The sequence below is a fragment of the Pinus tabuliformis genome, chromosome J (assembly GCF_031772625.1).
Source record: "Pinus tabuliformis cultivar Carrire ecotype Pingquan chromosome J, CPIR1, whole genome shotgun sequence".
In the NCBI taxonomy this organism is placed as follows: domain Eukaryota; kingdom Viridiplantae; phylum Streptophyta; class Pinopsida; order Pinales; family Pinaceae; genus Pinus; species Pinus tabuliformis.
In genome coordinates this window covers 1,477,266,799-1,477,338,887 of record NC_142295.1, presented here as the reverse complement: position 1 = coordinate 1,477,338,887, position 72,089 = coordinate 1,477,266,799, and positions in this window count along the sequence as shown.

The window sequence follows — 72,089 nt, the reverse complement described above, 5'->3', positions numbered from 1 at the left end:
TTCAAAGTAACAAATAAGTTCTCTAAAGGCTTAATAGTTTGGAAAGCAATGGTAAGAGCATTTCCCTTAGTTGGAAAATGGGTTGCATGGCGTGTAGGGGATGGCCATCATATAAAAATAGGATGTAACCCCTAGTATGGTGTAGGTAATGATTACAACTTCTTTGCTCCTATATTATCCTCTTTTGATCATTTGAATATTACTACTCTAGTAGATGTTAGTGCCTAGCCCCTGGCCATAAAGGTTGGAGTGGATTGAAGTCAGTGATGAACCTGGGTCTAGCAGGCGAAATAGTAGTAGAATGAGATCGATACATCAACTTGTTGGTGGAGAATCATGTGTAGTTTGGTCAAAAAATCCCCACATAGGAGCTTTCACTACCAAGTTGGGTTATAAGGTGTGGTTTGAAGAATATTTCACTAAGGAAATAATTTGGTTGTGGACATATATATGGGGATCCAATGACCCTCTAAAGGCCAAATTCTCTGCATGGCTAACTCTCCCAAGACAAGCTTATAAGGTACCATTGGTTTGGTCTCAATCTATGTCCCCTATGCAAAACACAGAAGTCCCACTCTCACCTTTTTATGAGATGCAGTTATATATCTCATGTTTGTGAGTTTTTGTGGAGTGCTTTAGATTCAAATTTGTTGGGTGTGTGTTATATTCTTTCCATGACTAGTGACACATGTTGTATATTGCGGCAAGCGTGGCAGGGGGGTCACAGGGGGGTTGTCACCCCCTTGTTGGGGAGTTTGCCCTTGCACGGGGTCCAGGGCAACGCCTGAAAATATTTTCATTTTATGCAAACCTAAGGATCAAGGTGGACCCACAGATGGTAGGCAAACCTCATGGTTTTGTGCAATAGTTTTGCACATGGTTTTGGGCATGATGGTTTTTAGCCCATGGTATTTTGTAGAACCGATCAAGGGAACTATGGCTATGTTCTAATCCAAGGTTAAGGGTTGGGGTTTATGAATGCTTCAACATGTATATATATATGTATTGTAACTTAAATTTATAGTTAATTTAAGTACAGGGTTAAAACCTACATTTGGTATCATAGCAGTTTTGGCTTCAAGGGGGCGCCTTTGTTGAGGGGTTTTGCTCGGGCCTGCGGTGGACCCTAGACAGTGGGAGATATGTGAGATGGATTCTTGTGGTAATAGAAGATGGTGAACAATGGAAAGATAGAGATCGATAAATTTAATGGTCATATTTTTAAGTCGTGGAAGCACAAGATGGAGGATTTGTCGGTGGATCAAGATCAATGGATTGTTGTAGATCCTGGTACTGGGTGCAACTAGATCGAAAGGCCAAGAGGACAATACGATTGTGTCTCTTAGATTTAGTATTTTTTAATGTATCAAGGGAAGCTACGACAAAGGCTTTGTGGGACAAGTTAGGGACTTTGTACCATTCTAAGTCTCTAGTAAAAAAACTATTATTGTGGGAAAAGTTGTATAACCGAACGATGAAGGATGGAGACTCAGTGATAGAGAATATGAACGGATTTAATATTGTGGTAAGTCAATTGTTATATGTTGATATTAAAATTTTATACAAAGGTAAGTGCATCAGTTTGCTATGTTCTCTACCAGATTCATGGGATAGTCTCATTTTTGCAATAGGTAGCAATAAAACTACCTTGAATTTTGATGAAATAGTCTCATCCTTGTTGTCAGAGGAGATGAGACAGAAAAATATGGAGAGGTAGAATGGGGATGCCTTGTCTATAAGAGGACGGTCCTAAAACAGAAATAGAAATAATTCGTGAAGTGGGAGATCTGAGTCTCCAGGAAAACCTATAAAGGTATGCCAGAAATGTGGAAAAGAAGGGCACTACAAAAAAATTTGTAAATTTAAAGCTCCTGAGAAAGGAAAGGGATCAAATGATTCTCCTTCTACATAGAATAAAACCATGTCAAATGAAGGTGGGGATGTGTACTTTCTTTATTCATCAAATACATATGTAGATCATGAGGCATGGTTGATTGACTCAGGTGTATCCTTCCACTTTATTCCCCATAGGGAGTGGTTCCATGAGTACGATAAATACGATGGTGGTGATGTATTCCTACGGCATGGCAGGACTGCAAGAATCACCAAACATGGAAAAGTCAAGTTGAATTTTCAAGGTGGAAGGATTAGAACACTTCCTAGTGTTCTGCATATATCTGCATTGGCCAAAAATTTGATTTTTGTAAGTAAGATGGATGATACAGGAGTAAAAATAGTGTTTGAGAAGATACATGTAAGATGGTTCAGAGAGCACTGGTATTGATGCAGGGAGTTTGGATTGGAATTCTGTACAAGATTATGGATAGCACTATTATTGATAGGTGCAACAATTTTGTGGTTCCTGAAAGTGGAGTAGAAAATCTAGTGGTCTCCGGAGAAAAGACCATGTTATGACATCAAAGGCTTGGACATACTGGAGAGAAAGGCCTTTGAATACTGCATGCTAATGGTGTGGTAGAAGGTATGTCTAATTGCTCTCTGGATTTTGATTTTTGTGAACATTGTGTATATGGGAAGAAGAATTGGGTGAGTTTCCCCTTAGGTGCTAAGATGGTGAAAGGGATATTAGAGCTTGTGCAGAATGATGTGTTTGGACCTTTGTCGGTTCCATCACTGCGTAAGTTAGTGTACTATGTCTCATTTATAAATGAGATATTGAGGATTTCATGGATATATTTTCTTAGGAAGAAATATGAAGTCTTTGAGAGGTTTAAAGAATTTAAGGCTCTGGTGGAAAATCAGACAAAGAAGAATATTAAGGTTTTGAGGACAGATAATGGTGGAGACTTTTTGTTAATTTGAGATAACAATGGTATGATCTATGCTTTAACACAATGTGCTTCAATATTTCTTATCAGCCTAATGGCAATTTCCAATTATATCAGTAGAATCACATTAACTTCAACACGTTAATAGTAAATGCAGATAGAACATAAAAACATGTGCAGAAGACAAGCCAAGACAAGAGGATGCCAAGGAAAAATCCCAATATGGGGAAACCATTTGATCAAATATCCTTATTATTCTTCAATAGTTCAACAAAGAGAGAGAGTATAAATGTCAAATTAACTTGTCCAAAACAATCCTATCAAATAAAAAGTCAACTACAGCCCAAACCAGAAAGCCAACGATGGTAAAAAAAAACTTGAAAATGTCCTCCAAGAAGCTTGGTGAATAGTAGATAAATTCGTTCTTCTAAGAGGGTCAAATTCAACCCAAAATAGATTGGTCAAACCAGTCAAAGCAATGAGAAAACCCTGTTGTAAATTATGTAGTCAAATTTGAAGTCAACTTAGTCAACCTATCCCAATCACCTCGAAAATTGTGCCAATCAATGCGGCCTCTAAAAATCAAATTTTTCCCATTAGAACGAAGTCAACGCTAATAAAAAGCACCCAAGTCAACGTTGTCCTATTTCCTAAAATTTTCGGCCAACAAACTAACCTAGACTCATTCGTCCTCCTTTCACACATTCGGAGTAGAGAAGGCTTCCTCCAAGATGTATGAACCAATCAAGAGAGGAGAGATAGATATGTGATGAGATGAGTGATGTCCAAATTAGGAGAGAGGTCACTCCTATTTATACACTTCGTTGAGGGTGAGGAGACACACCTATTGGGATTTTGAGCCTACATTTGACTAAGGCCGACCTTGACAATTTGTGCATGAGAGAGAATAAATTCAAAATTTCATTTCTTCTTGTCAGGATGGGATGATCTTTATATCAAAAATGGACCTCTCAAAAAGAGGAATCCAATGCAATAATCATCTCCATCATTTGGGTTGTCCTAAGGTGGAATTTGGCCCTGGTTACCGATTTTAACACCCCCCTCAACTAGGGAGAATTCCATATTCTAATCCATCTATCATCATCATGGCATCATGTCATCCCTATACCATCCTTGTCATCACTTCCCTACTTTGTTGTGCAATTCTTTACTCTACTCTGCTGAACCATGAAGTAATAATGAAGGAGAATTAATCGAGAGTGAGTCATAAGATCATACCACTCTCCATTGCCAAAAGTTGGTCCTTAATCTCAGATCAAGTTTTTGAACACCATGCATCCTAGTCATGGCAAGTACAACAGTACACAATGCGTCCATCGGTAGTGTTATGGTCCCTAACCATATTTTCTCAACTCATTGGCCATATGAGAGGTACTTCCCATGAGTCCTAGACTCTATGGGTAGGATGTGTGGTGGGGAATTGATAGGAGAAGGTGAACCACTCATCCTAAGCATATGTCAATCATAGGGGAAGGTGAACCACTCACCCCACATACATGTTTCCAAGTAGGGGAAGGTGAACCACTCATCCTATACACATGTCAACCATAATGGGGTATCATAGGGGAAGGTGAGCCACTCACCTTGTATCTAGTGCACCATTAGGGGAAGGTGAACAACTCACCCTATGGTTACTCATAGCTCCAAGAAGTACCCCAAACCCCCAGAGCTCTATGTCCAAATTATATGGGACCCTCATAAGAGGGTCATTCCACGACTCCAAGTATCTCTCGGAAGGTTAATAATTTGACCTTTCTCAAAGGCATTGTGAGAATGTTTTTGACCTGCTCATTCATCCTGATTTGTTGGAGCCTTATTGCTCCCTGTTGTACCACATCCCAGATAAAGTGGTACCTGATATAAATGTGCTTGGAGCAGTCGTTGGAACACAAGATTATCTAATAGGTGAATCCACTATTTTTGTTGTAGTATATCATGGTGGTATCCAACACATGCTCAAATAGCTCATTGAATAGCTTCCTCAAACAAACAACCTCATAACAGGCCATAATCGCATCAACGTATTCGTCCTCAATGGTTCTTGGTGCAATCAATTTATGCTTCATGCTCATCCAATATATAAAAGAAGACCCTAAAGAGAATAAACACCTAGATGTGCTCTTACGATCCACCACACTGGAAACCTAGTCATCATCTGAATATCCATGTAGCCTCAAGTTTCTGGCAGTGTATCTCAATCCATAATGGATTGTGCCCTGGAGATATCTCAAGAGACTCTTAGTAGAAATCCAATGAATGTGATGAGGCTCAACCATAAATTGACTCAACGTGTTCATAGTGAAGCATATGTCAGGATGGGAGTTCACCAAGAACATCAAGGCCCCCACAAGTTGATGATACTCAGAAGAGTTCGCTAATCTGGGCCCAACAACACTTCAACATAGCTTCTTAAAGTTGAGTTCCATCGGAGTAGTCAAGGACTTTCAATCCACCATTCCACATCTCGCAAGTAGATTCACAATGTATTTTCCTCGAGAAACAAAAATCTCACCTGGTTTTTTCCAAACCTCTAGCCCTAAGATGTAATGCATCAATCCTAGTTCCTTCATCTCGAATTAGGAAACCAACTCCCTCTTGCATTGATGAATGAGAGGGTCAACATCTCTCATAAAGAGATCATCCACATAAAAGGACCATAATGAAATGCTTTTCCTTTTCAACCTTGAAGTATAGGCTCAGGTCAACATCGCTCCTTGTAAATCCCAGCTTCATAAGATATCTATAAATCCTCTCATACCAAGCCCTAGGGCCTTGCTTCAACCCATAGAGGGATTTCTTCAACCTACATATATGTGTCTCTTGATTTTGAACTTTTAACCCCTCTGGTTGTTCAACATAGACTTCCTCTTTAAGCGAACCATGTAAGAATGCAGTTTTGACATCCATCTGGTGTAGGCTCCATCCTTGGGAAGTGGAAAGGGCTATGATAGAACTGATGGTGGTATATCGGAACACTGGTGCAAATATCTCATCATATTCTACTACTTCTTTTTGAGAGAATCCTCGAGCAAAAAATCTAGCCTTGAACTTCTCAACACTCCCATCAGCTAAATGTTTGATCTTGTAGAGCCATTTTGAAGTGACCACTAACTTATCCTTTGATCAAGGAACCACATCCCAAACATCATTCTTCATGATTGACTCACACTCCTCATTCATCACATCCTTCCAAACTAGGTGTTTCATGCTTCTTCGAATATGCAAGGCTCAAATTGTACGAATGGTACTCATGGCAGCTAGGTACCCTTGGTACCTATTCGACTTCTTGCTTTCACTAAATGTCCCCCTCGATGCAATATGTTTCTCAGCATCTTCAAGAGTATCTTTGAGCCACAAAGGTATTTTTCTTGAAGTAGTGGACTCACTAGGAGGTGGATCAATGGGATCCATCGAACCTTCAACATCAGGCAGCGGTTCATCAGACAGAGGTTCATCCTACTTTTCTACATCAACATCATCATTGTCCTTCCTAGGGATAGGAAGATCTCAAATATTTCTAAGAGTGAAATCTTCATCGAAAGTGACAACATGACTTAATTCCACTTCCCTTTGACCAGACACATAGGTTTTATATGCCTTTGAAGTTTCACTGTAGCCCACTTCCCTTTGACCAAGCACATAGATGTTCCTTTCTTCGCAGATGCATCTAGTCTGTTTCTTTTCTCTTCTATAACATGAAAATATACAGGACAATCAAAAATTCTAAAATGATAAAAATTAGGTTTCTTACCATTGAAAACTTCCTTGGGTGTCTTGAAGTCCAAAGCTTGATGTGGGAATCTATTTTGGACATAAAAAATGATGTTGGTAACTTCTCCCCATAAGAACTTTGAAATACCTTGATCATGAAGCATAGCGTAGGTGGCTTTTATGATAGTATGATTCTTCCTTTTGGAAACACCATTTTTTTCAGGAGTATATTCAGTAGTGGTATTCCTCTATTTCCATCTTCTCTACAATAGTCTTTGAATTCATTTGACTCATATTCGGTCCCATTATCGGTCCTCAATATTTTGATCTTCTTCCCTATTTGATTCTCGACCAGGGATTTGAGAGAGCATAACCATTTGAATACTTCATCCTTATTCAATAAGAAATAGATCCACGATTTTCAAGAGAAGTCATCCACAAAAATAACATAGTACAAATATCTACTCAAAGATGTCACAGACAACATACCTGATAGATCATAATGGACTAATTGAATAATATCGGTGGTTTGAGTTTCACTTGAGGGGAATAGTCCCATTGTATGTTTTCCATCTTCATATCCCTGACAAATACCTTCATGACTTAAGTTGAATTCAGGCATACCTGTGACCATCTTCCTTACATTAGGTAAGGCTTTGAAATGAAGGTGAGAAAATTTCTAGTGCCATAATTCGGATTGAAGAGAAGTATCACAAGTTATTTCTCCCAACGTACTTCCTCCAACCTGGTAAATACCTTCAACCCTGATCCAAGAGTGAATGCATCTCTTGGGTTCCTTTTTCAAACACAATTTCATATCAATGAATGTGACCTTGAAACCTTTGTCTTCCATCATAGAGATAGAGACCATGTTCTTTTTTAGATCAAGTACATATAGTACTTCTTGTAAATGAAGAGTTTGACATTGATTTAAGTGGAGAGTAACAGTCCCAATTCCTTTTACAAGATCAGTGGCATTATCCTTAATTATAATCTCTGTATTCATCTTCTTTTCAATTAAGTTAAAGAGAGATTATTTGTACCCAGTGAAGTTCCTTGAGGCACCACTATTAATAATCCAATGATCCAATGTATCCAGAGAGGCATTAATGAGGGAAGAAATAAGATAAAATTATTTGTGCTTTACAACATTAAATTCTTCATACCTGGAGTTTCTCGACTTCTTGGGAGGACGACCATTTCCATTTCGAGCAGTGGGAGCAATTCTGTTTCCTTTGTTATTGAACCTGTTGTTCCTTTAATTGCCATTTCCCTTGACGTTGTTGTTATGATTGTCATCATATCTTGGAGTATCCTTCTTGTGAGGACACTCTCTAGTGAAGTGTCCAAACCTGTTGCAATTGAAGCATATTCCTTTTCTTCCTTCTTTGAAGCCCAACTTGAACCCTTGTCCTCGATTCCTTGGACCATCATTGTTCCTCTTTTTAGAATGAGAGAAGAAGGCAGTAGGATTGTTTCCATTTGAGGGCATGTCTCTTTCCATCATCCTTATTTCTTCTTGAGTGCATCTAGCCAATAATTCATCAAATCATGGAATTTTATCATTGTTGAGGATGGTAGTGTTGAAAAAATCCCATTCTCTTGTAAGACTTGTAAGTGCGATAAGAGTAAGATCCTTGTCACCAATGACTTCTCCAATAGATAGGAGATCATTGATCTCAGTAATCCTCATGAAGTAGGATTGGATGGATTCTCCTCTATCCATCTTGATGTCTTTTAACTTGTATTTGAGAAATAGAACTAGATTCACATTATTTACTTTGAACATCACAACTATCTTGTCATACATCTCCTTAGATGTTTCCAAATTAGAAATATAGGCAACCAAATTTTTGTGAATAGAATCAGCAGTCAACTGTAACCCTAACTAGAAGATCAAAAAAACTCCAAAATGTCCTCTGAGCAGCTCGGTCAACAACAGATAAATTTAGCCTTTAAAGAGGTTCAAAGTCAACCTAAAATAGATCGGTGAAACCAGTCAAAGGAGAGAGAAAACCCTATTGTAAATTATATATATAAATATGAAGTCAACGTTGAAGTGAACTAGGTCAATCTGTCCCAATCACCTCGAAAACTATGAGAATCAATGTGGCCTCCAAAAATCAAAATTTTTCCCACTAGAACAAGGTCAACGCTAGTCAAAATCACCCAAGTCAATGGTGGTCAATGCTTTCCTATTTGTTGAATTTTTCGGCCAACAAACTAACCCAAAAATTCGTCCTCCTTTCACATGTGTGAAGTAGAGAAGGTTGCCTCCAAGTTGTATGAACCAATCATGAGAGGAGATAGAGATACATGTGATGAGATGAGTGATGTCCAAATAAGGAGAGAGGTCACTCCTATTTATACACTTCGTTGAGGGTAAGGAGACACATCTATTGGGCTTATGAGCCTACATTTGACTGAGGTAGACCTTGAAAATTTGTGCATGAGATAGAATAAATTCAAAATTCCATGTTTGCTTGTCAGAATAAGAGATGATCTTTATATCAAAGTTGGACCTCTCGAAAAGAGTGTTGGTACCATTCCATTACCATCTTTTTCTTCTAGAAACACCATCATTTGTCTACCTTTTTCCTCCATAGACCCCTTATATCCCTCGAAATTGATTAATTAATAGCATTGTAGTTGTTGGTTTGCATTAAAGTTAATTTATGAATTTTTATGTTAGAAATTAGGAATTTTCAGTAAAAAGATTACAGAAAGTCATAACATCCTGTAAATGGTTTATCATCTGACACGTGGCATGACAGGCAAGCCAAAGCAATGGATAGGAACGAGACCTAGAATGTACATGCATGGTGAAAAATCGATTCTACAGCAAATCAAAAGCTCCTGGTTATGCGGTTAACGCTGGTCAAACCCTAGCCTTTTGATTACAAAGGCAGTAAAAGCCATGGTTTCCCAAACCGGTTTCGTTTTGTTTTTTTGGAAATCGGTTTAGATTAGAAATGACCAAAAATCATTCCATTGTAAAAGCAGAAACATCTGCTTAATGAATGTACATTCGATTCAGATAGGGACAGGCAGAAAGAGACTACGTATTATTTTGTTTTCAAGAACAGTTACGATTATTATCTGTGTGCATCATTTGAGAATAGAACTCTTGTATGTGATTGCAATCTTCAGCACTTAAATATAGTCACAGTTTTACTCCAGCAGTGTTTATGCGTTAATAGTCTCGTTGCTTGAGTTTACTTCAGTGTACCATTGAAATGTGGACGGGCCCTACGTGGATTGGTATACTGTTAATTTCATTTCCTTAGCAGTTTTTGAATTTGAATAGAACGCATAGTGTTTAGAGTTATTTCCATGTTTATGGCTTTGTCGATTTGATTGGAAATTCTCACAAATGGTATTTATGGTGATAGCTTGAAGATTTTATCGTTAGATCATTGAACCATATCTTGTAAGAGATTTGATCCATTGTTATATTTTGAAGCATCTTCATAGACTCCGTTTTCATGCATTTAAACTTTAGTGTGCTTTTGATTTTTCATGAATGCTTAAGTGTTAACTAGACAGGGCTTTTGTGCATAGCATCCTTGTAAGAGGATTAAAATCTCAGTCTAGTAATACGTTGTATCCTTAGGACAGTTAGATAAGTTAGGTGATCTGAGTGTTAAGGTGAGAGGAAGCATATCTTAACCTTCTGTAAAGGAGTTGTTGGGTCCCTATAATACTAGTGATTACCCCAATACTATTGTAGTTATACCCCTTATTAACATTGTTGTGCCCCTATTGCCCCCATATTGTTACTACTGTGCCCCATAGAATCCCTCTATTATTATTTTTGTGGCTTTATATTATTATTGTTAGGTCGGCTAGATTATATTGTGACTCCTTAGACTCCTATATATAGAAAGGAGGTTTTGTCATTTGAATCATCCAAGAATTGTTCATTTATGTAATGTAAAGGAGGTTTCCCCCTTGAAGAGGCTGAATTCTAAGGCGTTGATCTATCTTTTCTTGAGCTGGTTTCATAACATTTGGTATCAGAGCTTTGGATTCTAGGGTTTCGCTACTCCAAACAGGTCATCGTGGCATTTTCGCTATAACTTTTTTTTTGTGACGTTTCAGAAGTCTCAAAAAAAACCCATTTGAGAAGAAATCGCGCTGAATCTTGGGTCCGAATTTCAGAGCTTGTCGCGCGATATTTGCGGAGATATGATCTGAGGAAGTTGGTTTTTTTTCAGACTCCTGAATTACATTCAAAACAGGTGACCTGGGGAAAATCACCATAACTTTCTCTCTGGGGATTGGATTGAAATTTCGTAAGAAGGTACAGAAAGAGGACGGACTGTAGTTTCTTGTATGCATGGTTCAGATCCAAAGGTCGAAACAGTGACACGTGGCATGTCGTACAAGTTCGCTCTACTGAACTTGTCTATAAGCAAGTCACTGTGGGAGATTTCACATAACTCTTCCTTGGAGAATCCAATTTGGCTCAGACTTGTGGCATTGGAAAGAGGACACAGAGGGCTACTACAGATCACAAATTCAGAACTAGATGATTGGAAAGTATAGAGATACATCAGAGGCAATATCGAGCTCCTACAAAGTGAAAAAAGGTGTGTAGATTTTCTTAAATTTTTGCTTAAGCTTGGTTTGAAAATTTATTTTGAAGGAATTAAAAGGGCATAGTAGAGCATTATTATCGGTAACTGATGCCTCGAGGAAAGAAAATCCAAACACCTAGTAAGGAACCTGAAAGCTCTAGCATGACTCATGAAGAAGAGGAAGAAATGCAACATGATATATCAAAATTACAAGACCAAGTGCAACAATTGTCCCTTGCACAAAAAGGAACAGAATCTAAGATGGATGGTTTAAAGAAAGATGTAGAAGCTAAGATGGATGGTTTAAAGAAAGGTGTAGAAGCTAAGATGGATTGTTTAAAGAAAGGCGTAGAAGCTAAGATGGATGATTTGAAGATAGATTTGAAGACAGACATGGACGAATTGAAGATAAATATGAATAAGTTGCTACAAGAAATGGTCCCTAAGGGTGAAAGGGTACTAAAGGAAACTCATGATGAGAACAAAAGAAATGTTAATCATGATTCCATAGATGCTAATGTTGGACCGAAGACTCACCATATTCCAAAAATCGATATGAGGAAGTTTGATGGCAAGGATCCTGCCACATGGATATTACAGATGGAGCAATTCTTCGATCTCAATAATGTGCAAAACACACAAAAGGTACGTATGGCAACTTTATATTTGGAACCAAATCAGTTTGTATGGTATCAATGGCTTTTCTCTCGTAAACCATTTATCACTTGGGCAATTTTTACGGAAGAATTGGTAGCACATTATGAGGATACAAAAAGCAACACTTTTTTTAGCCAATTGATAAGTCTCAAACAAAAGGGTTCAATAATGGAGCACATTGAGGAGTTCCAAAAATTGAAAATAAGGGTAAAAGATATTCCAGAAGAGCATAGGATTAATGTGTTCATAGGGTCTTTAAAGGATAATATCCAACATGATGTTCGCCTTTGGGAACCTGATTCATTAGAGAAGGCATTCAGGTTGGCAAGAAAAATGGAAAGCAAAATTATGGCAACTAGGAAGCATACCACTCACAACTATAAAGACGGAAGTGTTGTTGCCCCTAGTCTTCCACAACCTATATGGTTGACACCACAACAATTGGAAGAAAAAAGAGCAAAAGGGCTTTGTTACAGTTGTGATAGCAAATACACTAAAGGTCATAAGTGTGCTGAGAAGAAATTATTCTACATAGATTGTGAAGAGGAAGAAGAAAAGGAGCAAGAAAGGTCAAAGGAAGAGGATATACTCCAAGAACAAAGCCTAGATGAAGAACAAATAAATCTGACCATATCTTGTAATGCATTGGCGGGAATTACCACTCCTCAAACCATCAAGATAGAAGGACAAATCAAGAAGAAAAAAGTAATAGTGTTGATTGATTCAGGAAGCACCCACAATTTTATTCATTGTAGGGTAGCAAAAGAATTGAATTGCTTCCTATATCCAGCACCAGAGTGTCAAGTGATGATTGCAAATGGAGGAACAATAAATTGCTCTGGAAAGTGCCATAATATCAAGCTATCCATGGGAGAATATGTATTGACTAGCCCAATGCTTTCCATTCCAATGGGAGGTGTTGATGTTGTACTAGGAGTCCAATGGCTACAATCCTTGGGTACAATAGCTTTTAATTTTCAAGAACTTTTCATCAAATTTTCCACGGAAGGAAAGGAAGTTGAATTGAGGGGTATTGCAGGGAAACCAGGAAAGATAATCAGCTCTAGTGGTATGACAAAGCTTCTAAAAAAGGAGCAAAGAGGTGTAATTGCACAATTATGTTCGCTAGATGTTTCTACATTGGAATCATATATTTCTCCAGATCTCCAAAAAGTCCTGGACAATCATTCCAAGGTATTTGAGACCCCCAAAGGTCTCCCACCTATGCGTGATCATGATCATGCTATTCATCTGATTCCAGGAAGTGTTCCTCCAAACATCAGGCCGTACAGATATCCCTATGTCCAAAAGAGTGAAATTGAACGTATGGTTATAGAAATGCTAGAGGCTGGTATAATTCAACCGAGTCAAAGTTCTTTCTCTGCTCCAGTAGTATTGGTGCACAAGAAGGATGGATCATGGCGCATGTGTCCGGATTATAGGGAGCTCAACAAGATCACTATTAAAGACAAGTTCCCCATTCCTGTCATTGATGAATTACTGGATGAATTGCATGGATCAATTTACTTCACCAAGTTGGATCTTCGTTCAGGATATCATCAAATCAGAATGAAGATTGAAGACGTTCCGAAAACAGCATTTAGAACTCATGAGGGTCATTATGAATTTTTGGTCATGCCTTTTGGCCTTACCAATGCACCTTCAACATTTCAAGGTTTGATGAATTCAATTTTCAAACCATTCCTTAGAAAATTTGTGTTAGTATTTTTTGATGATATACTAATCTACAGCAAGTCTTGGAAGGATCATGTTGAACATGTTGACAGGGTGCTACAACTATTGGAGGAGAAACAATTATATGCAAAAAGATCCAAATGTTTCTTTGGAGTCCAGGAGGTGGAATATTTGGGTCATATTGTATCTCATGAAGGAGTTAAGGTAGACCCTAGCAAAATTAAAGCCATTAAGGAATGGAAGATCCCCACGTCCATAAAGCATCTGCGAGGATTTCTTGGGTTGATTGGGTATTATCGCAAGTTTGTTAAGAATTATGGGAGAATAGCAGCACCTCTAACAACAATATTGAAGAAAGATGCATTTTCATGGACTCCGGAAGCAACAAAGGCCTTTGAACATCTTAAAGAGGCAATGTGCCAAGCACTGGTCTTAGCTACACCAGACTTCACAAAGACCTTTATTGTCGAATGTGATGCTTCAGGAAATGGAATTGGTGTTGTTTTAATGCAAGATGAAAGACCCATTGCCTTTGAAAGTCATCCAATCAAGGGAAAGTTTTTAAGCAAAGCTATTTATGAGAAGGAAATGTTGGCAATACTCCATGCACTTAAGAAATGGCGACCCTACCTAATGGGAAGACACTTCAAGGTAAAAACGGATCATGATAGCCTTAAATACTTTTTAGAACAAAGATTATCCTCTGAAGAGCAACAAAAGTGGGTCACAAAGATGTTGGGTTATGACTTTGAAATCATCTACAAAAAAGGAAAGCAAAATGTGGTGGCAGATGCACTCTCAAGAAAGGATGAGGATGTGGAAGCATTGTTGTGTTCCATTTCTATTATCCAACCAGATTGGATAAACAAAGCAAGGGAGGAATGGAAGAATGACGAAGAAGTGGGGGCACTTATTTGAAAGCTACAACAAGATTCCAGTACGTCTGATACATTTAGCTGGCAAAATGATTCGTTATGGTACAAAGATCGCTTATACCTCTGTAAGAATTCCCAGCTAAAACAAAAGATTCTTATGGAATTGCACACTTCTCCCTTAGGAGGGCACTCAGGATTTCTAAAAACTTACCACAGGGTTAAGAAGGAATTTTTTTGGGATGGCCTTAAATCAGATATTCAAAAGTTTGTGGCGGAATGTTTGGTTTGCCAACAAAATAAAGTGGAAACAATTAAGACACCGGGTCTATTACAACCTTTACCCATTCCAAGCCAACGTTGGGAGGAGGTTTCAATGGATTTTATCACAGGTTTACCCAAGTCTGAGGGAAAAAGTGTCATCATGGTGGTAGTTGACAGACTTACCAAGTATGCACACTTTTGTGCATTATCACATCCATTTAAAGCCAGTACAGTTTCTACTGCATTTATGGAAACAATTCAAAAGCTGCATGGAAACCCAAAGATTATTGTAAGTGACAGAGATCCCATTTTCACTGGAAATTTTTGGACAGAATTATTTTCCTGTCTTGGTACTCAGTTAGCTCATAGCTCATCTTATCATCCTCAATCTGATGGGCAAACTGAGATAGTAAACAAATGTTTGGAAGGATATCTTCGTTGCTTTGTATCTGATAAACAGACACAATGGATCAAATGCTTGCCTCTAGCTAAGTGGTGGTATAACACTTCCTTCCATACAGCAACAAAAATGACCCCATTTATGGCACTTTATGGGTATCAACCACCATCCATCACATCATATTTAAGAGAAAATTCTAAGGTTTAGGCAGTGGAACATCACATCGAACATCAACAACAAGTCCTCCAACTCTTAAAGGATAACCTCGTGTTGGCCCAGAATAGAATGAAACAACAGGCAGATCAACATCGCAGTGAAAGAAGTTTTGATGTAGGTGATTGGGTATTCCTATGGCTACAACCATATAAGAAAATGTCCCTCAAGCAAGCTAAGAAGGATAATAAATTATCACCAAAGTATTATGGTCCGTACGAGGTGTTGCAAAAGATTGGTACTATGGCATACAAATTGGAGCTTCCTGCAGCTTCTCGATTGCACCCAGTTTTCCATGTTTCATGTTTAAAGAAGGTTATAGGCGACAAGCTCCCAGTTCAAACAATATTGCCAGAACTTGATGAGGAAGGAAAGATTATATTGGAACCGGAAGCAGTCACAGAAACAAGAACTCGACAGCTACGGAATCGTTCAATTTCAGAGTATCTTATCAAGTGGAAGAACTTATCCGCTGAAGATTCCACATGGGAGGATGAGAATTTTATGCAGAAGTATCCAGAACTACTCAAGCGTTGAGGACAACACTTTTTTGAAGGAGAGGGGCATGTTGGGTCCCTATAATACTAGTGATTACCCCAATACTATTGTAGTTATACCCCTTATTAACATTGTTGTGCCCCTATTGCCCCCATATTGTTACTACTGTGCCCCATAGAATCCCTCTATTATTATTTTTGTGGCTTTATATTATTATTGTTAGGTCGGCTGGATTATATTGTGACTCCTTAGACTCCTATATATAGAAAGGAGGTTTTGTCATTTGAATCATCCAAGAATTGTTCATTTATGTAATGTAAAGGAGGTTGCCCCCTCGAAGAGGCTGAATTCTAAGGCGTTGATCTATCTTTTCTATCTTTTCTTGAGCCGGTTTCATAACAGGAGTACCATGGCCTATCACAATAAACACTTAGTTATGAATCCTTTATGTCTATAGACTTTAGACACATTCCTCGAAGTTTACTTACCCTGGTTGATAATAAATCTAGTCTAATCTAGCACCCTAGATTGGCCACTACATTTTGGCGCCGTTGTCGGGGAGGCGTAGTTAGAGGATTTAAAAAAAATAATAATAATAATAATAATTAAATAAACAAAAACAAGAAAAAACATAGATTTAATTTTAATTCATCATTTTAGAAGTCATGTTTACTTATGCCTAAATCTAGAGATAATAAAGGTAGATTCATAAAAACCCCCCATCCAAAAACTAATCTACCATCAGGAGCAAACCCTTTAGGAAAAGTTTAACACACAACATCAGCTGAGGAAGTCACCATACAAAAATTAGAGGATAAACATAAATCAGGTAAAAGACTCACACTTATCGAGAGGCAAATTATATTAGCACACAAATCACATAATAAAAATTTCCCTGAATCCTCTATAAAAGGAGAAAGTAGCAGAGTAACTCAGAAATCTTTCCTTAAACTTCTCTTCGAAACAAGTGACACTGAACAAGAAATTAAATCAACAGAGGAACCTATCAAAATGGTTGAAGAAGGACATGGATCAGAAAGAGGACCACCAAATCAAGGTCAAGAGGAAGAGTCAACCTTTAAATTTCCTATTCAAGAACCAGAAGAGGATGACGAAATAAAAATGAAAAACATACCTCCATCTGTGCTACCAAACTTTTATGGCATGGCTTCAGAAGACCCGAATTCATTCTTGTTTGAGTTTGACATTGTATGTCGAACATATGGTTACAGAGATGATGCCCATAGGCTTAGACTCTTCCCAGCAACATTAAAAGCATCAGCATTAAGATGGTTCATGGGGCTTGGTGAACATACGATAACTGATTGGGATGGCATGAGAAGAATATTCTTAAAGAAATACCAACCTTATTGTAGATCGAAATATTCCAAAGATGATATCTTTAGGATGAACCAACAAGAGGATGAAAACTTAGAGGAGTACTTAGAGCAGTTTGTTTACAATTTACAAAAATCAAAACAAAGAACCATGCCTCTTGATCTGATTTGAACAATATTTTTGAAGGGCATTCGAGAGTAATAGTTAGATGATCTTAGTTTGATGGGCAAAGGTGAGATTTCCACTTTACCTTTTGAAGGAATTGCTGAGTTATGTGAAAATTATTCTAGGAGCAAAGCCAAAATTGGAAAGAGAACCATATCATCCAAAGCCACAAAATCTGCTTCAGCAAGTGTCACCAAAGCTGAAATAGGAAACCTGTTAGAGGAATTCAAAACAGATCTATTGAGTACCTTGGGAACTCAAATTGACACTCTCAAAGCTAAGAAAAGACAAGAAGAGGAAGATCAAATGATGGCTATCTTTTTTCCAAAATGCCGGAAGAAACATGCCTTAAAAGACTGCCCATTAGAAAACATTCAAGTTTGTGCCTTTTGTATTGAAAATCATGATATATTTCATTGCTCTAAAGTCAAGGTTTTGCAGAATTGTAATGTGGCAGCAAACACAGATATGGAAAATGTGTATTTTATGGGCGCAAAGAGACCATGGCAGCCAAAACCAGCACCTCAAGGTATGTTCCCAAACCAGAATTTGCAATTTCCTGCACATGATCAGATGTATGCTAAGAATTCGTGGAATTTACCCATGCCATGGCACCACCAAAATTACCCACAACAACAATGGAGACCATCTCAGCAATACTCTCAACAATATCACTCATATCCTCAACCATACCAACCATATTCGCCGCCATATCAACAATATCATCAGCCATATTCGCCATATCCTGTTATGAAACCAGCTCAAGAAAAGATAGAGAATATAGATCAACGCCTTAGAATTCAGCCTCTTCGAGGGGGCAACCTCCTTTACATTACATAAATGAACAATTCTTGGATGATTCAAATGACAAAACCTCCTTTCTATATATAGGAGTCTAAGGAGTCACAATATAATCGAGCCGACCTAACAATAATAATATAAAGCCATAAAAATAACAATAGATGGATTCTTTGGGGCACAGTAATAACAATATGGGGGCAATAGGGGCACAACAATATTAATAAGGGGTATAACTACAATAGTAATGGGGTAATCACTAGTATCATAGGGACCCAACATGCCCCTCTCCTTCAAAAAAGTGTTGTCCTCAACGCTTGAGTAGTTCTGGATACTTCTGCTTAAAATTATCATCCTCCCATGTGGAATCTTCAGCGGATAAGTTCTTCCACTTGATAAGATACTCTGAAATTGATCGATTTCGTAGCTGTCGAGTTCTTGTTTATGTGACTACTTCCAATTCCAATATAATTTTTCCTTCCTCGTCAAGTTCTGGCAATATTGTTTGAACTGGGAGCTTGTCACCTATAACCTTCTTTAAACATGAAACATGGAAAACTGGGTGCAATCGAGAAGTTGCATGAAGCTCCAATTTGTATGCCATAGTACCAATCTTTTGCAACACCTTGTATGGACCATAATACTTTGGTGATAATTTATTATCCTTCTTAGCTTGCTTGAGGGACATTTGCTTATATGGTTGTAGCCGTAGGAATACCCAATCACCTACATCAAAACTTCTTTCACTGCGATGTTGATCTGCCTATTGTTTCATTCTATTTTGTGCCAACATGAGGTTATCCTTTAAGAGTTGGAGGACTTGTTGTTGATGTTTGATGTGATGTTCCACTTCCTGAACCTTAGAATTTTCTCTTAAATATGATGTGATGGATGGTGGTTGATACCCATAAAGTGCCATAAATGGGTTCATTTTTGTTGATGTATGGAAGGAAGTGTTATACCACCATTCAGCCAGAGGCAACCATTTGACCCATTGTATCTGTTTATCAGATACAAAGCAACGAAGATATCCTTCCAAAAATTTGTTTACTATCTCAGTTTTCCCATCAGATTGAGGATGATAAGATGAGCTATGAGCTAACTGAGTACCAAGACAAGAAAATAATTTTGTCCAAAAATTTCCCGTGAAAATGGGATCTCTGTCACTTACAATAATCTTTGGGTTTCCATGTAGCTTTTGAATTGTTTCCATAAATGCAGTAGAAACTGTACTGGCTTTAAATGGATGTGATAATGCATAAAAGTGTGCATACTTGGTAAGTCTGTCAACTACCACCATGATGACACTCTTTCCCTCAGACTTGGGTAAACCTGTGATAAAATCCATTGAAACCTCCTCCCAACGTTGGCTTGGAATGGATAAAGGTTGTAATAGACCCAGTGTCTTAATTATTTCAACTTTATTTTGTTGGCAAACCAAACATTTCGCCACAAACTTTTGAATATCTGATTATAGGCCATCCCAAAAAAATTCCTTCTTAACCCTGTGGTAAGTTTTTTAAAATCCTGAGTGCCGTCCTAAGGGAGAAGTGTGCAATTCCATAAGAATCCTTTTTTTTAGCTGGGAATTCTTACAGAGGTATAAGCGATCTTTGTACCATAACGAATCATTTTTCCAGCTAAATGTATCAGACGTACTAGAATCTTGTTGTAACTTTCGAATAAGTGCCCACACTTCTTCGTCATTCTTCCATTCCTCCCTTGCTTCATTTATCCAATCTGGTTGGATAATAGAAATGGTGCACAACAATGCTTCCACATCCTCATCCTTTCTTGAGAGTGCATCTGCCACAACATTTTTCTTCCCTTTTTTGTAGATGATTTCAAAGTCATAACCCAACATCTTTGTGACCCACTTTTGCTGCTCTTCAGAGGATAATCTTTGTTCTAAAAAGTATTTAAGGCTATCATGATCCGTTTTTACCTTGAAGTGTCGTCCCATTAGGTAGGGTCGCCATTTCTTAAGTGCATGCAGTATTGCCAACATTTCCTTCTCATAAATAGCTTTGCTTAAAACCTTTCCCTTGATTGGACGACTTTCAAAAGCAATGGGTCTTTCATCTTGCATTAGAACAGCACCAATTCCATTTCCTGAAGCATCACATTCCACAATAAAGGTTTTTGTAAAGTCCGGTGTAGCTAAGATCGGTGCTTGGCACATTGCCTCTTTAAGATGTTCAAAGGCCTTTGTTGCTTTCGGAGTCCATGAAAATGCATCTTTATTCAATAATGTTGTTAGAGGTGCTGCTATTCTCCCATAATTATTAACAAACTTGCGATAATACCTTGTCAACCCGAGAAATCCTCGCAAATGCTTTATGGACGTGGGGATTTTCCATTCCTTAATGGCTTTAATTTTGCTAGGGTCTGCCTTAACTCCTTCATGAGATACAACATGACCCAGATATTCCACCTCCTGGACTCCAAAGAAACATTTGGATCTTTTTGCATATAAGTGTTTCTCCTCCAATAGTTGTAGCACCCTGTCAACATGTTCAACATGATCCTTCCAAGACTTGATGTAGATTAGTATATCATCAAAAAATACTAACACAAATTTTCTAAGGAATGGTTTGAAAATTGAATTCATAAAACCTTGAAATGTTGAAGGTGCATTGGTAAGGCCAAAAGGCATGACCAAAAATTCATAATGACCCTCATGAGTTCTAAATGATGTTTTCAAAATGTCTTTAGTCTTCTTTTTGCTTTGATGATATCCTGAATGAAGATCCAACTTGGTGAAGTAAATTGATCCATGCAATTCATAAAGTAATTCATCAATGACAGGAATGGGGAACTTATCTTTAATAGTGAGCTTGTTGAGCTTCCTATAATCCGGACACATGCGCCATGATCCATCCTTCTTGTGCACCAATACTATTGGAGCAGAGAAAGAACTTTGACTCGCTTGAATTATACCAGCCTCTAGCATTTCTGCAACCATACATTCAATTTCACTCTTTTGGACATAGGGATATCTGTACGGCCTGATGTTTGGAGGAACACTTCCTGGAATCAGATGGATAGCATGATCATGATCACGCATAGGTGGGAGACCTTTGGGAGTCTCAAATACCTTGGAATGATTGTCCAGGAATTTTTGGAGATCTGGAGAAATAGATGATTCTGATGTGGAAACATCTAGCGAACATAATTGTGCAGTTACACCTCTTTGCTCCTTTTTTAGAAGCTTTGTCATACCATTAGAGTTGATTATCTTTCCTGGTTTCCCTGCAATACCCCTTAATTCAAATTCCTTTCCTTCCGTATAAAATTTGATGAAAAGTTCTTGAAAATTAAAAACTATTATACCCAAGGATTGTAGCCATTGGACTCCTAGTACAACATCAGCACCTCCCATTGGAATGGAAAGCATTGGGCTAGTCAATACATATTCTCCCATGGATAGCTTGATATTATAGCACTTTCCAGAGAAATTTATTGTTCCTCCATTTGCAATCATCACTTGACACTCTGGTGCTGGATATAGGAAGCAATTCAATTCTTTTGCTACCTTACAATGAATAAAATTGTGGGTGCTTCCTGAATCAATCAACACTATTGCCTTTTTATTCTTGATTTGTCCTTCTATCTTGATGGTTTGAAGAGTGGTAATTCCCGCCAATGCATTACAAGATATGGTAGGATTTATTTGTTCTTCATCTAGGCTTTGTTCCTAGAGAATATCCTCTTCTTTTGACCTTTCTTGCTCCTTTTCTTCTTCCTCTTCACAATCTATGTAGAATAATTTCTTCTCAGTACACTTATGACCTTTAGTGTATTTTCTATCACAACTGTAACAAAGACCTTTTGCTCTTTTTTCTTCCAATTGTTGTGGTGTAAACCTTATAGGTTTTGGAAGACTAGGGGCAACAACACTTCTGTCTTTATAGTTGTGAGTGGTATGCTTCCTGGTTGCCATAATTTTGCTTTCCATTTTTCTTGCTAACCTGAATGCCTTCTCTAATGAATCAAGTTCCCAAAGGCAAACATCATGTTGGATATTATCCTTTAAAGACCCTATGAACACATCAATCCTATGCTCCTTTGGAATATCTTTTACCCTGATGTTCAATTTTTGGAATTCCTCAATGTGCTCCATTATTGAACCCTTTTGTTTGAGACTTATCAATTGGCTAAAAAAAGTGTTGCTTTTTGTATCCTCATAATGTGCTATCAATTCTTCCGTAAAAATTGCCCAAGTGATAAATTGTTTACGAGAGCAAAGCCATTGATACCATACAAATTGATTTGGTTCCAAATATAAAGTTTCCATACGTACCTTTTGTGTGTTTTGCACATTATTGAGATCGAAGAATTGCTCCATCTGTAATATCCATGTGGCGGGATCCTTGCCATCAAACTTCCTCATATCGATTTTTGGAATATGGTGGGTCTTCGATCCAACATTAGAGTCTATGGAATCATGATTAACATTTCTTTTGTTCACATCATGAGTTTCTTTTACAACCTTTTCACCATTAGTAAGTATTTCTTGTAGAAAATTTGTCAAATCTGTCTTCAAATCTGCCATGTCTGTCTTCAAATCTGTCTTCAAATCTGCCATGTCTCTCTTCAAATCTGTCTTCGAATCATCCATCTTAGCTTCCATGCCCTTTATCTTAGATTGCACGCCATTTATCTTAGATTCCACGCCATTTATCTTAGCTTCTGTTAGCTTTTGTGAGCGTGACATTTGTTGCACTTGTTCTTGTAATTTTGATATATCATGTAGCATTTCTTCCTCTTCTTTATGAGTCATGCTAGAGCTTTCAGGTTCCTTACTAGGTGTTTGCATTTTCTTTCCTCGAGGCATCAGTTATCGATAATAATGCTTTACTATGCCCTTTGAATTCCTTCAAACCAAGCTTACGCAAAAATTTAAAAAAAAAAACTACACACCTTTTTTCACTTTGTAGAAGCCTGATATTGAATCTGATGTATCTCTGTAAATTCAGATCCTCCAATTCTGAAATTTCGACCTATAGTAGCCTTCTGTGTCCTCTTTCCAATGCCACAAGTCTGACCCAAATTTGATTCTCCAAGGAAGAGTTATGCGAAATCTCCCACAGTGACTTGATTATAGACTAGTGTCTAGTCAATTTAATGTCTTAAATTGCTCTACATAAATTATCAATCTGGGTATCGTAAACTGATGAAGTGTGGTGCACTATATGTGCTTAGTTAACCTTTCTCTTACTTCGTTGTTTTATATTTTATGTTGTTTTTGGGGTTTTGTTCTTGTTGGTTTTCTAAAGTGTTTAATGCAAATGGAAATCCTATTCTAAGGTCTTAAGAATACTTTTAAAGGACAAGTATGGATAAAGATTTCAAGACAAGGCCTATGTCCCTAATGGTAACTTCCAAAACTTAGCACTTCAAAATAACTTAAAACATGTTATTGATGGAGTTAGTATTTAAACAAAAGTGTAAATATACAACTAGTTCAATCAAAATAAAATGCAATAACCAAACAATGAGCTAATGACTATGAGACCCAGTATCCTTGCTGCTTCAGCAAAAGGACAAGATGATTCTACCATGTCATTAGTTCAATCAAAATAAAATGCAATAACCAAACAATGAGCTAGTGACTGTGAGACCCAACTCCTTGCTGCTTCAGCAAAAGGACAATATGATTCTATCATGTCATTAGTCATTAAAAGGCTATGTGCATCACTAATCTACAATCAACTTGAAAGCAATTTATGTACAGCTAATATACATAAGCACAACAAAATTAAATGCAAAATTAAATGACAACTATACAAGGCTTTAGTGTGCAGGGGCCCTCTGCCACTTGCATGAATTAAAATTGCATGAATGAAAAATCTAATCTATCAAACTTGAAAGCAATTAAATAACATAATGAAATCAAAGCAATATTTACAAAATGAAATCTACTCTACCTTACATTCTACAAAGCAATATTTACAAAATGAAATCTACTCTACTTTACATTCTAATATGCTCCATGACATCTACTTCACATCTCCTTCCATGTTGAGAACATCAAAGCTTTATTCAAATTCTTCAAAAGTACAAAGTACAACAAAGTTCTCCAAAGCTTTCAAAAGCCATCAAGGAAGAACTACAAACTTAAGAACTAGGGACTAAAGACTAACAAATGAAGGAGAGAGATCTCCTATTTATACAAAAAGATGAGAGCCATCTCATTAATGATAGTCCATGAATCTCTCCCTCTACCTCTAGAGTCCTAATCAAAATAGGAACTGATAAGACAGTGTCTTTTTAGAGTTACAATACAATTAGGAGATGTGACACATATCCTCATGATCCCATGATTCTTTCCAACCAAATTCGAATTTGGCCTTAGAGTGCCACATAAGGGTCTTCTAGAAGTCTCCTTTCAACCTACACATGTCAACAACCTCAACCCATTTGTTAGGTATAAGCATATGCACATTATTTTCTAATGTTTAACCACAAATTCACTTAAAAGGCTTAGAAATAATAAAGATTGGAAAAACATAAAGGTGGCCCAATGATAATGAAAGTGGGATGAATGTGGTGACATAGTAGTGAAATGGAGGTGATATAATGGACATAATAGTGAAAGTGTAATGGAAATGAATGACATTTTCAAGACTCAACAACTAGTTCAGTAGAGCGAACTTGTATGACGTGCCACGAGTCACTGTTTCGACCTTTGGATCTGAAAAATGCCTACAAGAAACTAAAATCCGTCCTATTTCTGTACCTTCTTACGAAATTTCAATCTGATCCCCAGATGGAAAGTTATGGCGAGTTTCCTCAGGTCACCTGTTTGGAATGTAATTCAGGAGTCTACAAAAAGACCAACTTCCTTAGATCATATCTCCACAAATATAGCGCGAAAAGCTCTGAAATTCGGTCCTGAGGTTCAGCGCGATTTCTTCTCATACCGGTTTTTTTGCAACTTCTGAAACGTCGCAGAAAAAAAAATTATAGTGAAAATTCCATGATGACCTATTTGGAGCAGCGAAACACTATAATCCAAAGCTCTGCTACCAAATGTTATGAAACCAGCTCAAGAAAAGATAGAAAAGATAGATCAACACCTTATAATTCAGCCTCTTCAAGGGGGAAACCTCCTTTACATTACATAAATGAAAAATTCTTGGATGATTCAAATGACAAAACCTCCTTTCTATATATAGGAGTCTAAGGAGTCACAATATAATCCAGCCGACCTAACAATAATAATATAAAGCCACAAAAATAACAATAGAGGGATTCTATGGGGCAAAGTAATAAAAATATGGGGGCAATAGGGGCACAACAATATTAATAAGGGGTATAACTACAATAGTAATGGGGTAATCACTAGTATTATAGGGACCCAACATATCCTCAACCATATCAGCAATATCCTCAGCAGCAAGTTGTTTACCCACATCAACCCCAACCCACTCAACAAGCATTGTCTGCTCCTCCACCAATAAATCCACCACAATTACAAATTCCATCTAACCCACAACCTCCTAGACCTACTCAAATCCCTGCTCAACCTGTACCAAATCCAAATAACAGAGTAGAGAGACCAGCCTACAATGTAGATGAGGGAACCTCATATCCCACATTACCCTTGCAAAATATCAATTTGAGGTCTGGTAAGATACTTCATAAAGAATCTCCAACAGCTGATAAACAAGAAGAAAACAAAGAAAATGAAAATGAAACTTCAATTCAAAGGAAACAAAATGATGACATCAAAAATAAACAAATGCAACTGTTGCATCCACCACCTTTTCCAGACCGATTGGTCCAAACAAAACTTCCCATGTCTATCATCAATTTGAGGTCTGGTAAGATACTTCACAAAGAATCTCCAACAGCTGATAAGCAAGAAGAAAATGAAAATGAAACTTCAATTCAAAGGAAACAAAATGATGACATCAAAAATAAACAAATGCAACCGTTTCATCCACTACCTTTTCCAGACCGATTGGTCCAAACAAAACTTCCCATTTCTATACCAGAGTTTGATGTTTTAGATGAGCTAAAGAATGTCTATGTAAAAATTCCACTACTACAAGCCATAAAATACATTCCCATATATACTAAAGCCATCAAAGAAATGTGCCTTAAAAAGCCTACTAGGAAAAGAGTTGATCCATAAACCATTCATGTTATTGGACATTTAGTTGGCCTTATGACAAACACCATTTCAATGGAAAAGTATGTTGATCCTGGTATTCCCAGAGTCACTACAATCATTAACAACATACATATTCCAAACACCTTAATTGATCTTGGGGCCACAATAAATGTGATGACTCTTGAAACCATGAAAACACTCTAGCTCACAAATTTGCAGCACACAACAATTGTTCTAGAACTCGCTGATAGGTCTAAAGTGATTCCTGAAGGGATTTTGGAGGACATAATTGTTTCACTGGACTCTTGGGAGTATCCAGTGGACTTTTTAGTTCTTCAGCCAAAATCCAATTTAGGAGGACACCCTATCATCCTTGGTAGACCATGGTTAGCAACTGCTGATGCATTCATAGGATGTCGATCGGGTAATATGATCATTTCACGAGGAACTGAAAGAAAACAACTCACTCTTTACCCATCAGCACAATCACCAACAGTAGCACACAATTTATGGCTTGACGATAAATACAATGACAAAGAAGAAGTTCAATATGTTTTCAGCATCAACCAAATCTATGATTTTCAAGAACATAATAATGATGATTTGGTAGTATTGTTCCTTTCTCAACCTGATATTTTCGAAGATTTGAGAAATGACCAATACCATGCTGCAGATGAACTTTTGGCACAAAATTTTCAGGAAACATGCACCACTCAATATTTGCAAACAACATTTCAGAACATTTTTCCCATTCAATCTATCGCAAACACACAGAGCAAGACCATAGAGATTAGTCCAGGAAAAACTTTGAATATTGGCACTCACCTAGACTCATCTCAAGAGGAAAAATTGATTCATTATTGAGAAAATACCAGAAAGCATTGCTTGGGACTACACTGATATGCACGGAATTCACCCTAAAACATGCACTCACCATATTTATACGGATAGTAATATCAAACCAGTGAGGCAACTGCATAGACGAATGAATCCCATGCTTCAGGATATTGTTAGAGAGGAATTACAAAAACTATTGAAAGTCAATTTTATCTATCCTATCTCTGACAGTCAGTGGGTATCCCCATTGGTATTAGTGCCCAAGAAAAATGGTAAGTGGCAGATTTGTGTTGATTACAGACAATTGAACAAAGCAACCCTCAAAGATTATTTTCCATTACCATTTATTGACCAAGTGCTAGACACATTAGCTAGGAAATCATCATTCTCTTTTCTTGATGGTTTCAATGGCTACAACCAGATCAGGATAGCCTTAGAGGACCAAGACAAAACCACTTTTACTTGTCCCTGGGGCACTTATGCTTATAATGTTTTACCATTTGGACTTTGCAATGCTCCAGCTACATTTCAGAGAGCTGTATTAGCTATTTTTGTTGATTTATTTCATGATTGTGTTGAAGTTTACATGGATGATTTTTCAGTGTATGGTAATTCATTTGAGCATGCATTAGAGAATCTTGAAAAAGTTTTGAAAAGATGTATTGAAGCTAATCTGTCCCTGAGCAATGAAAAGTGTTTTATGATGTTAAATGAGGGGATAGTATTAGGCCACTATATTTCTTTTCAAGGCATTAAAGTTGATCCATCCAAAATCTAGATCATTGTCAATTTTCCAATTCCGAAGACTAAAAAAGAGGTAAGAAGTTTACTTGGGTATGCAAGCTATTACAGAAGGTTTATTGAACATTTTAGTAAAATAGCTTCACCTCTGTTTAAACTTCTAGCAAAAGATACACCTTTCAACTGGAATGAGAATTGTCAGCAAGCATTTGAAACACTCAAAGAAAAGTTATCAACCACACCAGTCTTAAAAGGACCTAACTGGAACCTACCATTTCACATCTTTACAAATGCATCTGATACTACAATAGGTGCCTCATTAGGCCAAAAAGAGGAGTCTTGTCATTATGCCATCTATTTCATTAGCAAAAATCTAACACCTGAAGAATTAAACTACACAGTCACAAAAAAAGAAATGCATGCCATCATACATGTTGTGAATAAATTCCGACATTATATAACTGGTTATGAGGTTTTTGTACATACTGACCATTATGCCATTAATCATTTAATGAATAAACCAGTAACTAGTGGCAGAGTTACCAGATGGTTGTCATTATTACAGGAATTTAACATCACAGTGTTAGATAGACTAGGTAAGGAGAATTGGGTGGCAGATTTTCTTTCTAGACTGCAAAATCAAGGTGAGGTTGTTCCGGTTGAAGATTCTTTTCCAGATGAAAATTTATTTGCAATTTCAATAGTGAATCCCTGGTATGCTGACTTGGCCAATTATTTGTCCACAGGAAGAACACCTCCATACTTTACTCCAAAGGAAAAGAAGAGGCTAGTCAAACAAAGTGCTCGATACTCATGGGTTAATGGCGATTCATTTTACACTGGTTATGATATGATTATTAGAGGATGTGTAAGAAATGATGAAATAATTGATATTTTAAAATCTTGCCATGATGAACCGTGTGGTGGGCATTTTGCAGCTAAACAAACAACATTCAAGATTCTTAGTCTTGGATACTACTGGCCATCTATTTTTAAGGATTCCAAGAAGTACGTGAAGAGTTGTGATAGCTGTCAAAGAATGGGTAGGCCAACAGCTATAGATGAGATGCCACTTCAGCCTCAAGTACACCTAGAGCCATTTGAAAAATGGGCTCTAGATTTCATAGGACCCATTAATCCAACTTCCAATGGTAAGAAGTACATCTTAGTATGTACTGATTACGTAACAAAATGGGCTGAAGCCAAAGCACTAGTCTGGGAAACTGAACAAACAGTGGTAAACTTCCTTTTTGAAGATATTTTTGTAAGGTATGGAGTACCAAGGGAGATAGTGACTGATCAAGGTACTCAGTTTACTTCAAAGCTAGTTAAAGACATCACAAAAAAATATCAAATCAAGCACAGAAAAAGTACACCTTACCATCCACAGGCCAATGGCCAGGTGGAATCCACAAATAAAACATTGGAAGGAATTATCACTAAGACCGTAGCAATGAACAGAAAGAATTGGGAGGAGAAGCTCAAAGATGCACTCTGGGCTTATAGAATCACGTGGAATAATACTACAGGATTTACACCATATCAGTTGGTGTATGGCAAAGAGCTAATGCTTCCTATTGAATTTCAAATACACACTTATAATATGGCTGCAGATTTGGGAATTGATCTTAATGAAACACAACAAGAAAGAATTCGGCAGTTGAACCAGCTGGATGAAATGAGGCAGCAAGCAGAGGAGACAACACTCCTCATGCAGAAAAAAAGGAAGCAGTGGCATGATGCACATATCAAAAAGAAACAGTTCAAAGAAGGAGACTGGGTTTTACTCTTTGACTCTAAATTCAGAGATCATAAAGCCAAATTTACCACACATTGGATGGGCCCATACGAAATAGTTCAATTTTATGACAATGGATCAGTCAAGCTTATTACCATTGATGGAGAAGGCCACCCCTTTATTGTGGCCATCGCTTGAAACTTTACCATAAGCCCATCAGCAAGCAAAATTTTCTTCAAAATGTATCTCAACAAAGGGAGGTTGAGATATTGCAGCCTTCAGCTCTAGTATCTCTACCTTAGTTCATTTCATTTCAATTTAAAAAAAAACAAACAAAAATTTAATTTAAAAAAAAAAAGGTTTAAAATATATATAAATAATAATGGTTTAGATGTGAAAACCAGACTCTAGCACACTCTAACCCAGAATTCTTACTTGAAAACCAATTCTTTGGCTGGTAAGAATTCCTTTTCTTTTTGTTTCCTGTTTGATTCATCGATTCAATAATGATTTGAGGACAAGTCAAAGCTTTAGTGGGGGAGAAGCATTAGCATTTTTTGTTTTATCTCATCTCCTCATTGTAAATTCTCAAAGAGTTTGTTTCAGCACTTCAGTATTTCAATAAAGAAGTTGTTTTTGTCTTTGTTCTAATTAGAGGGACCTGTTTAAGCACTATGCAGTAGGACCTGTTCAGAAGACCATGTTACCAGCACCAACATTAGAGGGACCTGTTCAAAAAACATAAAAGGGACCTGTTAGAGACTACTATCTCAAGTTAATTCAGCAGAGCTTCAACAAAGTTTCAACAGAGATTCAAAGGTTGCTCGTCACCGAGGCTCCATCAAACACCAAAGATCAAGGAAGCTGCACACATATAGTTCTTTTCTAGATTTCAAAGAAGCTGTACAAACATTCTCCAGATCTCAGAGGGACCTGTTGTATCCAAATTCATCTCAGAGGGACCTTTTATGGACAATAAAGATTAGTCATATCTGAACAAGAAAGACCAGTCCTACCTATGCATGCCAACAAAACTCTTGATCAACCAATAAAAGTGTAATGTATTGTTGTAATTATTATTTTTAACATTTAAAATCTTAGATTATTTTAGTGTTAAATGTGATGACTATGATTGCTTATGATCAATTTCAAAAACACCCACATATCCATCACCCTTGTCATATTCCTGACACTCTAGCCTATCCCCATACTCCTCCTACGATTTTTAAATCCTTTATTATACCACCCTCCCATCCTTGTTATTAACTCCTTATCGGCCATCAAACTTTACTATCGGTCCAACATCTCCCTATTCGGCCAAGTACCAATGAGCAAGGGACAGGTGGTGAACTATTGCCAAATGTTACACGGTTTCATTCATTGTTTTTGAATCGGGTAAGTTATAACATGATTGTTCGACCAATTTGACTCATGCAAACAACTATCCGTTATTATACTCCAGTACTCCATACATGCTTACGGCGTTCTCATGATGGTACTCATACAACTCAGTACAACTACTCCTCTGTCATTGAAATATGAATACGCTCTGTTATTATTATAGTGAATTGGGTCAAGTCGGTTGTTAAAATTCCATTTCATTCTCAGTTGTAAAAAGGGCGTTCCATACTAGCAATTCAAGTGCTGTCATTTCAAAAACAAAGGCCGAGAACAGCAAGTGATACGAAAGGAAAGCACAGTAATTGGGCTCACAAGTTTCCACCTCCGCCATAATTCAAGGACAGTCATCCAGTCATTGCTTAAGCCATTGAAGGAGCTGATCTCGAAGAACAGAGGGCGCCAACAGGTTAGTTGTGTGGAGCGAAAAGCAAAGGTAACAAAACAAAATACCCTTGTTAAATTAGTAAGAATAAACGAAGAGGGTTAGAGCAAGAGTTTCTCTGTCAAAATGACTAATAGAGTAGAGCCAAACACAATTGATAGTTCTCAGTACCACAATGACTATATTGCAATTTTAAGAGAAAAACAATGGCTACCCTTCTTGGAGAAGTTTAATGGGAGCTATGAGGAAGTAACTAAATAGTTTTCATTTACATTTAATGGGGAGAAAGCGTTGATAGGCAATTTCTCATTTAGGATTTCAGGAGACAACATAGCATAATCCTTGGGGATCAGCCCGGAAGGAGAAAAATACTTCAAAACAAAACAATTCAAAGAAAAATCATGGACCCAATTCATGTCCAGGTCGAGGGTTTCATCTATTAACTGGAAGAAGGGTGTCCCTAGGAGTTGGCTGATGCATCCATGGGAAGAAATGGTGTATATCATTCAAAAATTTGTTACAAGTGAGGGTCGTTACAACATAGTCTATTTATACCACATCAAACTCCTATTACATTTAAAATGGCAGTGCACCATTAGTTTACCATATTTCCTCTTGGAGAGCTTGACCAAGATGTCAAAAACTATCCAAAAGAAAAAGGGTAATGAAGATAAAAGTTTATGTCATTTTGGGTTAATTAAAATTCTAATTGAATTTGAATTACAGAGAAGGGGAAAAACATGGAAGGAATTTCTGGCTGCCAATCAAATCAAAGATGGAGAGGATGAGCAAGAACAGCAAGAGCACTCAGGATTTATGCTTGACATTGATGAAGAGATCCCTGTGCACAAATCAAGCAATGTCCCTCCACCCAGTAGTAGTGTGAGGACGAGAAAGATGAGACAAGAGGCTGCCCAGAAAATGGAGCAAGATAAAATTTTCACTACATATACAAGAAGATCCAGGAGAGCACAAAAGACCCAGCCACAAGAAGATCAACCAGAATCAAATGCACATGCACCGATGGACATCGAGAGCAGTGCTCACTCACAGCCTGGACCAGAAGTTGAAATGGAGGTTGAGAGCAACAATAGGCAAGGAAAAGAGTCACCACCTGCAATCAAGAAACAAAGGAGGCTGGAAAAGCAAATTGAAAAGTTAAAAGAAGAACTGATGGAGGCCAACATGCTGGAGAAAGTCATTAAGAGGGAGAACAAAATGTTGAGAACTCAGAGTAAGGAGACTCAACAGAAAAATGAGAAGCTGAAGGAGCAAATCAAAGAACTCAAGGCTGAACAAACCGACATTTGCAAGTGGGCAACCAAATGGTATACCCAAAAGAAAGCCCTCAAGGAGAAATACAAGAGTTTGAAACATGAGCTCCACATTCAGAAAGTTACAACATAGTCTATTTATACCACATCAAACTCCTATTACATTTAAAATGGCAGTGCACCATTAGTTTACCATATTTCCTCTTGGAGAGCTTGACCAAGATGTCAAAAACTATCCAAAAGAAAAAGGGTAATGAAGATAAAAGTTTATGTCATTTTGGGTTAATTAAAATTCTAATTGAATTTGAATTATAGAGAAGGGGAAAAACATGGAAGGAATTTATGGCTGCCAATCAAATCAAAGATGGAGAGGATGAGCAAGAACAGCAAGAGCACTCAGGATTTATGCTTGACATTGATGAAGAGATCCCTGTGCACAAATCAAGTAATGTCCCTCCACCCAGTAGTAGTGTGAGGACGAGAAAGATGAGACAGGAGGCTGCCCAGAAAATGGAGCAAGATAAAATTTTCACTACATATACAAGAAGATCCAGGAGAGCACAAAAGACCCAGCCACAAGAAGATCAACCAGAATCAAATGCACATGCATCGATGGACATCGAGATCAGTGCTCACTCACAGCCTGGACCAGAAGTTGAAATGGAGGTTGAGAGCAACAATAGGCAAGGAAAAGAGTCACCACCTGCAATCAAGAAACAAAGGAGGCTGGAAAAGCAAATTGAAAAGTTAAAAGAAGAACTGATGGAGGCCAACATGCTGGAGAAAGTCATTAAGAGGGAGAACAGAATGTTGAGAACTCAGAGTAAGCAGACTCAACATAAAAATGAGAAGCTGAAGGAGCAAATCAAAGAACTCAAGGCTGAACAAACCGACATTTGCAAGTGGGCAACCAAATGGTATACCCAAAAGAAAGCCCTCAAGGAGAAATACAAGAGTTTGAAACATGAGCTCCACATTCAGAAAGTTACAACATAGTCTATTTATACCACATCAAACTCCTATTACATTTAAAATGGCAGTGCACCATTAGTTTACCATATTTCCTCTTGGAGAGCTTGACCAAGATGTCAAAAACTATCCAAAAGAAAAAGGGTAATGAAGATAAAAGTTTATGTCATTTTGGGTTAATTAAAATTCTAATTGAATTTGAATTATAGAGAAGAGGAAAAACATGGAAGGAATTTCTGGCTGCCAATCAAATCAAAGATGGAGAGGATGAGCAAGAACAGCAAGAGCACTCAGGATTTATGCTTGACATTGATGAAGAGATCCCTGTGCACAAATCAAGCAATGTCCCTCCACCCAGTAGTAGTGTGAGGACGAGAAAGATGAGACAGGAGGCTGCCCAGAAAATGGAGCAAGATAAAATTTTCACTACATATACAAGAAGATCCAGGAGAGCACAAAAGACCCAGCCACAAGAAGATCAACCAGAATCAAATGCACATGCATCGATGGACATCGAGATCAGTGCTCACTCACAGCCTGGACCAGAAGTTGAAATGGAGGTTGAGAGCAACAATAGGCAAGGAAAAGAGTCACCACCTGCAATCAAGAAACAAAGGAGGCTGGAAAAGCAAATTGAAAAGTTAAAAGAAGAACTGATGGAGGCCAACATGCTGGAGAAAGTCATTAAGAGGGAGAACAGAATGTTGAGAACTCAGAGTAAGCAGACTCAACATAAAAATGAGAAGCTGAAGGAGCAAATCAAAGAACTCAAGGCTGAACAAACCGACATTTGCAAGTGGGCAACCAAATGGTATACCCAAAAGAAAGCCCTCAAGGAGAAATACAAGAGTTTGAAACATGAGCTCCACATTCAGAAGAACATAGATGCATTGTTAAAAGTAGCAGAGGTACAGGCAGGGACAAAGTATAGAGGAAACACATCAGGATTAGCATGAGGACATGCTAAGTCATTGAGCTTGGGGGAGATGTTGGTACCATTCCATTACCATCTTTTTCTTCTATAAACACCATCATTTGTCTACCTTTTTCCTCCATAGACCCCTTATATCCCTCGAAATTGATTAATTAATAGCATTATAGTTGTTAGTTTGCATTAAATTTAATTTATGAATTTTTATGTTGGAAATTAGGAATTTTCAATAGAAAGATTACAGGAAGTCATAACATCTTGTAAATGGTTTATCATCTGACACGTGGCATGACAAGCAAGCCAAAGCAATGGATAGGAACGAGACCTAGAATGTACATGCATGGTGAAAAATCGATTCTACAGCAAATCAAAAGCTCCTGGTTATGCGGTCAACACTGGTCAAACCCCAGCCTTTTGATTACAAAGGCAGTAAAAGCCATGGTTTCCCAAACCGGTTTTGTTTTGTTTTTTTGGAAATCGGTTTAGATTAGAAATGACCAAAAATCATTCCATTGTAAAAGAAGAAACATCTGCTTAATGAATGTACATTCGATTCAGATAGGGACAGGCAGAAAGAGACTGCGTATTATTTTTTTTCAAGAACAGTTACGATTATTATCTGTGTGCATCGTTTGAGAACAGAAATCTTGTATGTGATTGCAATCTTCAGCACTTAAATATAGTCACGATTTTACTCTAGCAGTGTTTATGCGTTAATACTCTTGTTGCTTGAGTTTACTTTAGTGTACCATTGAAACGTGGACGGGCCCTGCGTGGATTGGTATACTGTTAATTTCATTTCCTTAGCAGTTTTTGAATTTGAATAGAATGCATAGTGTTTAGTGTTATTTCCATGTTTATGACTTTGTCGATTTGATTGGAAATTCTCACAAATGGTATTTATGGTGATAGCTTGAAGATTTTATCGTTAGATCATTGAACCATATCTTGTAAGAGATTTGATCCATCGTTATATTTTGAAGCATATCCATAGACTCTGTTTTCATGCATTTAAACTTTAGTGTGCTTTTGATTTTTCATGAATGCTTAAGTGTTAACTAGACAGGGCTTTGTGCATAGCATCCTTGTAAGAGGATTAAAATCTCAGTCTAGTAATACATTGTATCCTTAGGATAGTTAGATAAGTTAGGTAATCTGAGTGCTAAGGTGAGAGGAAACATATCTTAACCTTCTGTAAAGGAGTACTATGACCTATCACAATAAACACTTAGTTAGGAATCCTTTATGTCTATAGACTTTAGACACATGCCTCGAAGTTTACCTGCCCTGGTTGATAATAAATCTAGTCTAATCTATCACCCTAGATTGGCCACTACAAAGAGGAATCCAATGAAATAATATTCTCCATTATATGAGTTGTCCTAAGGTGGAATTTGGCCATAGTTTCCAATTTTAACAATTTTGCAAAAAGGAATTTGAAAAGTTCCGTAGGAAACGTGGTATAGCATGGCAGCAGACTACTCCATACACACCTCAGCAAAATGGAGCTGCAGAAAGAGTGAATAGGGCATTGATGGAAAATGAAAGAAGCATGTTCAGTGGGGCTAGATTAGGGTAGGATTTTTGGGTACAAGCAGTGGATACTACATGTTACCTAGTTAATAAATCACCTTCATCAGTGTTGGAGGATAAGATTCCACATGAGGTATGGACTGGTAAAAAACACTCTTTCACATCTGATGGTATTTTATTATGATGCATATATACACATTCCAAAAGAGAAAAGAACTAGGTTGGATAGTAAATCTAAAAGGTGCATTTTTATTAGATATTAGGATGGTTTAAAAGGTTATAAGCTTTGGAACCCATAAACAAAGAAGGTTGTGTACAACCGAGATGTGGTGTTTAGGGAGATGTAGGATGTTATTAAAAATAAGTCTTACAAAAGGAACATGAAAATATATATTTTGAACTAAAGAATGAATAATCATACTCTACATCAAAACAAGAATTAGGAGAGAAAGAGCCACAAAATCTAGTTTGGAGAAGATCAGTTCAAGAGAGAAGGCAGCCAAAGAGGTATAGTCCATTGATTTTTGCTCAAATTTTTATTTATCTATTACTGATAATGATCCCAGAATTATCAAAGAGGTAATGGATTCAGAGGATGGAAAACTCTGAAAAGAGGCCATGGTTGATGAAATTTCATCTTTGGACAAAAATGACGCTTGGGATCGGGTGGAGTTTCCCGCTGGAAGATAACCCATTAGAATAAAATGGGTGTTTAAGAAGAAGATGAACGCAGAAGGCAAGGTGGAGAACTACAAAGCTCAGTTAGGAGAAAAAGGTTATTCCTAGGTGCTAGGAATTGATTTTAGTGATATTTTTTCTCTTGTTGTGAACTTAGCTTCTATTAGATTACTTTTATCTGTTGTTGCTGCTTTTGATTTTGAGGTAGAACAAATGGACGTGAAGGAAACATTTCTTCACAAAAATATAGAAGAAGAGATCTACATGAGGAAACCAGAAGGCTTTGTGGTGAAGGGTAAGAAAGAACTAGTATGCAGGTTAAAAAAGTCTTTGTATGGGTTAAAATAGTCACCAAGGGTGTGGTATCAAAAATTTGAAACATATATATAGGGACTTGGCTTCACAAGAAGAAAAGTAGAACATTGTGTGTGTTTTAAATTAATTGGTGACCATGTTATTTATTTAATCTTGTATGTGGATGATCTGTTGTTGATTGGAAATGAGAAAGAAATTATCCACAATTTGAAGACCCAATTGTCCTCCAAATTTGAAATGAAGGATCTTGGCGCTACAAACTATATTTTGGGCATGGAAATTAAACGGGATCAGGAAAATAGGAATCTTTGGTTAAACAAGAGGAAGTATGTTGAGACAATATTGCAGAGGTTCAATATGCAGGATAGTAAACTAGTGAAGGTTACAATTCCTATAGGTGTAAATTTATATGTTGAACAATGTCCCAAGGCACACAAAGAGGAAGAGGACATGTCCCATGTTCCATATGTGAGTGCAATTGGTAGCCTGAAGTATGCATTGGTCTGTATTAGACCAAACATTAGACATGCAGTGGGAGTATTGAGCAGGTTTATGTCAAAACTAGGAAAGGAACATTGGATAGTAGTGAAGCCGGTTTTTAGGTATTTGTGTGGCACCAGTGATTATGGTTTGTGCTACCAAGGAAGAATAGGACTAGACATAGTTTTGAATATTCGTGGCTTTGTTGATGCAGACTGGGCTAGAGATCTAGATCAGAAAATATCTACAAGTGAGTTGTATTTTAACCTATTTGGAGGAGAAGTTAGTTGCATGAGTAAGAGACAGTCTATAGTGGCTCTTTCAACTATAAAGGTTGAATACATGGTAGCCACTCATGCAAGCAAGGATGCAATTTGGTTTTATAGATTTTTTTTAAGTATGTGGTTGGTACAGTGAACTATGAGGATAGACAATGACAACCAAAGTGAAATTTTCTTGGCAAAGAACCTTGTTTGTCATTTAAAGACAAAGAGCATTGATGTTCAATATCACTTTTTGAGGGATATGATTGAGGAAAATAAGGTGTTGTTGGTAAATGTGGTCAATTTAAATAATGTCATAGATGCATTAACAAATTCTATGAGCATTGAGAAGTTTTCTTGGTGTATAGAAACAATGGGTGTTGTAGGCCTAGACGAGTGACTAAGCTCTCATGTGACCCCTTTTTGGAAAGAAAACAACAAGTGGGAGCATATTGGGTGTGTGTTATATTCTTTCCACGACTAGTGGCGTGTGTTGTATGTTGCATCAGGCACAATGGGGGGTATCCCCACTACACAGGTTCAGGGGCAGCGCCCTGGGAATTTTCTTTTTTATGCAGACTCAATAATATTTGGGTGGACACAATGATGGGTGGCAGATTGACAAATGGTGGGATGACCTACTCATGGTTTTGTGCATGGGTTTTGCACATGGTTTTGGGCATGATGGTTTTCTACCCATGGTATTTTATAGATTTGGTCAAGGGTATTAGGCTCATGTTTTAATCCAAGGTTATGGATTGGGGTTTATGAATGCTTCAACACGTATATATATGAATTGTAACATTGAAAGGAATTTAATGAAAAATAAATCTGGTAGTCTCGGTTTTGGGATCCAAGGGAAAATCTTTGTGTATATTTGTTTTATGTTATCATCATTAACACATATTTCATTAAATTTGGAAATTTTTTATTACAATGACATCAATAGAATTGAGGTTTTTGGTTATTTTGAAATTCTAGATTCATCATTTAATTCCAAATTTAATGAAATATGTGTTCATTGTTTATTTTTTTATTTTAAGAATTCGTTTGCAGGTAATTTTTGTACAAGGTTAAAACCTACATTTGGTATCCAAGCAGTTTCAGCTTCAATGGGACGCCTTTGCTGCTAAGGGGTTTTACTTGGGCCTGTGGTAGACCCTCTTCAATGGGAAATCTGTGGGATCGATTCTTGCGGTGAAAGAAGATGACGAACAATGGAAAGATATATATCAAGAAATTCAATGGTCAGAGTTTTGAGTTGTGAAAGCTCAAGATGGAGGATTTGTTGGTAGACCGAGATTAGTGGACTGTTGTAGATCCTGGTTTGACACCAACAAGAATGTCGGCAGAATACTAGGAGAAGCTAGATTGGAAGGCGAAGAGCATAATATGATTGTGTCTCTCAGATTCATTATTTTTGAATGTATCAGGGGAAGCTATGGAAAATGATTGGTGGGACAAGTTAGGGACTTTGTACCAATCTAAGTCTCTCGTGAAGAAACTATTCCCACGGGAAAAGTTGTATAACCTGGGGATGAAGGATGGAGACTTGGTGATAGAGAATCTGAAAGCCTTTAATATTGTGGGATAAGTAAGTTGTTATTTTTTGATATTAAAATTTAATATGAAGATAAGTGCATCAGGTTTCTATGTTCTCTACTAGATTCATTGGATAGTATGGTTATTGCAATAGGTAGGAATACAAATACCTTTAAGTTTGATGAAATATTATCATCCTTGTTGTCGAGGAGATGAGATGGAAAAATATGGAGAGCCAGAATGGGGATGCCTTGCCTCTAATAGGACGGTCCCTTAACATAAAAAAATAATTCTGCAAGTGGGAGATATAAATCTAGGAGATCTAAATCTCCACGAAAACCTGTAAAGGTATGCTAGAAATGTGGAAAAGATGGGCATTATGAAAGGGATTTTAAATTTAAATCTCTTGAGAAAGGAAAGGGATCTAATGATGCTCCTTCTGCAGAGGTGAAAACCACCTCAGATGAAGGTGGGATGTGTACTTGGCTTCTCCTTAAAGTACAAATGTAGATCATGAGGCATGGTTTATTGACTTAGGTGCATCCTTTCACTTTACTCCCCATGGGTAGTGGTTCTATGAGTATGAGAAATATGATGGTGGTGATGTCTTCCTAGGGGATGACAGGAAGGCACGAATCATTGGGTGTGGAAAATTCAAGATTAAGTTGCAAGGTGTAAGGATTAGGACACTTCATGGTGTTTTGCATATTCTTGCATTGGGCAGAAATCCAATTTCTATAAGCAAGATGGATGATGCAGGAGTAAAAATAGTGTTCAAGAAAGATACCTACAACATGGTTTGGGTAGCACTGGTATTGATGTGGGGAGTTCAGATTGGAACTTTGTACAATCTTCCGGGTAGCATTTTTATTGATAGGTGCAATGGTTTTGTGGTTCCTGAAAGTGGAGCAGAAAATCTAGTGGTCTCTGGAGAAAAGATCATGCTATGGCATCAAGGGCTTGGACATAATGGACATAAGGGCCTTTGAATACTTCATGTTAATGGTATGGTAGAAGGTATACATAATTTCTCTTTGGATTTCGATTTCTGTGAAAATTGCATATATGGGAAGCAAAGTCGGATGAGTTTCCCCTCAGGTGCTAAGATGTCGAAATGAATATTAGAGCTTGTGCACAGTGATGTGTTTGGACCTATGTCGATTCCATCACTATGTAAGTATGTGTACTATGTCTAATTTATAGATGGATTCTTAAGGAATACATGGATATATTTCCTCCGGAAGAAATCTAAATTCTTTGATAGGTTTAAAGAATTTAAGGCTTTGGTAGAAAATCAGACAAAGAAGAAGATTAAGGTGTTGAGGATAGACAATAGTGGAGAGTTTTGCAAGAAGGAATTTTAATAGTTTAGTAAGAAGTGTGGTATAGCATGGTAGAAGACTACTCCATACATTTCTCAGGAAAATGGAGTTGCAGAAAGAATGAATAAGATGTTGATGGAAACTCAAAGAAGCACGCTCAATGGCACTTGATTAGGGCAAGAATTTTGGGCAGAGGTAGTGGATACTGCTTGTTACCTGGTTAAAAAATCACCTTCATCAATGTTTTTTGGCTTGATGGGCCCTAAACCAGGTTCAACGTTAGTCAGCCAAGAAAATCCCTACACTACTGACCCTTTCGGCATCAATCTGCGAAGTGCAGACTGAAGTCTCACCTGAAGTAGTATGGGGAGATGTAGGAACCAAGTTTCCGCACCCTAAGATGGTAGTGATGCCACTTTTATACCTTTACTCTTCCTTCACGCAAATCGATAATCCCTTTAGGGCTTATTGATACACTTTTCTTAACCTTATTTTGAACCTCCGTGAAGGTATAAAACCATCCTTCATGTACCCCAAATAGATAGATTAGGCACTCACGCACCTCTGTAATTATTCTTACTTATGTATTTACTCACATTACCTTATGTATCGAAACTCTTAACATGTAATTATGATTATCTTTGCATAAACATATATCTTAGCTTGCCTTCATATAACAAAGAGAAACACATAGTTTCACGCATCAAAATAGTATTAATACATAAAATCAGTGTTCAAGATAACATAATCACATGCATTTAACAGAAGTAAAATACACAGGTAATTCCAGAATACTTCTCTTTATTGATGATTTAGATCTCCAATATAGACTCTGACTACCCTGCGCACATAGCTACAGGGGTCTGCACACTCAGCTGCGGACTTCTACCCTAGGCCTCTATGCACTCAACTGCAGAGCCTCTTTCCTATGCTAAGACTCTTTGCCCTTAGCTCTCACAGACCCATTACATCAATGACTCTTCTAACCCACTAAAATCAGATTTTTTGGCTAGATCTCTAAAGCCGACATGACTTACACAAAAGAAAGGCGGAAAACCCTTACTAACTCTTTACATCTCCACACTCCGCGACCACTAAATGAGGAGGCTTTACATTCTTTCATACAAAATTTGGGCTTTCTGCCCCAGAACTTGGGCTTTTGACCCCAAAAGTGACTCTAAGGGAACCCGTTCCCAACAGGCCCCCAACACAAATATGGTGACTCGCCCTCAAGTCACTCTGTCGGTGCGGAGATCTTGTTGTGAAGACCTCCTAGCTCCACTTGTACCACTGCAACTTCAGTGATGCACTGTGTTGTCGCTTGCTTGACCAAGTGCTCCGTTGCTGGCCCTGTGTTATCTGCCTATATTTTCTGTTGTGTTTCTCATAGACTATACCTTCAATGGTAGTCGTGAGCACATATGCTTCATCCAGCTAAGGCTTCAAGTGGACCTTTAGGATTGCCTCCTTAGGTTGTGTTGCATCCACTAGTTCCTTAAGCGTCTTTGCCTCCTACAGCTTTACTAACTTCTGTGTAACGGCAACGGTCTACGCCGTCACTTTGAGTTCATCATATCTCTACTATAGTTGCCGTGCCTCTGTTTCCAACCTCTGCACATTGGGATCCTCCTGTATGTTGTTGACTACTTTGAGCGACTACTCAAAGAGAGCAGTGTAATCCTTCACTGCGACATCTACAGCTGTGACTGCATCTCTGACAGCGGCCTCACGCTGCTCCTTTACCTCTGGCAGAGTTGAAGGCAGGGCCCTCAACTCGAGCTCTGTAATATTAAGGTTTAGTTCAAACTGAACCTTAGCCAACTCGGTTCTTGCTTCACACACTCTGGCAGCAAGCTTCTGAATTCTCACATCCACTAGCACATCTTCAGGAGTATCCAACTCTCGAACAATCCTGCATGTCTCAACCACCACATTGGTTATGTGCTCATTCTTTTCTATGAATGCTTTAAGAAGATCAATGGAAGAATTATTTTGTACAACCATCTAAGTTTTGTTCACCTTTTGCTTTTTGATAATGTTCAAGGAGCGTTGTTCCTGAGCTTGCAGTTCCACGATCAAACCATCCTGCAGAGTGTGAAGGGCTTCACTTGGAAGTGTGGCCAAGTTTATCCCAACCCCCTTAAGGGCGCTGACAGTGACCCTGTCAACTTCTGATACTATAGTCAACACTCCATCTAGCATCGCTATAGCCCGGGGACCTAGTGTGCACACCATTTTTGTTGCCTCTAAAGTCCCAAGCGCCAAACTAGTTGACGTTGCACTACTCCGCCCCACACTGGTCTGGAGCTATGACGCCTGGATATGGAGTGTTGGCATTATGATACATATGTTGTACTTGATGGCAACCCACTCATCTCAGATGATAAATTATAGTGCAGCAAAGTTCACGCACTTTCATGAAGATAAAAGTTTCTTTCATGAAGGAAAAAGTTTCCTTCATGTAGACAAAAGTTCACGCACTTATATGTAGAGAAAAGTTTATTTCATGTAGAGAAAAGTACATGCACTTTTATGCAGAGAAAATTTTATTTCATGTAGAGAAAAATTCACACACTTTTATGCAGAGAAAAGTTTATTTCATGTAGAGAAAAGTTCACGCACTTTTATGCAGAGAAAAGTTTATTTCATGTAGAGAAAAGTTCACGCACTTTTATGCAGAGAAAAGTTTATTTCATGTAGAGAAACAATTCACGCACTTTCATGCAGAGAAAAGTTCCTTTCATGAAGAGAAAATTTCATGCACTTTCATGGTTGGCTCATGGTATTAGTCCAACAGTTTTTGATCCTATGGTTTTGGTCCGTGGTATTGCATCCAAAAGTGTTGATCTCACGCACTTTCATGGTTGGTTCATGGTATTAGTCCGACAGTTTTTGATCCTATGGTTTTGGCTCGTGGTATTGCATCCAAAAGTGTTGATCTCACGCACTTTCATGGTTGGTTCATGGTATTAGTCCAACAGTTTTTTGATCCTATGGTTTTGGACCGTGGTATTGTGGAAGGCCTAAGACTATAAAAGAGGAAGGAGATCATTTGGCAATGCATCATCGAATGAATTGAATATCTAATAAGTGCTAGATCTAAAATATTTGTGATTGGGTTATGGTACAGATCTGGGTCTGAATGAAGGAGGAACCTTAGCACATAAAGGAGGATAAGTTCTTTTGATGGGTCATAATCTTTATGCTTGAATAATAGTATCTTTGCATGATTTTGATCTGTTATATGAGGCGCATGCTTGATCTATAAATTTGACAATCTGGGTTAATTAGTGTCTGAATATTTGAAAGAAGGAATTATCCTTTATATATCTGCACGCAGGTTTTAGGTTGTTGAAGTAGCGTATATATTTAAATTATGATCTAGCTGCCTTAGTCTATTGCTGCAGTATTCTGGGTTCAGAATTTGGTGTGTGGTTACTGTTACTGTGTTCTGGGTACAGCTGTCAGAGAAGTGTTTACTTGATTCAGTGCTAATTGGGAAAGGAGATTGTTTGATGCAGATAAACTTGATGATTGATTGATGTTCATGGATCCAGTCTGAAAATTTATGAAACGTGGTCCCTGGAAGAAAGAGAAGGTTGTAGCCTTCAGTAAGCTAGCACCTACGTACTAGTATCTTGGCTAGTATAAGAGATAAGGGGGTTGTAGCTCCCTTCCAGGAGAAGCTGGAGAACGAGAGAGGGTTGTAGCTCTCTGCAGGTTGTAGCCTGCGTATTGGTAAAGGACTGCACCAGTACAAAATCATTGTAAAAGGAATTTTCTAATTGAAAGAAGATAGAGACATATTGCAGTAGGTGGTTTTCACCCACATTGGGTTTCCACCTTATATCTGGTGTTCTTTTGTGTGACTATTTGCTTTTCTTGTTCCTGCTCATTATTTTATGATACTGTTGTGGGGAAAAATGCCTATGCAGGACGATCCTATCCACCTAAGGTGTGACAGTGCCTTAGAAACAAACAGAGACAGCTATTCTAGTATTCTTCCTTTATGAATTAAGAATGAAGAGAGATGGATGGACTAACCGGTGTCTTATGTTTGTCCCTCGATCTAATTTCCCTTCTCTTTGAGAGTTCCCAGCTACTTGCCTTCTCGCTCACCCAGCTTCAAGAGGTTTCTGCAAGATCACAAGAAGAGAGCACTACACAAGACATGGATTCATATTCATAACTAGTTCAGGATTAGAAATAAACTAAACATACTAATGCAATCATACATCAAAGATACATCAGTATATAGGAGAAACCAAGATAGCTTTATTGATGAATAACAAGGTTCAGGAAGAGATACAACCCAGAGGGCTCCAATCTAGCATCTCCTTCCCAGCAAATGGAATTCCTATCTTCACCCCCTTCAAAGCATTAAGCACCCAATGATTCCAATCTCAAACCAACAGCAATTCTTTGCAATAACAAAATTCCAACCTCTATATCTCATGGAGGAGAGATCCATATATAGATGTTTGGAGAGAGGATGAGTCAGCTTGAGATCTGACTAGTGTCCTCTCCCTCTGTCAGTTCTTGATTCCACTTGGAGGTTCTTGCTTCCACTTGGAGATTGGGAACCTCTTACTCATCACCAGTCGAATTCATTGAGGCAAGTGTCATTGAGGAAGATTCTGGAAGCTTCCTGGGTCTTGACACCTCTTGGAATGAACTTGCCATTTGTCAACTCTCACTCAGCGCACCCTGGTAGTGCTTCTACCTGCGTTGCAGTGTAGGTAGCCAGTGTTGACTTTGACATTCAGCGCAGGCAGCTAGTGGAGCCACTGAATTGATCCTGAATTGACTTGTTTTTGAGCAGTTTCTGGTGGAGAACCTCTGTGAATTATTGTGGGTTGTTAGCCTTGTTCCTCTAGGGGTAGGAACAACATGTTTAGGGACTTTGGATCCCTTAGATTATGGAAATTTCATGCTCAATGCTGTAAGGCACAAAAATGTCTATAACAGTTGCCCCCTAAAGTATGAGGTCGTTTATCGAGTGAAATGCTTTATCAGGAGGATCCGAAGTTCATCCAATGCTGGGAGGAGACCTGTAATAAGATACAATACAATACATTATTTTTCATACTGCTTTCATTATCTAGCTGAGGCGAGCATTCCCATGCTCAGCTTTATAAATTCATTTTTCTGTACATAGAACAGACAATCGTCTGGTGGTAGACTGATAATTTTGATGAAATTATCATCCTTCGGGTAGGATGATTATCTGCTCCAATGATGTACATGTCAATGTCTTTATCTTTCCTGAATATATATCGCAGCCTGGATGGATGAAACTAGATCCGGGGTCTTCAAACTCGTTCGATCTTCACTCTAAGTACAAGTCGATCCATGTGAGAAATGTTCTGAAGTCGAACATGGAAAGACATCGCTTGATTACCGGTCAATGAGGTAAACCGTTAACAAGCGCGAGAGGAATCACCGATAATGATAATGACCCTCAAGGTACTGCAGTACAATTCACGTGGTGTGAATAAAGGACTTGGCGTCGAACACCACGCAAAATCTTTCGGTCGAAGGTCATTGATGTATACCTGTCGCCGGAAGTGAGAAACTTGCCATTGAGGCATGCAAGCTTCAAAGTACTGAAGGGGTTGTTCCTAGATCAATTTCTTGGATAATGAGCTGATGTCGACAAGAAGCGATCCGTCAAAGGAGGGCCTTAATGAATCCCACATCAATGACACGGAACGGAGCTAATGATTTTGATGGAGGTGAGAACGATCTGTGACATATGATTCAGGGTGGCGGTCATAAAAGGATGAAGGATAATGTACGGTAGTGGATGGGACACGGTTAACTTTTCTGAACGACTTCTCTTGAACATATGGCGACACTGATGTGATGGATTGGTAGCATTACCCCAAATATGGATGGTATGGCGAGACCATGGATGTGACCGGTGAATGAAACAACCCAACCCAATTGTGGTACGGAGGAAAAGTGTCATGTTCAAGAGCGACTTGCTACCATCAAAGTTTTCTTGAGTTTCTCCCAATTTTTTCCCCAGTCATTGCTGACCAGTACCTCTTTATTTTTGTCAAGCTTGAGGAGGATAACATATGCTTGTTCTATAACCTACCCTTCGGGCAAGCCCATCGCTATGTTTTAACGAGCCTAGCGATAGTGAAACTCGTTCTCGTCTAAAGACAAGTTTGTCGCTATTTAATGATTTTAACGAGTCTAACAACAAAGATAACTCGGTCCTTTTCATTTTTAGAGAGTCTGAAAAGGTACATAAAGTTAACTCCAAAAGTCCTTTTTCGTCATCTAATCCCTTAAGTCCTAAAAAGTATAAAACAATACAGAAGGGATGAGTTTTCGATAGTTTTAACGAGCCGAATAAAACAAGCGCTCGATCTTTTTGTGCAATAATCCCTCAGGTCCAAAAAGATTAAAATCTAGAGGAGGGATAGCACTTCCTGTCCCTTTAACGAGCTGGAAGGCCAAGGACTCGGCAATCTTTTCATATTTTACGAGTCAGATGAAAAGAGCTTAAAGAAGACTCGTCTTTTGAGGAACGAGTGATGAAACAGGTTAGCAGCTGATTCCAGGTACAGGTTGGAATTTTCCAATCACGGCAGTGTCACAAGGATGGCTAGTGAAATCACTTTTCGCAGTTGTTCCTCAAAATGGGTAAACAAACATATGGAGGTGAACGATCGGCCAATGGAAAAGTGGAGGTGACGGGCAAACACGACCAAGGCTTTAATGGCTGATGATATTACATTCACTGTGGTTATTTACCGGGATAGTTCATTTTTTAACGAGCTTAAACGCGGGTGGAAACATTTGCTCGATCTTATGTTTATTTTTTAACGAGCATGAACTATGCGCTAAAACTGCTCGGATCTTGCGTTTATTTTTTAACGAGCATGAACTGTGTGCTAAAACTGCTCGATTACCCAGTCATATGATAAGAATGTCTCATTAAGATTCTATTTTTTATGGAGCTTCATCTCACAAAGCTATGCCCCGCATCCTTTCGTTATGCAAGTTCAGAAACGACTAATCCTACGAGTTTAAAGGGTTAGACCTACAGGTTTAAAGGGAGGACCTAAAAATTTAAAAAAACAAATAGTCGCCCCTTGCTTGCACTCCGAAAGGTTTGCATGGCCCCAGGTATAAAACAGAGTTTCAAGGTTACCCCTACTTTAGTCCGGCAAAACAATTGCTTTACCGAGAGAGGCCTACCTCTTTCAGGTTACCCAAAGATTGCTCCATTCGCGGCTACGAATAAAAAACTTCCTCGGCGATGTCTACCGAAATAGACAAAGGTGAGCGACGATGCCCACCAACTCACATAACTTTGACAAAAGAATCTTATTCTAGAACAACCCCACGGGGTACGGACTAGTCATATTCTCCTGCGGAAACCTACCCTATACCCAAAGTTTTCCTGCCGAAGCAGACCAGGACGCATGCCCCCTGGGTTCCAGTCATATCCTCCCGGATTACTCGCGCTCATCAGGAGGACGGACCGTGGGTTGAGACATTTCTTGCATGAAGAGACCATTTAGGGATGGTATATGACTATTTGCGATGCGTGATCCGGGAAATGAAAGTTGGTCCACGAGCTTGACCACTCTTCCTTCATGCGGAAAACACATTACTCTAAAGAGTGAGGAGACGATGGCTCCCATGCAATATATATAGTCTCGTCCAAGGAGTAGGTTATAATCCAAGGGTCCTTGAACGACCATCACGTTCATTTGAACGGTCTTCCCTTTCAATGTTATGGGCACATTGGGGAGGATCCCTAAAGGTCGACTGGTTACTTTATCAAAGCCTGATAGATTTCTCATTTCAGGCAAAAGCGTTGGCGAACCAAGCGCTTTCCAAGCAATAGAGGAAAGGATACTCACAGATGCCCCTTCATCAATGATAGTGCCAGCCATTACCATTCTGTATATTTGAACGATAATTCTGAATGGTATGCTTGCTGGCAAACGGGGTCTGCCTAGTTAGTTCCAGTCGAACGAGACAACTAGGTTGCTTGGTGGCGGGACCGAGTAGACGGCCGGGTATGACTCTGACGAAGTTCCTTCCTGCGATAAAGGAATGGGAAAATTGCCCCCTTGTTCGTCGGAGTCTGTGTTGATGAAGAGAATTTGGACGGTGTCGTCTTTATTCTCCTCTGTGATGGTATCATTCGAAGATAGAGCCTCTGAAGGCAAAACTGGGTCAACTGCCGCCTCAACCTTTTGACTTTCGTCAGGTATGGATTCAGACGGTTCATCCTCAATGATAGGTGCTTCGGCTGACCACCTGGGCGGGTCAGCCGGGTTCTCAACTAGTGAAGGACTTGGCAGGAGTTTTTGATATCCAGGAGGAAGTTGCGCTCGTAAAATCGGGCGATCTCCCAAAACTCTTTTAGCCTCGTCTAAGAAGGGACAACGGTGGATGGCATGGTCGCCTTCACACAGTTTGCAGGGAAATCTAGCTTTCCCTCTCTGTCCTGTGACTTCACTTTCACTAGTTGACGGTGAGCTATCAACATGGCTATCAGAGGTTGACGCCACCGAATTGTGCAAACGGGGAGACCAGTCCCTTAGTATCCGAGGGATGCAGGGACAATCTCTGTGGAAGTGGTCTCCCTTGCATATGACACATGGCAATTTAGGCCTAGTCAGTGCTGTGTGTGGATTTCTGTCAGACGCCACTTGTTTGCCCCCAGTCGCTTTTGGCTCCTTCTTCTTCTTCTCTTTCTTCTTCTTTTCCTTCTTCTCCTTAGGAACTTGGTTTTTTGTTTTACCGGTTCCGTCAAGCGAAGAGGAAGGAGGAGAGGAAGGATTAGATGAAGTAGAAGGCTGGCGGGTAACTCTGGTCTGGTCTGACTGTTGATTCGACTGTTCAGGAATAGTGGTGTTCTGAACGACATTGGTTGAGAAGAGCCAGACCGGTAAGCCAATTTTCAGTCCTGGAAGCGACAATGTGGCCATATGAGGCGCACCAACATCTCCCCAAGAGGAGAAGGGACTAGGATTTCCGCCAAGGGGAATTCCTTGGTTGGTGTGCTCCATTTTCTCAACCTAAAGATCAACGCAGGAAGAAGGGGTGATTGTTTCGTTTAAAATAAATTTTAACGACGCTTTAGACACAACTTGCTTTTTCACTTTTAAAGAGTCGAGAAAAAGCTAAAGATGACTCTAGTCTCCTTCGATGTTTTAACGAGCCCGAAGTGACAAATGCTCGGATGGACTTTTTCCGTTATAGAGTCTGAAAAAGGCCAAAAGGAACTGCTCTGGAGTTCTAGGCAGAGGGTGTGCCAAACTTTTCGCAAAACCGCAGAATACTTTTTAAGGTACGGGCGGTCGATCTTCCTGAATGCTGTGTTCAGTGCATTGCGATCAGTAGGGCGGCCGACACGGCTTCCTAAGGATAAATTTTTATGCCTATAGGGGTCTCCCAATATATACGCGACGGTACGTGGGAGCACAATCCGTACTGGCGCTATCGTCTCTCAGGAGGAATCACCCACCATCAACGAGATCGACAGTCACCAGGCTTTACGACGCCGGAACATGTCTCTAGCCTAGACCTCTATGTTGTGCGTTATGTTGCAAAGCGTTGTTAAGTTCATTCAATTTATTTTAAGTTGATCTTTTTAGAAGTTTGCCTTTTGAGTTTCACCACGAGATGTATGATACAATTCCTAAATGCAGTCTAAAGATGATAAGCAAGCTTTATATCTTTTCAACTTATGAAAATCCTAGCTACAAAGGGAAAAGAAAGACACCATCTTTTCTCAAAGAGAAATCAGCACACTCTAATGCACTTTTCCTAAATCAAACATGCAAACTATCAAAATGCAAATGCACAATGCAGGTGTTTGTTTTCCGCTCTCTTAGTATTGATGCCTACAAAGAAAGCTTTTTGTACAACTTTGAATTTGCTTTTAAATGACAAATACAAACAAGTTTACTTTTTCGAAATCAAAGAGGGTAGAAGAGATTACAACACTTGATGATTTCCGAAATGAATACTTGTTTCGACACTTAAAAGAGACAAACTCAAACCAAAAGCAAAAGTAAATGTATAATCAACTGCAAACAGCCAATGAACTCTCTCCTAAGATCACAATCGACAGATCTGAATCAAGGGCTACAGGATGACTATTTCACTCTTGTAAAGGAAGATTGTAAATGATGCCACAAACACATAAAAACACTCACAGTCTTTTTGTACAAAAGGAGGCAGAATTTAAGCAGAGAAAAGGAGTTATCAGACTGGTACCTATGCTGGTTACAGACTGCAAAAATCAGAGATCAAAACAAGTCAAAACAGAGCAGAGAACCCCAACTGCACAAGGCCTAACTGGATCAGCGCAACCTCAACACAGGGGTTTTGACATTCAGCACAAGTAGCCTTCACGGGACCTGCGTTGAAATGCAGAACCTCTTCACAGGGTCTGCGCTAAGGAGAAACGAGAGTTTCTCACTGGTTCTGGGTCACAGTTTGCTATTTAATCCACAGTTTCAAGCCAAATCAAAGCAACAAGCAAGGTACAATCAAAGGGATGCTTTGAGGGAGTACTAAGATCTATCACAAAGGATCATCAAATCATTTTTGAATCCATTGTTCAGATCATAGACAAATCCAGTGATTGGATCAAAGCAGCAGCTGTCTACTTTGCATCTGAGAATAGCAGATGCAGTTCGATTGTTGCTGTTGAGTCTATGAAACAAACAATGATGGAAACACAAATAAAATGACTAAACAAATCTCCCCAGTGGAGTCGCCAATTTGTTGTGGGGAAAAATGCCTATGCAGGACGATCCTATCCACCTAAGGTGTGACAGTGCCTTAGCAACAAACAGAGACAGCTATTCTAGTATTCTTCCTTTATGAATTAAGAATGAAGAGAGATGGATGGACTAACCGGTGTCTTCCGTTTGTCCCTCGATCCAGTTTCCTTTCTCTTTGAGAGTTCCCAGCTACTTGCCTTCTCGCTCGCCCAGCTTCAAGAGGTTTCTGCAAGATCACAAGAAGAGAACACTACACAAGACATGGATTCATATTCATAACTAGTTCAGGATTAGAAATAAACTAAACATACTAATGCAATCATACATCAAAGATACATAGTATATAGGAGAAACCAAGATAGCTTTATTGATGAATAACAAGGTTCAGGAAGAGATACAACCCAGAGGGCTCCAATCCAGCATCTCCTTCCCAACAAATGGAATTCCTATCTTCACCCCCTTCAAAGCATTAAGCACCCAATGATTCCAATCTCAAACCAACAACAATTCTTTGCAATAACAAAATTCCAGCCTCTAGATCTCATGGAGGAGAGATCCATATATAGATGTTTGGAGAGAGGATGAGTCAGCTTGAGATCTGACTAGTGTCCTCTCCCTCTGTCAGTTCTTGATTCCACTTGGAGGTTCTTGCTTCCACTTGTAGATTGGGAACCTCTTACTCATCACGAGTCGAATTCACTGAGGCAAGTGTCATTGAGGAAGATTCTGGAAGCTTCCTGGGTCTTGACACCTCTTGGAATGAACTTGCCATTTGTCAACTCTCACTCAGCGCACAATGGTAGTGCTTCTACCTGCGTTGCAGTGCAGGTAGCCAGTGTTGACTTTGACATTCAGCGCAGACAGCTAGTGGAGCCACCGAATTGATCCTGAATTGACTTGTTTTTTAGCAGTTTCTGGTGGAGAACTTCTGTGAATTGCTGTGGGTTGTTAGCCTTGTTCCTCTAGGGGTAGGAACAACAAGTTTAGGGACTTTGGATCCCTTAGATTATGGACATTTCATGCTCAATGCTGTAAGGAACAAAAATGTCTATAACAGATACTGACATACAAAGTAATGATCAATATTTGAAGAATTATTCAAAGTATAAATAAGGAAGACATATTGAAAAGAATTTGATAATACTGATTCACCCCCCCCCCTCTCAGTATTATTTCCAACAATTGGTATCAGAGCAGGTCCTTCTGAAGAAGCTTGATCGCTTGAAGGAAGATCTAACATCATGAGCAACTACGAGAGGGAAGCATCAATCAGGCCACCGATTTTTGATGGGACAAACTTCGTATATTGGAAGGTAAGAGTTACTACCTATCTTCAATCTTTGGGTACAGAAGTATGGGACATTATAGAAACAGGGTATACTTTTCCATCAGCTACTCCTACAGATTCAGCTGAGAAGAAGAAATATGAAACAAATGCAAAGGCGGTTAATACTCTTCTAGGATGTCTATCTCAATATGAATTCATGAAGGTTATGCAATATAAATCCAGAAATATGGGACAAGATTGTTTTGAGCTACGAAGGAGATGAACAGGGAAAATGTGCAAAACTTCAAACCCTCAGGATTCAGTATGAGAATCTCAGAATGTATAATGATGAAAGTGTGGCTAACTATTTCCTTCGAGTAGATGAGATTGTTAATTGTATGAAAAACTTGGGTGAAGAAATAAAAGAGGCTGTTGTGGTTGAAAAAGTCCTAAGATCATTGTCCCCCAAGTTTGAATCTAAAGTATCTGCAATAGAAGAAAAGGAAAATCTACGAACTCTTACTATGTCTCAGCTACACGGAATTCTAACTGCTTATGAAATGAGAAAAGGAGGTCCATCAGATAGGAGAGAAGCTACTTTTAAGGCTTCAGGCAAAGGAGACTACTATGAATCAAGTCACGTGCCAGAAGAAGAAGAAGAATCAAATTTTGTCAGAAATCTTCAACGGGGTACTGGAAGGTTCAGAGGTAAGCTACCTTTTAAATGTTTTTCTTGTGGAAGAGTAGGTCATTTTGCTGCCAAATGTCCTCATAAGGATAAGATTGACAAAGGAAAGGAACCTGCTAGATGGAACAAGAAACAGAATGCAAATAAGAAAAGCTACTACACTCATGAAGATAGTGATGGTCTATCAAATAGTGATGAAGATGAACGAGGTAATGGCTATAAACTTTTAATGGCATTTGAAAATGATGATTACATGGATGCTATAGATGTGGATAGTTTTTATGAAGAGATTTCTAGACTTAAGACATGTATAGAAGAAAAGAATATGAACATTGATACTCTACAATTTCAAATTGATGAAAAAGAAAAATATCTTGAAAAGTTAGAAGGTGAAATTGTTGACCTTAGAAAAGAAATTAAGAAAACAAAGGCTATTAATCTTAAGTTTGTCAAAGGATCTGAAACTCTGGATGAGATCATCAATGTACAGCGTTCTCTGCTAAACAAGACAGGTCTGGGGTATAATGGAGAAACATCTCAAGCATCCACCTCAAAGAGTTACCTTGATGCAGCAAGAAGGAATGAGCAAAAGCACAATGAAGATCACCAGGTAAAGCAGGGACGAATTACATCAAGAACGAACAAAGACTATCAGGTAAACCAGGGGCAATCTGTCTTAAGGATGAACAAAAGCTACAACCAGCCACAGGTAAAATCTTTTCAATTTGCTTCAAGAATGGATGACAATAGAAATTACAATCATTTGGCCGATAGATTTGATAATCGCAGAAGTTTCTTCAATGGGCAATGTTTCTCTTGCCATAACTTCGGTCACAAAGCAGCTCAATGTGTTGCATATAAAACAATCATGACTAGAGAAGCTCAAAAACAAAGAAGTATGATCGGGATTACAAAAAGGACCTATAACAACTTTTTGGCTCTTGAAAATGAAGTTGAATGTTCTATTTGCAATAACTTTGGTCATGAAGATTCTGAATGCAGGACCAGGTTTCAGCACACAAAGGAACAAGCCTCAAGCACCAGAACATGGAGAATAAAGGAACCACAAACAGAAAGATGTAGGATAGAATTTTATGCAAAAGGACAAGAAAATCTATGGTACATTGACAGTGGATGTTCAAAACATATGACAGGTGATAAAGAAAAACTTGAATCATATTCTGCTTTAGAAAAGGGAAAGAAAGTTTCTTTTGGAAATGATACTCCTGCAGCTATAAAAGGAAAAGGCACTGCTCAGTTAAAAGAAAAGGTCAAAGCTGGAAATGTTTTGTATGTTGATGGATTGAAGCATAATCTTCTAAGTGTCAGCCAGATGTGTGATCAAGGAACCGAGGTGATATTTAGATCAAACGGATGTCGTGTTCGTGATCTTGATACAGGTGAAACAGTGATCAAAGGTAGAAGAACTCCAAATAATCTATACATATTTGAAGAAGGACAACAACAATGCTATTTGAGCAAGGATGATGAACACTGGTTATGGCACCGGAGGTTGGGGCATCTAAGATTTTCACAAATAAGGAAAGCATGCAAATATTAGGCAGTTCGTGGTCTTCCAGATATCAAAATTCCAGACAACACCATATGCAAATCATGTCAGTTTGGAAAGCAAACCAGAACTAACTTTCCAGAGAAGGAAGGATCAGCTAGCATGCCTCTTGAGCTAGTCCATACAGATGTATGTGGTCCATTTAGGAAAAGGACACCTCGAGGAGAAGAATACTTGATATTATTCATTGACGATTTCTCCAGGTTTGTTTGGTTAGGACTTATGAAGCACAAAGACGAAGCATTCGAGAAATTCAAATCCTTCAAAGCCTTGGTTGAAAATGAATCAGGTTACAAAATTAAGTGCCTCAGGTCTGACAGAGGTGGGGAGTTTACCTCAAATGAATTTTTCGATTTCTGTGAAGAACATGGGATAAGAAGAGAATTCTCTATAGCTAGAAATCCTCAGCAAAATGGAGTGGTGGAAAGGATGAACAGAACAGTCCAACAAATGGCTCGTGCTATGCTGGATGAGTCTGGAACTCCCGCAACTTTCTGGGGTGAAGCCGCATATGTTGCGGTTGTTATTCTCAACAAAAAAAATGTCCGAGTGAACAACACTCAAACTCCTCATGAGCTCTGGTATGGTGAGACTCCTTCGGTAAAGCACTTCAAAATCTTTGGGAGAAAATGCTATATTAAGAATACTGATGAGCAACTTGGCAAACTTGAACCTAGAGCAGATGAAGGCATTCTTCTTGGTTATTCTCCACACAGAAAATCATATAAGTGCTACAATAAAATACTTGGAAGAATTGTTGACAGCATTGATGTAGTGGTTGATGAAAAGGGATACATTCCTAGGCAAGTAAATCATGAAAATATCGAAGAAGCTGAAGACTACCCTCAAAGACAGAATGATGAAGAAGAAGAACCTCAAGGAGCACCAGAGGAACAGATAAGAATAGAAGAGAAGACTCCATCCCGGTACGTTCAGAAGAATCATCCAGAATCTCAGATTTTGGGGCAGAAAGAAGCAGGTGTATAAACAAGAAGAACAATTGCAGAAGCTTCAAGCTATTTGGCATTACTCTCCTCCACTGAACCACAAAATGTAAAAGAGGCATGCAAAGATGAATGTTGGGTCAAAGCAATGGATGAAGAACTTGAGCAGATCGAAAAGAAAAACACTTGGGAGTTGGTTCCTAGACCAAAGGATAAGAATGTTATAGGGACAAAATGGATCTTCAAAAATAAGTTAAATGAAAATGGGGAAGTAATTAGAAACAAGGCAAGACTTGTTTGTAAAGGGTATGCGCAGCAAGAAGGAATAGATTTTGAGGAAACTTTTGCTCCTGTTGCAAGACTTGGGGCCATCCAAATGTTCCTTGCTCTCTCAAGCTTTCAAAAGTTCAAAGTATTTCAAATGGACGTGAAATCAGCCTTTCTGAATGGAGACTTAGAAGAAGAAGTATACATTGAGCAGCCAGATGGGTTCATTCTTGGAAATGATCCAAATCTTGTATGCAGACTGAAAAAGGCTCTCTATGGTCTTAAACAAGCTCCAAGGGCTTGGTACTATCGTTTGGACAAATATCTTCATCAACAAGGTTTTTCAAAAGGATCAGCAGATAGCAATCTTTATATAAAAATTGAAAATGACAAATTTCTAATACTTGTTGTGTATGTAGATGACATTATCTTTGGCAGCAATGAAGAATCTATGAGTCAAAGCTTTGCCTTGGTGATGCAGAAAGAATTCGAAATGACCTTGCTTGGATAATTGACATATTTTCTTGGCCTGCAAATCCAACAAAAGGAAGGAGGGATCTTCTTGTCTCAAACCAAGTATCTCAAGCAGATTTTGAAGAAATATGGCATGGAAGATGCAAAACCAGTATGTACACCCATGGTCACAAGATGTAGCCTCAGTGCAAATGATGAATCAACAGCAGTACATCAACCAACCTACAGATCTATGATTGGAAGTCTACTTTATTTGACAGGTACTCGACCAGACATCATGCATGCAGTGGGAATAGTTGGAAGATTTCAGGCAAATCCAAAGGAAACTCATCTTCAGGCAGTAAAGAGAATCTTCAAATATCTTCAAGGGACTCAAAATTATGGCTTATGGTATCCTAGAGATACAGATCTCACACTTCATGCTTATACTGATGCAGATTGGGCCGGAAGCTTGGATGACAGGAAGAGCACAAGTGGTGGTGCATTCTTTATGGGTTCCAGATTAGTATCTTGGTTCAGCAAGAAACAGAGTTCGATTGCCTTGTCTACAGCTGAAGCAGAATATGTTGTTGCTGCATCTTGCTGCACTCAACTCCTTTGGATGATGCAGACCTTGCAGGATTTTCAAATCACTTGTACACCACCCATCTCCATCTTATGTGATAATACAAGTGCAATCAGCATTTCAAAGAACCCAGTCATGCATTCAAAAACCAAGCACATACCAATCAAGTATCACTTTCTCCGGGAACAAGTGCTTGAACAAAAGGTCAAGTTGGAGTATGTTCCTTCTAAGGAACAGGTTGCTAATATACTCACCAAACCATTGCCTCGGGAGACCTTTCAATACCTCAGGCAAAAGCTGGGGTTGTTGATGCATCATCTTGTTGTTGAATCTCTTCTGATTGTTGGTTGTACGCAAGGTTCATCTGAAGTATATGCGTACATGTGCTAGGTTGCGGATTGGTCAAAGATCGAATGGCACAGGTTCAGGGGGAGCATATCATGCATTGTTGCCATTATGGAGGAAGTACAGAAGGAGATCATGGATGCTGGTCTGAATATTGCTACAATACGTCTCTATCTCTTTCATGGTCATTTATGGTGTTTGATGGATTATGGTTCTTCTTTGCAAATCTGGTTTATATTCAGGGGGAGCATGTTCTTAGGGGGAGCATAACCCTTTGCCCTTGATGTCAAAGGGGGAGAATGATTGGTTGTTGTTGCCATCAAGTCCAAAGGGGGAGATTGTTGGCATTATCATACATATGTTGTACTTGATGGCAACCCACTCATCTCAGATGATAAATTATAGTGCAGCAAAGTTCACGCACTTTCATGAAGATAAAAGTTTCTTTCATGAAGGAAAAAGTTTCCTTCATGTAGAGAAAAGTTCACGCACTTATATGCAGAGAAAAGTTTATTTCATGTAGAGAAAAGTACACGCACTTTTATGCAGAGAAAAGTTTATTTCATGTAGAGAAAAGTTCACGCACTTTTATGCAGAGAAAAGTTTATTTCATGTAGAGAAAAGTTCACGCACTTTTATGCAGAGAAAAGTTTATTTCATGTAGAGAAAAGTTCACGCACTTTTATGCAGAGAAAAGTTTATTTCATGTAGAGAAAAAGTTCATGCACTTTCATGCAGAGAAAAGTTCCTTTCATGAAGAGAAAATTTCATGCACTTTCATGGTTGGCTCATGGTATTAGTCCGACAGTTTTTGATCCTATGGTTTTGGTCCGTGGTATTGCATCCAAAAGTGTTGATCTCACGCACTTTCATGGTTGGTTCATGGTATTTGTCCGACAGTTTTTGATCCTATGGTTTTGGCTCGTGGTATTGCATCCAAAAGTGTTGATCTCACGCACTTTCATGGTTGGTTCATGGTATTAGTCCAACAGTTTTTTGATCCTATGGTTTTGGACCGTGGTATTGTGGAAGGCCTAAGACTATAAAAGAGGAAGGAGATCATTTGGAAATGCATCATTGAATGAATTGAATATCTAATAAGTGCTAGATCTAAAATATTTGTGATTGGGTTATGGTGCAGATCTGGATCTGAATGAAGGAGGAACCTTAGCGCATAAAGGAGGATAAGTTCTTTTGATGGGTCATAATCTTTATGCTTGAATAATAGTATCTTTGCATGATTTTGATCTGTTATATGAGGCGCATGCTTGATCTATAAATCTAACAATATAGGTTAATTAGTGTCTAAATATTTGAAAGAAGTAATTATCCTTTATAGATCTGCACACAGGTTTCAGGTTGTTGAAGTAGCGTATATCTTTAAATTATGATCTAGCTGCCTCTGTCTATTGCTGCAGTATTCTGGGTTCAGAATTTGGTGTGTGGTTACTGTTACTGTGTTCTGGGTACAGCTGTCAGAGAAGTGTTTACTTGATTCAGTGCTAATTGGGAAAGGAGATTGTTTGATGCAGATATACTTGATGATTGATTGATGTTCATGGATCCAGTCTGAAAATTTATGAAACGTGGTCCCTGGAAGAAAGAGAAGGTTGTAGCCTTCAGTAGGCTAGCACCTACGTACTAGTATCTTGGCTAGTACAAGAGCTAAGGGGGTTGTAGCTCCCTTCCAGGAGAAGCTGGAGAACGAGAGAGGGTTGTAGCTCTCTGCAGGTTGTAGCCTGCGTACTGGTAAAGGACTGCACCAGTACAAAATCATTGTAAAAGGAATTTCTAATATAAAGAAGATAGAGACATATTGCAGCAGGTGGTTTTCACCCACATTGGGTTTCCACCTTATATCTGGTGTTCTTTTGTGTGACTATTTGCTTTTCTTGTTCCTGCTCATTATTTTATGATACTGACATACAAAGTAATGATCAATATTTGAAGAATTATTCAAAGTATAAATAAGGAAGATATATTGAAAAGAATTTGATAATACTGATTCACCCCCCCCCTCTCAGTACTATTTCCAACAATTGGTATCAGAGCAGGTCCTTCTGAAGAAGCTTGATCGCTTGAAGGAAGATCTAACATCATGAGCAACTACGAGAGGGAAGCATCAATCAGGCCACCGATTTTTGATGGGACAAACTTCGTATATTGGAAGGTAAGAGTTACTACCTATCTTCAATCTTTGGGTACAGAAGTATGGGACATTATAGAAACAGGGTATACTTTTCCATCAGCTACTCCTACAGATTCAGCTGAGAAGAAGAAATATGAAACAAATGCAAAGGCGGTTAATACTCTTCTAGGATGTCTATCTCAATCTGAATTTGTGAAGGTTATGCAATATAAATCCGCAAAAGAAATATGGGACAAGATTGTTTTGAGCTACGAAGGAGATGAAAGGGAAAACGTGCAAAACTTCAAACCCTCAGGATTCAGTATGAGAATCTCAGAATGTATAATGTTGAAAGTGTGGCTAACTATTTCCTTCAGGTAGATGAGATTGTTAATTGTATGAAAAACTTGGGTGAAGAAATAAAAGAGGCTGTTGTGGTTGAAAAAGTCCTAAGATCATTGTCCCCCAAGTTTGAATCTAAAGTATCTGCAATAGAAGAAAAGGAAAATCTACGAACTCTTACTATGTCTCAGCTACACAGAATTCTAACTGCTTATGAAATGAGAAAAGGAGGTCCATCAGACAGGAGAGAAGCTGCTTTTAAGGCTTCAGGCAAAGGAGACTACTATGAATCAAGTCACGTGCCAGAAGAAGAAGAAGAATCAAATTTTGTCAGAAATATTCAACGGGGTACTGGAAGTTTCAGAGGTAAGCTACCTTTTAAATGTTTTGCTTGTGCAAGAGTAGGTCATTATGCTGCCAAATGTCCTCATAAGGATAAGATTGACAAAGGAAAGGAACCTGCTAGATGGAACAAGAAACAGAATGCAAATAAGAAAAGTTATTACACTCATGAAGACAGTGATGGTCTATCAAATAGTGATGAAGATGAACGAGGTAATGACTATAAACTTTTAATGGCATTTGAAGATGATGATTACATGGATGCTATAGATGTGGATAGTTTTTATGAAGAGACTTCTAGACTTAAGACATGTATAGAAGAAAAGAATATGAACATTGATACTCTACAATTTCAAATTGATGAAAAAGAAAAATATCTTGAAAAGTTAGAAGGTGAAATTGTTGACCTTAGAAAAGAAATTGAGAAAACAAAGGCTATTAATCTTAAGTTTGTCAAAGGATCTGAAACTCTGGATGAGATCATCAATGTACAACGTTCTCCGCTAAACAAGACAGGTCTGGGGTATAATGGAGAAACATCTCAAGCATCCACCTCAAAGAGTTATCTTGATGCAGCAAGAAGGAATGAGCAAAAGCACAATGGAGATCACCAGGTAAAGCAGGGACGAATTACATCAAGAACGAACAAAGACTATCAGGTAAACCAGGGGCAATCTGTCTTAAGGATGAACAAAAGCTACAACCAGCCACAGGTAAAATCTATTCAATTTGCTTCAAGAATGGATGACAATAGAAATTACAATCATTTGGCCGGTAGATTTGATAATCGCAGAAGTTTCTTCAATGGGCAATGTTTCTCTTGCCATAACTTCGGTCACAAAGCAGCTCAATGTGTTGCATATAAAACAATCATGACTAGAGAAGCTCAAAAACAAAGAAGTATGATCGGGATTACAAAAAGGACCTATAACAACTTTTCGGCTCTTGAAAATGAAGTTGAATGTTCTATTTGAAATAACTTTGGTCATGAAGATTCTGAATGCAGGACCAGGTTTCAGCAGACAAAGGAACAATCCTCAAGCACCAGAACATGGAGAATAAAGGAACCACAAACAGAAAGATGTGGGATAGCATTTTATGCAGAAGGACAAGAAAATCTATGGTACATTGACAGTGGATGTTCGAAACATATGACAGGTGATAAAGAAAAACTTGAATCATATTCTGCTTTAGAAAAGGGAAAGAAAGTTTCTTTTGGAAATGATACTCCTGCAGCTATAAAAGGAAAAGGCACTGCTCAGTTAAAAGAAAAGGTCAAAGCTGGAAATGTTTTGTATGTTGATGGATTGAAGCATAATCTTCTAAGTGTCAGCTAGATGTGTGATCAAGGAACCGAGGTGATATTTAGATCAAACGGATGTCGTGTTCGTGATCTTGATACAGGTGAAACAGTGATCAAAGGTAGAAGAACTCCAAATAATCTATACATATTTGAAGAAGGACAACAACAATGCTATTTGAGCAAGGATGATGAACACTGGTTATGGCACCGGAGGTTGGGGCATCTAAGCTTTTCACAAATAAGGAAAGCATGCAAATATCAGGCAGTTCGTGTTCTTCCAGATATCAAAATTCCAGACAACACCATATGCAAATCATGTCAGTTTGGAAAGCAAACCAGAACTAACTTTCCAGAGAAGGAAGTATCAGCTAGCATGCCTCTTGAGCTAGTCCATACAGATGTATGTGGTCCATTTAGGAAAAGGACACCTTGAGGAGAAGAATACTTGATATTATTCATTAACGATTTCTCCAGGTTTGTTTGGTTAGTACTTATGAAGCACAAAGACGAAGCATTCGAGAAATTCAAATCCTTCAAAGCCTTGGTTGAAAATGAATCAGGTTACAAAATTAAGTGCCTCAAGTCTGACAGAGGTGGGGAGTTTACCTCAAATGAATTTTTCGATTTCTGTGAAGAACATGGGATAAGAAGAGAATTCTCTACAGCTAGAACTCCTCAGCAAAATGGAGTGGTGGAAAGGATGAACAGAACAGTCCAACAAATGGCTCGTGCTATGCTGGATGAGTCTGGAACTCCCGCAACTTTCTGGGGTGAAGCCGCATATGCTGCGGTTGTTATTCTCAACAAAACAAATGTCCGAGTGAACATCACTCAAACACCTCATGAGCTCTGGTATGGTGAGACTCCTTCGGTAAAGCACTTCAAAATCTTTGGGAGCAAATGCTATATTAAGAATACTGATGAGAAACTTGGAAAACTTGAACCTAGAGCAGATGAACGCATTCTTCTTGGTTATTCTCCACACAGCAAAGCATATAAGTGCTACAATAAAAGACTTGGAAGAATTGTTGACAGCATTGATGTAGTGGTTGATGAAAAGGGATACATTCCTAGGCAAGTAAATCATGAAAATATCGAAGAAGATGAAGAATACCCTCAAAGACAGAATGATGAAGAAGAAGAACCTCAAGGAGCACCAGAGGAACAGATAAGAATAGAAGAGAAGACTCCATACCGGTACGTTCAGAAGAATCATCCAGAATCTCAGATTTTGGGGCAGAAAGAAGCAGGTGTACAAACAAGAAGAACAATTGCAGAAGCTTCAAGCTATTTGGCATTACTCTCCTCCACTGAACCACAAAATGTAAAGAGGCATGCAAAGATGAATGTTGGGTCAAAGAAATGGATGAAGAACTTGAGCAGATCGAAAAGAACAACACTTGGGAGTTGGTTCCTAGACCAAAGGATAAGAATGTTATAGGGACAAAATGGATCTTAAAAAAAAGTTGAATGAAAATGGGGAAGTAATTAGAAACAAGGCAAGAATTGTTTGTAAAGGGTATGCACAGCAAGAAGGAAAAGATTTTGAGGAAACTTTTGCTCCTGTTGCAAGACTTGAGGCCATCCGAATGTTCCTTGCTCTCTCAAGCTTTCAAAAGTTCAAAGTATTTCAAATGGACGTGAAATTGGCCTTTCTGAATGGAGACTTAGAAGAAGAAGTATACATTGAGCAGCCAGATGGGTTCATTCTTGGAAATGATCCAAATCTTGTATGCAGGCTGAAAAAGGCTCTCTATGGTCTTAAACAAGCTCCAAGGGCTTGGTACTATCGTTTGGACAAATATCTTCATCAACAAGGTTTTTCAAAAGGATCAGCAGATAGCAATCTTTATATAAAAATTGAAAATGACAAATTGCTAATACTTGTTGTGTATGTAGATGACATTATCTTTGGCAGCAATGAGGAATCTATGAGTCAAAGCTTTGCCTTGGTGATGCAGAAAGAATTCGAAATGTCCTTGCTTGGAGAATTGACATATTTTCTTGGCTTGCAAATCCAACAAAAGGAAGGAGGGATCTTCTTGTCTCAAACCAAGTATCTCAAGTAGATTTTGAAGAAAAATGGCATGGAAGATGAAAAACCAGTATGTACACCCATGGTCACAGGATGTAGCCTCAGTGCAAATGATGAATCAGCAGCAGTACATCAACCAACCTACAGATCTATGATTGGAAGTCTACTTTATTTGACAGGTACCCGACCAGACATCATGCATGCAGTGGGAATAGTTGGAAGATTTCAGGAAAATCCAAAGGAAACTCATCTTCAGGCAGTAAAGAGAATCTTCAAATATCTTCAAGGGACTCAAAATTATGGCTTATGGTATCCTAGAGATACAGATCTCACACTTCATGCTTATACTGATGCAAATTGGGCCGGAAGCGTGGATGACAGGAAGAGCACAAGTGGTGGTGCATTCTTTATGGGTTCCAGATTAGTATCTTGGTTCAGCAAGAAACAGAGTTCGATTGCCTTGTCTACAGCTGAAGCAGAATATGTTGCTGCTGCATCTTGCTGCACTCAACTCCTTTGGATGATGCAGACCTTGCAGGATTTTCAAATCACTTGTACACCACCCATCTCCATCTTATGTGATAATACAAGTGCAATCAGCATTTCAAAGAACCCAGTCATGCATTCAAAAACCAAGCACATACCAATCAAGTATCACTTTCTCCGGGAACAAGTGCTTGAACAAAAGGTCAAGTTGGAGTATGTTCCTTCTAAGGAACAGGTTGCTGATATACTCACCAAACCATTGCCTAGGGAGACCTTTGAATACCTCAGGCAAAAGCTGGGGGTTGTTGATGCATCATCTTGTTGTTGAATCTCTTCTGATTGTTGGTTGTACGCAAGGTTCATCTGAAGTATATGCGTACATGTGTTGGGTTGCGGATTGGTCAAAGATCGAATGGCACAGGTTCAGGGGGAGCAGATCATGCATTGTTGGCATTATGGAGGAAGTACAGAAGGAGATCATGGATGCTGGTCTGAATATTGCTGCAATACGTCTCTATCTCTTTCATGGTCATTTATGGTGTTTGATGGATTATGGTTCTTCTTTGCAGCTCTGGTTTATAGTCAGGGGGAGCATGTTCTTAGGGGGAGCATAACCCTTTTCCATTGATGTCAAAGGGGGAGAATGATTGGTTGTTGTTGCCATCAAGTCCAAAGGGGGAGATTGTTGGCATTATGATACATATGTTGTACTTGATGGCAACCCACTCATCTCAGATGATAAATTATAGTGCAGCAAAGTTCACGCACTTTCATGAAGATAAAAGTTTCTTTCATGAAGGAAAAAGTTTCCTTCATGTAGAGAAAAGTTCACGCACTTATATGCAGAGAAACGTTTATTTCATGTAGAGAAAAGTACACACACTTTTATGCAGAGAAAAGTTCACGCACTTTTATGCAGAGAAAAGTTTATTTCATGTAGAGAAAAGTTCACGCACTTTTATGCAAAGAAAAATTTATTTCATGTATAGAAAAGTTCACGCACTTTTATGCAGAGAAAAGTTTATTTCATGTAGAGAAAAAGTTCACGCACTTTCATGCAGAGAAAAGTTCCTTTCATGAAGAGAAAATTTCACCAACTTTCATGGTTGGCTCATGGTATTAGTCCGACAGTTTTTGATCCTATGGTTTTGGTCCGTGGTATTGCATCCAAAAGTGTTGATCTCACGCACTTTCATGGTTGGTTCATGGTATTTGTCCGACAGTTTTTGATCCTATGGTTTTGGCTCGTGGTATTGCATCCAAAAGTGTTGATCTCACGCACTTTCATGGTTGGTTCATGGTATTAGTCCAACAGTTTTTTGATCCTATGGTTTTGGACCGTGGTATTGTGGAAGGCCTAAGACTATAAAAGAGGAAGGAGATCATTTGGAAATGCATCATTGAATGAATTGAATATCTAATAAGTGCTAGATCTAAAATATTTGTGATTGGGTTATGGTGCAGATCTGGATCTGAATGAAGGAGGAACCTTAGCGCATAAAGGAGGATAAGTTCTTTTGATGGGTCATAATCTTTATGCTTGAATAATAGTATCTTTGCATGATTTTGATCTGTTATATGAGGCGCATGCTTGATCTATAAATCTAACAATATAGGTTAATTAGTGTCTAAATATTTGAAAGAAGTAATTATCCTTTATAGATCTGCACACAGGTTTCAGGTTGTTGAAGTAGCGTATATCTTTAAATTATGATCTAGCTGCCTCTGTCTATTGCTGCAGTATTCTGGGTTCAGAATTTGGTGTGTGGTTACTGTTACTGTGTTCTGGGTACAGCTGTCAGAGAAGTGTTTACTTGATTCAGTGCTAATTGGGAAAGGAGATTGTTTGATGCAGATATACTTGATGATTGATTGATGTTCATGGATCCAGTCTGAAAATTTATGAAACGTGGTCCCTGGAAGAAAGAGAAGGTTGTAGCCTTCAGTAGGCCAGCACCTACATACTAGTATCTTGGCTAGTACAAGAGCTAAGGGGGTTGTAGCTCCCTTCCAGGAGAAGCTGGAGAACGAGAGAGGGTTGTAGCTCTCTGCAGGTTGTAGCCTGCGTACTGGTAAAGGACTGCACCAGTACAAAATCATTGTAAAAGGAATTTTCTAATATAAAGAAGATAGAGACATATTGCAGCAGGTGGTTTTCACCCACATTGGGTTTCCACCTTATATCTGGTGTTCTTTTGTGTGACTATTTGCTTTTCTTGTTCCTGCTCATTATTTTATGATACTGACATACAAAGTAATGATCAATATTTGAAGAATTATTCAAAGTATAAATAAGGAAGATATATTGAAAAGAATTTGATAATACTGATTCACCCCCCCCCCCCTCTCAGTACTATTTCCAACAATTGGTATCAGAGCAGGTCCTTCTGAAGAAGCTTGATCGCTTGAAGGAAGAGCTAACATCATGAGCAACTACGAGAGGGAAGCATCAATCAGGCCACCGATTTTTGATGGGACAAACTTCGTATATTGGAAGGTAAGAGTTACTACCTATCTTCAATCTTTGGGTACAGAAGTATGGGACATTATAGAAACAGGGTATACTTTTCCATCAGCTACTCCTACAGATTCAGCTGAGAAGAAGAAATATGAAACAAATGCAAAGGCGGTTAATACTCTTCTAGGATGTCTATCTCAATCTGAATTTGTGAAGGTTATGCAATATAAATCCGCAAAAGAAATATGGGACAAGATTGTTTTGAGCTACGAAGGAGATGAAACGGGAAAACGTGCAAAACTTCAAACCCTCAGGATTCAGTATGAGAATCTCAGAATGTATAATGTTGAAAGTGTGGCTAACTATTTCCTCCAGGTAGATGAGATTGTTAATTGTATGAAAAACTTGGGTGAAGAAATAAAAGAGGCTGTTGTGGTTGAAAAAGTCCTAAGATCATTGTCCCCCAAGTTTGAATCTAAAGTATCTGCAATAGAAGAAAAGGAAAATCTACGAACTCTTACTATGTCTCAGCTACACAGAATTCTAACTGCTTATGAAATGAGAAAAGGAGGTCCATCAGACAGGAGAGAAGCTGCTTTTAAGGCTTCAGGCAAAGGAGACTACTATGAATCAAGTCACGTGCCAGAAGAAGAAGAAGAATCAAATTTTGTCAGAAATATTCAACGGGGTACTGGAAGTTTCAGAGGTAAGCTACCTTTTAAATGTTTTGCTTGTGCAAGAGTAGGTCATTATGCTGCCAAATGTCCTCATAAGGATAAGATTGACAAAGGAAAGGAACCTGCTAGATGGAACAAGAAACAGAATGCAAATAAGAAAAGTTATTACACTCATGAAGACAGTGATGGTCTATCAAATAGTGATGAAGATGAACGAGGTAATGACTATAAACTTTTAATGGCATTTGAAGATGATGATTACATGGATGCTATAGATGTGGATAGTTTTTATGAAGAGACTTCTAGACTTAAGACATGTATAGAAGAAAAGAATATGAACATTGATACTCTACAATTTCAAATTGATGAAAAAGAAAAATATCTTGAAAAGTTAGAAGGTGAAATTGTTGACCTTAGAAAAGAAATTGAGAAAACAAAGGCTATTAATCTTAAGTTTGTCAAAGGATCTGAAACTCTGGATGAGATCATCAATGTACAACGTTCTCCGCTAAACAAGACAGGTCTGGGGTATAATGGAGAAACATCTCAAGCATCCACCTCAAAGAGTTATCTTGATGCAGCAAGAAGGAATGAGCAAAAGCACAATGGAGATCACCAGGTAAAGCAGGGACGAATTACATCAAGAACGAACAAAGACTATCAGGTAAACCAGGGGCAATCTGTCTTAAGGATGAACAAAAGCTACAACCAGCCACAGGTAAAATCTATTCAATTTGCTTCAAGAATGGATGACAATAGAAATTACAATCATTTGGCCGGTAGATTTGATAATCGCAGAAGTTTCTTCAATGGGCAATGTTTCTCTTGCCATAACTTCGGTCACAAAGCAGCTCAATGTGTTGCATATAAAACAATCATGACTAGAGAAGCTCAAAAACAAAGAAGTATGATCGGGATTACAAAAAGGACCTATAACAACTTTTCGGCTCTTGAAAATGAAGTTGAATGTTCTATTTGAAATAACTTTGGTCATGAAGATTCTGAATGCAGGACCAGGTTTCAGCAGACAAAGGAACAATCCTCAAGCACCAGAACATGGAGAATAAAGGAACCACAAACAGAAAGATGTGGGATAGCATTTTATGCAGAAGGACAAGAAAATCTATGGTACATTGACAGTGGATGTTCGAAACATATGACAGGTGATAAAGAAAAACTTGAATCATATTCTGCTTTAGAAAAGGGAAAGAAAGTTTCTTTTGGAAATGATACTCCTGCAGCTATAAAAGGAAAAGGCACTGCTCAGTTAAAAGAAAAGGTCAAAGCTGGAAATGTTTTGTATGTTGATGGATTGAAGCATAATCTTCTAAGTGTCAGCTAGATGTGTGATCAAGGAACCGAGGTGATATTTAGATCAAACGGATGTCGTGTTCGTGATCTTGATACAGGTGAAACAGTGATCAAAGGTAGAAGAACTCCAAATAATCTATACATATTTGAAGAAGGACAACAACAATGCTATTTGAGCAAGGATGATGAACACTGGTTATGGCACCGGAGGTTGGGGCATCTAAGCTTTTCACAAATAAGGAAAGCATGCAAATATCAGGCAGTTCGTGTTCTTCCAGATATCAAAATTCCAGACAACACCATATGCAAATCATGTCAGTTTGGAAAGCAAACCAGAACTAACTTTCCAGAGAAGGAAGTATCAGCTAGCATGCCTCTTGAGCTAGTCCATACAGATGTATGTGGTCCATTTAGGAAAAGGACACCTTGAGGAGAAGAATACTTGATATTATTCATTAACGATTTCTCCAGGTTTGTTTGGTTAGTACTTATGAAGCACAAAGACGAAGCATTCGAGAAATTCAAATCCTTCAAAGCCTTGGTTGAAAATGAATCAGGTTACAAAATTAAGTGCCTCAGGTCTGACAGAGGTGGGGAGTTTACCTCAAATGAATTTTTCGATTTCTGTGAAGAACATGGGATAAGAAGAGAATTCTCTACAGCTAGAACTCCTCAGCAAAATGGAGTGGTGGAAAGGATGAACAGAACAGTCCAACAAATGGCTCGTGCTATGCTGGATGAGTCTGGGACTCCCGCAACTTTCTGGGGTGAAGCCGCATATGCTGCGGTTGTTATTCTCAACAAAACAAATGTCCGAGTGAACATCACTCAAACACCTCATGAGCTCTGGTATGGTGAGACTCCTTCGGTAAAGCACTTCAAAATCTTTGGGAGCAAATGCTATATTAAGAATACTGATGAGAAACTTGGAAAACTTGAACCTAGAGCAGATGAACGCATTCTTCTTGGTTATTCTCCACACAGCAAAGCATATAAGTGCTACAATAAAAGACTTGGAAGAATTGTTGACAGCATTGATGTAGTGGTTGATGAAAAGGGATACATTCCTAGGCAAGTAAATCATGAAAATATCGAAGAAGATGAAGAATACCCTCAAAGACAGAATGATGAAGAAGAAGAACCTCAAGGAGCACCAGAGGAACAGATAAGAATAGAAGAGAAGACTCCATACCGGTACGTTCAGAAGAATCATCCAGAATCTCAGATTTTGGGGCAGAAAGAAGCAGGTGTACAAACAAGAAGAACAATTGCAGAAGCTTCAAGCTATTTGGCATTACTCTCCTCCACTGAACCACAAAATGTAAAGAGGCATGCAAAGATGAATGTTGGGTCAAAGCAATGGATGAAGAACTTGAGCAGATCGAAAAGAACAACACTTGGGAGTTGGTTCCTAGACCAAAGGATAAGAATGTTATAGGGACAAAATGGATCTTAAAAAAAAAGTTGAATGAAAATGGGGAAGTAATTAGAAACAAGCAAGACTTGTTTGTAAAGGGTATGCACAGCAAGAAGGAAAAGATTTTGAGGAAACTTTTGCTCCTGTTGCAAGACTTGAGGCCATCCGAATGTTCCTTGCTCTCTCAAGCTTTCAAAAGTTCAAAGTATTTCAAATGGACGTGAAATTGGCCTTTCTGAATGGAGACTTAGAAGAAGAAGTATACATTGAGCAGCCAGATGGGTTCATTCTTGGAAATGATCCAAATCTTGTATGCAGGCTGAAAAAGGCTCTCTATGGTCTTAAACAAGCTCCAAGGGCTTGGTACTATCGTTTGGACAAATATCTTCATCAACAAGGTTTTTCAAAAGGATCAGCAGATAGCAATCTTTATATAAAAATTGAAAATGACAAATTGCTAATACTTGTTGTGTATGTAGATGACATTATCTTTGGCAGCAATGAGGAATCTATGAGTCAAAGCTTTGCCTTGGTGATGCAGAAAGAATTCGAAATGTCCTTGCTTGGAGAATTGACATATTTTCTTGGCTTGCAAATCCAACAAAAGGAAGGAGGGATCTTCTTGTCTCAAACCAAGTATCTCAAGTAGATTTTGAAGAAAAATGGCATGGAAGATGAAAAACCAGTATGTACACCCATGGTCACAGGATGTAGCCTCAGTGCAAATGATGAATCAGCAGCAGTACATCAACCAACCTACAGATCTATGATTGGAAGTCTACTTTATTTGACAGGTACCCGACCAGACATCATGCATGCAGTGGGAATAGTTGGAAGATTTCAGGAAAATCCAAAGGAAACTCATCTTCAGGCAGTAAAGAGAATCTTCAAATATCTTCAAGGGACTCAAAATTATGGCTTATGGTATCCTAGAGATACAGATCTCACACTTCATGCTTATACTGATGCAAATTGGGCCGGAAGCGTGGATGACAGGAAGAGCACAAGTGGTGGTGCATTCTTTATGGGTTCCAGATTAGTATCTTGGTTCAGCAAGAAACAGAGTTCGATTGCCTTGTCTACAGCTGAAGCAGAATATGTTGCTGCTGCATCTTGCTGCACTCAACTCCTTTGGATGATGCAGACCTTGCAGGATTTTCAAATCACTTGTACACCACCCATCTCCATCTTATGTGATAATACAAGTGCAATCAGCATTTCAAAGAACCCAGTCATGCATTCAAAAACCAAGCACATACCAATCAAGTATCACTTTCTCCGGGAACAAGTGCTTGAACAAAAGGTCAAGTTGGAGTATGTTCCTTCTAAGGAACAGGTTGCTGATATACTCACCAAACCATTGCCTAGGGAGACCTTTGAATACCTCAGGCAAAAGCTGGGGGTTGTTGATGCATCATCTTGTTGTTGAATCTCTTCTGATTGTTGGTTGTACGCAAGGTTCATCTGAAGTATATGCGTACATGTGTTGGGTTGCGGATTGGTCAAAGATCGAATGGCACAGGTTCAGGGGGAGCAGATCATGCATTGTTGGCATTATGGAGGAAGTACAGAAGGAGATCATGGATGCTGGTCTGAATATTGCTGCAATACGTCTCTATCTCTTTCATGGTCATTTATGGTGTTTGATGGATTAGGGTTCTTCTTTGCAGCTCTGGTTTATAGTCAGGGGGAGCATGTTCTTAGGGGGAGCATAACCCTTTTCCATTGATGTCAAAGGGGGAGAATGATTGGTTGTTGTTGCCATCAAGTCCAAAGGGGGAGATTGTTGGCATTATGATACATATGTTGTACTTGATGGCAACCCACTCATCTCAGATGATAAATTATAGTGCAGCAAAGTTCACGCACTTTCATGAAGATAAAAGTTTCTTTCATGAAGGAAAAAGTTTCCTTCATGTAGAGAAAAGTTCACGCACTTATATGCAGAGAAACGTTTATTTCATGTAGAGAAAAGTACACACACTTTTATGCAGAGAAAAGTTTATTTCATGTAGAGAAAAGTTCACGCACTTTTATGCAGAGAAAAGTTTATTTCATGTAGAGAAAAGTTCACGCACTTTTATGCAGAGAAAAGTTTATTTCATGTATAGAAAAGTTCACGCACTTTTATGCAGAGAAAAGTTTATTTCATGTAGAGAAAAAGTTCATGCA